Source organism: Protopterus annectens, chromosome 5.part1 (genome assembly GCF_019279795.1).
Source record: "Protopterus annectens isolate FY-2018-M chromosome 5.part1, PAN1.0, whole genome shotgun sequence".
Classification (NCBI taxonomy): Eukaryota; Metazoa; Chordata; order Ceratodontiformes; family Protopteridae; genus Protopterus; species Protopterus annectens.
Window position 1 is genome coordinate 177,773,837 of NC_056736.1, and position 72,089 is coordinate 177,845,925.

Below are 72,089 nucleotides of genomic sequence, written 5' to 3' on the forward strand. Positions count from 1 at the left end.
AATGTACCTGTTTAGAGTTATTGTTAGTGAAATTATGAGGTTTAAGACAAATGCTTGTAACTTACTTGAGTTCTGTCTGATCTACCTTTGTGTATCCAGGTGTTGCTATCTGCATTAAAGATGTACATTAATTGCTTATATGCAGTTGAACAGGCAGATTTACATAGCCAAAGTGAACAGTATATAAATATGTACTTATAAATCATCAGTAAGTGTTACGGGTAACTCCATACACTTTGTGGTGTATGCATGGAAACCTATGGATTCCGACATTACCCATATGTACTATGTCCTTTTGCTGTTATTGATATTTCTTCATTAATGGTTCTTAATATAAGACTTATAACTACTGTCTCAATATAAAAGGATCTGTACTCTCAGTGGCGGCTTATAGACACTAAAGTTTTCTGACACATTTTGTAAGTTGTTCAAGTGAGGATTTGAGTAGAATTTGAAGGTGAAATGCATGGAGACTCATGTTGCATGATGTTGTTGTCTTTGGACTTCCATAGTATAAGGATCAAATCCCACAGACAGTCTCTACAGATATCACTGTAAATAGTTTATTCATAGACAAAATACACAAAACATATATATAACCACATATATACGGAACAGAAACACACAAAAGTAAAAATTGTGTATATAAAAAGCATGTTTATATATATGTAAATATAAAATGTATACATACATATAAAATGTGTATAAAAATATAATTTCTGAATTCTCGTTTCTTTAATACGGGTTTAATAGAGGCTGTTTCATTCAAGCCACTCCCCCTATCAACTCTAAGGGTAATGATCCAGCTAGTCTCTAAACTCAGTATGGTTCCTGATATCACCTTCCCGATGCTAGGTGCTATAACCTCAAGGACCCTAAAAAGAAAGCAATGACTATCTCCATGCCGCATAACATATTTAGCCAATGCACTGTTCTCAGACCGTTTCCTAATATTATAGATGTGTTCTCTAATTCTGTCCTTAAATGGTCTGTTGGTTTTACCAACATAGAAACAGTGGCTGATTTGACATTCAGCTAAATAAACAATGTTGGATGTTTTACATGTACCATACATTATATGTATGTCTACATTTTATATTTACATATATATAAATATGCTTTTTATACACACACTTTTTACTTTTGTGTGTTTCTATTTCGTATATATGTGGTTATATATATGTTTTGTGTACTTTCTGTCTATGTATAAATCATTTGCACACTTATATATATATATATATATATATATATATATATATATATATATATATATATATATATATATATATATCTATAGATAGATAGATATATATATATATATATATATCTGTTGACGGATATGAATGTCACTTTAAGAGCTCATTTTAGTTAATTTGGAATTCTTCTTTTGTGATTGGGCCATTGGTGTTTGAATTTTTATAAAAGGATATCTCTCTTTATTATTATGTTTCAAGGTCTGAAGAAGCTTAATAGCGAAAGCGCTTACCGTGTTTGTATTGTGCAATTAAAGGTTTTATGTTTTTAAACTCTTTGGGATTGCTTGGTTGCTTCGTTGTGATATTGACAATATTACTCATGATTTATCCTACTTACAACAAAGCATTTGCCTTGTGGGTTGTGTGCTGTCTTCTTCTACTATTATTTTACATAATTTAATATGTATAAGCAGTCAGACAGGCATTCCTCTTGGCTTAAGCAAATGGGACTGCAGTAAGAATGTTCACCTTATTAAAAGAAGGGAGGTAAATAAGTTATTTATGAGTTATTATTCAGACGTACACAGATGCAGCAGGTGATACTGCCGTACTATAATGGATAACAATAGAATGTGTAGTCATCAGTGCCCTAGGCGCTATAGACATCAGCGGATGTATGAAATGATGTAGTCATATGTTGGAAAAGAGAAGTACCTCTGTAAACTTCTGGATTATGCATATTATAAATTACCAGCATGGGAATAGAACCCATACTTACATGGAGAGCAGTCACCATGCTTTCTTAATTATCCAGATGAGCTATTTGTCAGAACAGCTACTTAGTGTTCATAAAAGCCATCTATCCGATATACTTGTGACTTTGATATGTCTCTAAATTCCATAGGAAAGCACAGCTATACGTAGAATTGTGATACTTACTGTAGGGACCCACAGGCTATCTCTGCAAATCGGTGACCTCTGACAAAACTGCTCTGTGTCACTCCAATGAAGGTCATCATAGCGATGGTGAATCTTCACTCCAGTCTGGTAGATCCACATATGTCATTGCTGGTCCCTCACAATCCACTTCTAGTTGTTGATCATTGCAAAGTTCCTTGGCCTTGCTCTCATTCGATGCTGTACTCCAGCATAGCCATACTGATACTCCTATAGAAAATGTAGTTGAAATGGAAAAATATTAAAATGTTCACTGAGGTCCCACTCAGTACACAGGTGCAATGGTCTGATCTGTAAATGTATCAAAATCAATATTTAAAATTGGTGCTTAGGTTATGTTATCAGGTCATTGGAAAATAATGGGCATGTGCTACACATGGCACTATTTATCGATACCTATTGGGTACTTGCACTGAGCACCTGGCCAGTAAGCTGAGCTATTGGTTAATGTGCCAGATTTTGAGAATTTATACAAAGGTGTGCAAATGGGATTCAAAATGTGAAATTTTAATTAACTTAATTATTTATGTATGGTGTAAATGGCACTTAAAGATGGGTGCACATTGGGTGCTTTCACTTTCAGTGATACCTGAGTCATACATAGCTGATAAGGTAAATTGCCACCTGCTAGTATTTCTGCTTTGGGGAATATTACCTCTGTTATCATTACTCAGTCTTAAATGTACCTGTTTAGAGTTATTGTTAGTGAAATTATGAGGTTTAAGACAAATGCTTGTAACTTACTTGAGTTCTGTCTGATCTACCTTTGTGTATCCAGGTGTTGCTATCTGCATTAAAGATGTACATTAATTGCTTATATGCAGTTGAACAGGCAGATTTACATAGCCAAAGTGAACAGTATATAAATATGTACTTATAAATCATCAGTAAGTGTTACGGGTAACTCCATACACTTTGTGGTGTATGCATGGAAACCTATGGATTCCGACATTACCCATATGTACTATGTCCTTTTGCTGTTATTGATATTTCTTCATTAATGGTTCTTAATATAAGACTTATAACTACTGTCTCAATATAAAAAGGATCTGTACTCTCAGTGGCCGGCTTATAGACACTAAAGTTTTCTGACACATTTTGTAAGTTGTTCAAGTGAGGATTTGAGTAGAATTTGAAGGTGAAATGCATGGAGACTCATGTTGCATGATGTTGTTGTCTTTGGACTTCCATAGTATAAGGGGATCAAATCCCACAGACAGTCTCTACAGATATCACAAGGGATTTACTCCTAATACTCGAACGGCCATATCATCGAATTTCATTTTCGCTAGACGGAAATTGTGAAAACAAAATATCTGAACTGCAAATTTTTCCCAGGGCAAGTAAACACCAAACTCCAACAAAACACACACCAGAGTAAACAAAACCCACCTAGGCATGAAGCTATGTCCCCCTAACTCTGGATCAGACTACAGTGTAGCAAAGGGCATGTTGAGTAAGTGTTTACTTGCCCGGGAAAAATTTTTGTTTTCGCGATTTTCATCTTGTGAAAATTAAATTTGATGATATGACCATTCAAGTATTTGAAGAGGATCCATCACAAGTTATACTGATTTTTACAACTGTTATGCATTCTGACATTGGTGCTACTTTTTATATGTCACATTAGTATTTGTCACAGTCAGTGTTTCAAAGACTTCTGTATTGCACAGGAACGCATTTTCTTTATGGTGACATATGTTGTACACATAACCATCTGCATAACTGGCCCCCACAGGAATTTGATCATGTGCACTTCACTGTCTATCAGATGGGAAACAAATCTAGGGGTAACAATTTTTCTCAACAGGAAAATGACATATACTAGATGCTCTACAACAGCATGGATGTAGATTCCTTGGTAATGCAGGAATACCATATGGAGGAATGAAGTGTTTGCCAACATCACCAATATAATTAATTCAGCTGGATGTCACAGTAAATTCTGTAAGGCCTGTTGACATCACTTCTCTGACATGGTCCTCAGTGCAGTTAATGGGTTAAGGCAGTATGAGAGATCAAGGAATGTCACCGGTGATGGACCCCCATTGACCACCCCCCGACAAGATCACAGTATTTCTTACATCCCTGCATAGGGCAAGTGAGAAGCAACACGTCCCCAGAGGTATGATGGAAGAAGGAGTTCCAGGCTGAACACGCATGTCTTACTTTGCATGATGTGGAGGACTATAGAGTAAATCATCACATATTTCTGTTGTATGCATACTCATGTAGGGTCATTTTTTATTTACACTAGTAGAATTGAACCATGAGCACAGATCCACACAGGCTGATGACAATGAACATAAGTGTAATGACATGTACTCATACAACTGCAGTACAGACAGAACAGTACAACCAACCTGTGGTATGCCTTCTGCATTAATATGCACAGGTCCATCTATTTTTGGACAACACCAGAGAATGGCAGGTGAGTGGCTTCACCCTGTGTTATTGTGAAAACTACCTGTTATTGCCTCAGATTTATGCCATGGCACTGCTGTTTACTGCCATATTGATATTGCCATAACATTGCATATTGCAGGTACATCCAGTGAGAACTAGCCATGCAGGTGTAAGTACAGAGAGACCAGGTATGTTACCACAACAAGTTCATAGTTTGGAGCAATATGTCTCAGACCTATGATACATGAAATTAATGTCAATGTTTTTCAACACAGGGACATCTAGCCAGCAGGTGTAACGTCCGTCATGTGAGTATCTGCAGCCCCTATTACTGTGTTCAATATGTCATGCTGTCAATATTCTGTTGCCTGCAACATGACAATGTTGTCTTTCTCTTTACTTTTGCCCAGCAGGATCTGCAGTATAACACACAGTCTCACAAAAGCAAGAGTCTGTCAGTGATATGCTATTACCCATCTTTCATACATCAGTGCTGTTACTCCTATTGTTGTCGTCTAGTAATACTGTCCCCCAGATTCCTTAACCTCCCATGCAGGACTAGTTTAGTCCTGCACAGAAGTGCCCATTTAGGAGCAGGACAGCAGCGCACCATGCATAGTAATGAAGGCGCGCTGGCTGAGATCCTAGGCTTACATGTATGAGTGCAGGGGGCATGTCTGAGAGCAGAGCTCTCAGAATAAATATGCCCCTGCAAAGTCGAACAGCAGAAGCTGTTAAGAAATGAGTGAGATTGCACATAAGTGTCCTCATATCCCCACCAACAGACCCCCATGTGTACAATAGCAACAGAACATATAAATTAAAAGAAGAAACCCATTTATACCTTCTAAAACTCTGATTAAAGCTAACCGTAGATGTGTGGGTGTGCCCATTGCTTAGCTATGATGAATATAGCTGAAAGAGCAAACAGAGGATAAAAAGCAGCATATGTGAAAATGAAGCAGTACAGCAATGTTGTAGTGGGCAGAGCATTCGCCTCATGAGCAGCCAATCCCGGTTCGTGTCCCACTGCAGTACATTCCATTTCCATGTGAAATCACTATTATGATCAATACATTTAGTTGTATCACCTAATAAATAACATATATGGGTGAACTGGAGTAATAAGTTGTGTAATGAATGATAATCCCATACACTTGACAAATTCACCACCTCCACAAGAACCAGTAAACTATTACTGTTGAAAATAGAGCAGTAGTAAGGCTAAATAAGCAAAAGTAAGCAGGTGCAAGACTGTTTGCACGATGGGAAGTAGTGCTTACACAGAGTGAGCAATAGTGAGGCTAACCATGTGTAAGCGGATGTCACTGGAAGTTGCCAGTGCTTACCATCGCGCAAACCCACATACAACTGCATAAAAGTGCTTCAACCACTCCATATCCAACGGGCCTCATTCTGGCCAGCAACAAATTAAACAGTCCGTGCAAGGCTTGAACCCAAAAGCCTGGAAACCATAGCCAATATTATTAACCATTAAGCCACTGTAGATATACATAACCCTGAGGTGTCCACAAACAGAGCATCCAGCAATACCATTCAACATTACAAGACATGTATCTAAATATGTAGCTGTATGTGTGTGTGTGTGTGTGTGTGTGTGTGTCTATATATATATATATATATATATATATATATATATATATATATATATATATATATATAAAACTAAATAGATATATACCTCTCCCTCTCTGTATTACATATGCATATATATATGCATATATATATATATATATATATATATATATATATATATATATATATATATATATATATATATATATATATATATATATATATATATATATATATATATATATATATATATATATATATATATATATATATAGATATATATATAGATATCCACATATACATATGCAGACAGCCATATATCTATATGTCATTAGATATATATATACCTCAATCTATATATATATATATATATATATATATATATATATATATATATATATATATATATATATATATATATATATATATATATATATATATTTATATAAATATATATTTATAAATATGTATGCATACATATATATATATATATATATATATATATATATATATATATATATATATATATATATATATATATATATATATATATATATATATATATATATATATACACATATATATATATATATATATATATATATATATATATATATATATATATATATATATATATATATATATATATATATATATATATATATATATATATATATATATCTATCTGACAGTGATTTCATGTCGACAATTCATTTAGTCGACATTTCATATAATCGACAAGCTTTTGCCCTCCCCAAAATCGTGGGACCCTGGAGTTACAATATATATTTAGGGGGTGGGGCAGCCCCCACTTGGGTGTGGGGGTGAAGCCCCACTTAAAAAGCTTGTCGATTATATGAAATGTCGACTAAATGAAATGTCGACCAAGTCAGATAGACCCATATATATATATATATATATATATATATATATATATATATATATATATATTTAAGTCTTTTGACTTTTCCTGGTTAGGGATCGCCACAGCGGAACTCCAGCCGCTAATGATTGTCAGTGGATTTTTTACGGTGTTGAGTTGCCAGCCCGACACCCAACCTTCAAGGAAGGCTTGCCCATTTACACTCACACCTACCTGCATATCTTTAACGTCATTCGACCATGCGGAGGACATGCAGACTCCTCAAAGAAGGCGCTCCGGCTAAGAATTGAACAGGAGAACCTCTTGCTGTGATATATATGTATATACATGTATATGTGTGTGTGTGTGTGTGTGTGTGTGTGTGTGTGTGTGTGTGTGTGTGTGTGTGTGTGTGTGTGTGTGTGTGTGTGTGTGTGTGCATATACACAGATATATATCTATGATATGATACAGCACATAAGAATGATATATATGACCACAGGCACCACCAATGGGGGTGAGGGGGCTCAATCAACATACGCATTACATGTACTGATAACCCCCCCCAGCCAAATAGGTGAAACATACAAACAAACACAAAAAAAAAGTAAACAAACCACTGCATCCCAAACTACAGGCAGGATACTACCAGTGGGAGAAACATTGTTGACCCGTTTAATCTAATCATGAAACAAAGACAGGAACGTCCCTTGCGGGACAACCCAAAAATTGATGGCTATTTGGATCCTGCCATTACACAGAGCGACAATGGCAGGGCACGTATGTTCTCAGACTACAAAGTTGGGAAAGTCTAATGATCCATGGGTTGAGACAACGTACGTGATGGGTCCTGAGAAGTGGGGAGTGGGCAGTGTGTAGTGGTGAGGTTAGACCCAACCTGCACCCAGAGAAAGGATGATTGCTTCTGCAGGGGATCGGGGGCGATAGTTATGAGATTATGGGTCATGGTGTGCTGCTGTTGGATGGAGCAGTTCTAATCGGACTGCCTCGCGGATGTAAGCAGTAGTGTGAATTGGGCAGAGCATTTGTCTAACGAGCAGGCATTCCCAGTTCGAATCCCACTGCAACACAGTCTATTTTACATGGCAAAGCATGTTATAACCACTTTTGTTGTTGCAAATCCTACTAACTAACACATATTTATGAACTAGAGTACTGTAGGAAATGCACATGTGAAGTGTCAGTGTCATAATGAATAAGGCACTACTAATAATGAATAAGGCACTACTAAGGTTAAAGGACAAATAGGCAGTAGTACGCATATGTAAGCACTAGTAAGCATGTTTAAGTGTGTCTGCATGGGGGTAAGCACTGCCTACACAGACTGAGCAATATTTAAGCTAACTGAGTAGAAGAAAGTGTGACAGGAAGTTAGCGGTTCTTACTTCCATGCAAACACATGCATCCCCGCTTATGACTGCTTTAATGTGTCTTGATCACTCTGTATCCAACAGCCCGTGTTCTGCACAGCAACAAAATAAACAGCCTCTGCAAGGCTTGAGCCCAGGACTCTGCACACTATACACAAAGTGATTTACCACTAAGCGATGGCAGATATACATAATGCTGATGTTTTCACAATCATAGCATCCAGCAATACCATTCAACATTACAGGACATGTAGCTATACATGCAGATGTATGTGTGTGTGTGTGTGTGTGTGTGTGTGTGTGTGTGTGTGTGTGTGTGTGTGTGTGTGTGTGTGTGTGTGTGTGTGTGTGTATATATATCTATAACTAAATTGATATATACCTCTCCCACTCTGTATTACATATATAAATATCCACATATAGATATATACATATGCAGACATCCATACATCTATATGTCGTTTTATATATATATATATATATATATATATATATATATATATATATATATATATGTGTGTGTGTGTGTGTGTGTGTGTGTGTGTGTGTGTGTGTGTGTGTGTGTGTGTGTGTGTGTGTGTACACAGATATATATATCTATGATATGATACAGAACATTAGAATGACATATATGACCACAGGCACCACCAATGGGAGTGAGGGGGCTCAATCAACATAAGTGTTACATGTACCGATATCCCCCCCAGCCAAACAGGTGAAACATACAAACACTCAAACAAAGTAAACAAACCACTGCTTCCCAAATCGCAGGCAGGATACAACCAGTGGGGGAAACACTATTGACCAGCTAAGTCTAATCTAAAAACAAAGACAAGAACATCCCTTGCGGGACAACCCAAAAATTCTTGGGTATTTGGATTTCCGTCATTTCACAGATTCATCAAGGTTGGGAAAGCCTGATGATCCATGGGTCGGGACAACATACGTGATGGGTCCCGAGAAGTGGAGAGTGGGCAGCGTGTAGTGGTGTGGTTAGACCCGACCTGCCTCTTGAGAAAGGATGAGTGCTGTGGAGGAGGAGCGGGTGTGAATGATGAGTATGAAATCATTTGTCAAGGAGTGCAGGTATTGGATGGAGCGGTTCTAATCGGCCTGCTTCGTGGATGTAAGCAATAGTGTGAATTGGGCAGAGCAGTCACCTAACGAGCAGGCATTCCTGGTTTGAGTCCCATTGCAGCACAGTCTATTTTAGATAGCAAAGCACGTTATAGCCAATGTTGTTGCAAAACCCACTAAATAACAGCTCCCTACTGTAGGCATGTAATCCATTCTAACTGGCATCACAACTTATTATTGTTGTCCTCACCCCCGCCTAGGCGTTTGAGTGTCCAAGTCTACCCCCAAATTCAGTGTATATGCACAGCTGTTGCTGTAGAAGAAATGGCCAGCTATGGACCTTCCCTTCAGCCTTCCTGCACATCCCTGGCTATTTCCCTTACTGTCTTTCCCTCTTTGTGCCCCTTTTTCACCACTTACATGTCAACCCCTTTTTTTTTTTTTGAAAGTTTAAAGTTAAAATTAGGTGACACCCTCTTCCCCAAGTATAGTGGCAAAATCTGGAACTCCCTACCCACATCTATTATGTCAGCTGTCTCAAAGGACACATTTAAAAAACACTTGAAGGAACACCTCAAGCACACTTGGATTTGCACATGCTCACCACCTGGCTAACCCCCCCACCTTACACTCTATACCCCTACACCAACTACTGAAACTAACACCTCTTTTTCCTGCCTCACGTACATATCCCAACATCCTTTAAACCTTCCCTATTGCTCCCCTACCAATTATTCCCACAACATAATATACAGTTACAATTTCTCCCCCTCTACCTACCTACCTACTCCTTCTTTATTCTCTTCTACTCTACCACACAAGTATGGAATAATTAATCTTAACCTGAATACTTGAGTGTATCCTATCCAGAACTTTTAAACTTGCATCTAACTTCACCTTAAATTGACCTCTGTCAACCTTCATACCTGACATGTAAACTTGAACTAAGCATGAATAAGCATGAATAATACCTATATGTTAACTTAAACTAAGCATGAATAATATGTTACTTAGCTATGTTAAGTCTGTTACTCTCTATGAATGTGAACACCTCTGTATTACTTGTAATGATTAGCTGATTTTTACTGTGGAGCTTTTCTCCACGGGCCTCCGGTGAAAATGGACAAGCATCCAGTCAGATTTTCCCGGTCAACAAATGAAAAATAAATAAATAAATTAGCACGGGGGTAAGTGGGAGTAAGCACTTTTAAGCAGCAGTAAGCGGGTTTAAGCCTGTTTGCATGGCGGTAAGCAACGCCTACACTGGATAAGCAATGTAGAAGCTAACTGAGTGTAAGAAGCCATAACCAGAGGTTAGCATTGCTTACCCTCATGGAAACCAGCGCAAACCCACTAACAATTGCTTAAAAGTCCCTTAGTCACTCTGTATCCAACAGTTACCACTAAGCCATGGCAGATACACATACAGCTGCTGTTATCACAAATATATCATCCAGCAGTCATTCAACAGTGTAGGAACTGTATGTAATTATGTAGATTAATACGAGCAACCATTTGTACATTGCTCAAATACAGTATTTCGAACAGTCTATGTGTAACTTAAAAACAGTGCCTGTCCAATCATACTGTGAGAACAGCAATCTTGCATAATACTTAAGAGAATAATAAAAAAACGATACACGTGGAAGGGGTGTGTGGGAATGCTTCATGCTCAGAATGTCAAACTTGGGACGTGGATTCCATGGAACTGGGAGATGAGGCTGGGCAGGTGTGTGAGCAACCGCTGCTTCTCAAACCCCTGGCAGGATGCTACCAGTGTGAGAAACAGTGTAGACCAGCAAAGTCTAATCTTGACACAAAAACATGTCCATCCCTGGCTGGACGAACCAAAACTTGTGAGTCACTCCAATATTTATAAGTCTTTCAGAAGATGAACAAGGCAAGGCTCATATGTACATGGACTAAACGGATGAAGAGCCTGAAGAAGCTTGGGTCAAGACAGTATACTGGATGAGTACCGAGACGTGGAGAGAGAGCAATGTGTGGAGGTGTGGTATGGATGAGCTAGCAACTGGAGATTGGATGGTTGTTGTGTATGTGGAGCTCGGGGGGGGGGGGTGAGGGAAGGAACCATGGTTATGACATTATGGAAGATATATGCAAATGAAGCAACACAGCAATAGTGTAGTGGGCAGAGCATCCACCTAATGAGCAGGCATTCCTGGTTCGAGTCCCACTGTAACACAGTCTATTTTACATGGCAAAGCACGTTATTACTAATAGTTGTTGCAAAACCCACTAAATAACATATATATAAATATATATATATATATATATATATATATATATATATATATATATATGTATATAAACTGAAGTACTGCAAGAAATGCACATATGTGAAGTATCAGTGTCAGACTGAATAAGGCACTAGTAAGCAGGTTTAAGCACAAATAAGCAGTAGTAAGCATATGGAAGCACTAGTAAGCGGGCTTAAGCCTGCTTGTGTGGCAGTAAGCAATACTTACACTGGTTAAGCAAATCTGAAGCTAACACCCTGTAAGCAGATGTAACGGTAGATTAGCAGTGCTTACCTCTGTGCAAACCCGCTGAAAAGTGCCTTAACCACTCTGTATCCAACAGCCCTTGTTCTGCCTACAACAAAATAAACCAGCTCTGCTAGACTTGAACACAGAACCCCACACACCATAGCCAAAGTGATTTACCACTAAGCCATGTCAGATATACATAACCCCAATGTATTCAAAACATATCAACCAGCCCAGTCATTCAACAGTACATAGAATGTATTCCGACATGTAAATGTATGTGTGTGAGTAAATATATTAATATCTAAACAGATACAACATATCAATAGATATAGATAGCTATATATATATATATATATATATATATATATATATATATATATATATATATATATATATATATATATATATTGTTGTATCTTTCAGCTTTTAACGGTTAGTGGTTGCCACAGTGGAACTCCGGTCTGCAAATGATTGGCAATAGATTTTTATGTACCGAGTTGCCAGCCCTGACGCACAACCTTCAAAGAAGGTACGCCCATTCACGCATGTCTCCACACAGAAGACGCTTTAGCTGAGAATTGAACAGGACAACATCTTACTGTGAGGCGACAATGCTACCGCAACATACATATATATATATATATATATATATATATATATATATATATATATACATATATGGCCACACATCTGTAGATAGCAATGGTAGATTGACAAATACAAATATGTCCGCATGTACCATTAATGGGGTTGAGACGCCCCAAACAATATACGTCATGTACGAATAGGCATACCCCACCACCACAGCCAAACATATCTGCCCTGCAATACACTAAAGTGTTATTGATCCCATAAGCAAGGACCTTACATAACATGTGCACATCATGTACACAGTACTACAACCCACCTGTATGATGTTAGGCTGGTATTGATAACATATCATGCAGTACAGTGTGGCTCCCATAGAAAATGCAAATAATGGAAGCTTTCAACATCCCCAGGATACATATACACAGACACATATATGCAGATACAGATATACATATATAAAGATATATCCATATATATATATATATATATATATATATATATATATATATATATATATATACATGGGACTACACAGACACATGCAGAGATATGTACAGTAAGATACATATGTAGAAGGTGCACAAAATATGGAACAGCCACTATTCCTACAGTTCACACCTGAACAATTGGACACTGTATGGGACACCCATACAATTACAATTGTTGCCTGCAACATATACCCACAGAGAGGTCACAGGAAAAACATCACACACAGGTTTGCAGAAATGCAAAACTTTTATTTGTGTGTTACAGTTCTACATGCCATGTCATATAGCTGTGCAGACACTGACATCCATATAAACAGAGTAATGCAACTGTGAAACAGTGATACTAAGACAGCAGTCTGGAAAGGTTCACAACTGTCACTGTCTAGGCCAATGCCTTCATATTTTACAATAGTAAAGACAGACAAGGCCACAGGATACCAAACAATCAACAGTATGTAATACAGGTGTATAGTTCAGCAGCCTCCATCTACACTTTGTGCAAATTCACTAGGTGTTGAAGACTTCAGTTTGTCAAATGGGATGTAACGGTTACATAACAAGGCATAATGGACATCATCACAAGCACACTGACAAACAGAACAGTCTTGTATGGCAGGAGGCAATAGGCCTGCATTAACCTAATATATGTGAGTAATGTAACTATAGGTGAAGTATATGGTACTGTATATGGAGATACCTTAAGGCAGCTCACCCCTGATACCCTTACATTTTGTAACAGCCTAGGTCAGTTATGGTGCACCCCCCTGACTCAATACTACAGGCCCATATACCACTGTTACATACACTGGCCTCTGGAGTGCATAAGGGCACACATGTATTGTTTTGGTGCAGCCCACACATATATGGCCCCAGCGCCACTGTATGTGTGGGGGATACAACAGCAGAGGACAGATGGCAGCAATGACAGTGTGATATACACACAGCCCATTACAGAACAGCCCCTGATAGCATGTCATATGTGCAAAGCTTGGTATGTAGGTGGAGGACAGAGGCTGAAACACAGGCCCATATGTGGGAAACTGTTACCATACACTAAACAAGTTGCTGGTGCTACAGGATAGTCTGCAACCTACCCTCAGCCAGGGAAGTGAGACTTGAAACATAAATGGATTTAGCCATGTACTGATAGCACTCAACACACACACTGCCAGTGACATATCTATCACAGGACCTGTGTGGTGGACAGACAAAACATGATATGCACACCTCTGGCCACCAACAGGATAGGCCCACAGTTGAGAGCTATGCAGACAGACTGTGTTCCAAGGTAAAATAGTATGTACACACACCCTATAACACCAGTACTATACAAAGCATAACACAACTCTACTCACACTCTGTCTGTAGTTCTGGAACCTCCTACAAATATGTAGTTGGCCTGAGTGTGCCAGTTCCACTGGAAGAGGTACTGCTACCTGCTGTCTGTAACACTGATGCCCACACACAGGAAGGATGTCCATCACACAGGAAAGGTAAAGAGACCACGCCCACATGATGTGGTGATTTAAGAACTGGTTGCCTTGACAGTGGTAAATGAAAGTACTACAAAGCAAGCTGCATACAGTTAGCAAGTGTAGGACACTGATTGGTGCAGAGGCCATCACCCGATCAAGTGTATCACCTGCTAAAGCCAGGCTGCAATCTACCCCAAACAGCTCAATCCAGTCACAGGATAAAGAACGTAAGCAGGAAAAAAAAAAACGTGAATAAAAAAATGCAAAGAACATTTACAGCTGAAAACGCACCCAGCTACGCAGCTGCTAGTCAGTAATACATACTTCCCTCAACAGTATGTGAAGTATATGTACATGTATTAGAATGTAGTACCTGGTCCATAGTACTGTGATAGATGATGTGGAATGCGTCATATGTGCCAGCAGGTGTTGTTGTGATGATGGTCACCTGAACAACTGCTATGGACAATAGTATTTGTCCCTGTGGGTAGAGGGCCATAGCTGTTAACTGTGCAGGTCAGCACTGACAGACAGGATGTAAGCCATCATAGTGTGTGTTGTGTAATGGGGAATATGCATATGATGTGAACAATAGCTGGTGGTGGAAGTAATGCCAGTATGCTAGATATGTGGGAGCCACGGACCACCACTGACAGGATACCCAGGTGAATCTGTAATATAGCATGATGAAATGCCATAGGTGTGTAATAGAGTTACCTGCAAAAAGGTCCCACATATACCCCACCAATGTCAGGCTGTGTCCATATGTGGCACCTGTCTGTGTTGCAGCAAGGCTGAAAAGTGCAGCTGTACAGGGAGGTGTTGTGAGATTGTGGAGCTGATGTCTGAATGTACCCCACATATAGGTATGCATATGTGTACATATGTCACAGATTTAATATTTAAGGATAAATGTATATCAGCATGTATGTCCAGAAAAATACATATACCCATGTGTAGACATTTATGTGCACACATATATATGAAGTCACATATATCTACACACATATAGATAAATACCGATATGCAAATGTCTACATCTGTACAAACACACACACAAACAGATATGTATGGAAAGACATGTCCCCTGTATCACTACCACAGTGATGTGTGTTATGTGCGAGGCAGCAGCACACATAGCTATACAGACAGATATCTACAGCTGGCAGTGTGTGCACCATGGATGGGTATCTCACATGTTAGTCCAATCCTAGCACCACAATGCCCCCGCCTGTGAAGTATGCAATGGGAATATGGGGAAGTATGGCAGATACATACGTGGAGGTGGTCAGGATTAGTAGATATAGAGGACAGTGTACAGGGGTGGTATGTGACACATGTGGTGGTTACACCTCATGGATGGTGCATGTGTCATCAGTGATGTGGACACCCCATGGTCCACAATATGGGCACAATGGGAACAAGGCTTCCACCAACTGCCACTTACAACAGCAGTCTAAGTCCTGAAGGTGCCAGATCTGGTGGCTGAGCAGGAGGTGCATGTTGGCCATGTGAATGTGTACTGGGTGCCTCAGAATGATGTAGCACATCCCTCATGTGTCTGTAGAGCATGGTATGGAACAGACCCTAGACCTGAGCTCAGGGGACAGGAACATGTTGGTGTCTGCCCTGGGGGGGGGGGGGGCAACATCCCCTGGGTGGTTCCACCTGATGACATTGCTGTAACAGTACACGAGGAGGCCCCGGGTTGGCACACACATGTGATGTGGCCAGGTATCCTGGTCAGATGGGTGTGGAGAGGTGGATCAGCTGGAAAATGGAACATATACATGTTATTGTGTCACTGTCATAGTACATATGTTGGTAGTAATAGTCTACACAATCCTGGTACATTTCCAACAGCATGCATAGAACCCCCCCATAACACAGACTGTCAGATGTGCAGCAATCTCAGAGCAGTCATACCACTGGCATATATGTAACCATAGTGGCCCCGACAATGGCATGCAAGTGAATAGTCTGTAACAGGCCAGCAATGTTAGTGTCCACACAGGGGACATGGCTACAATCACATAGCAGAAGCTGTGGTATACTACACGATCTGTCCAAATGGTAGTTAAGCTTTAGCCATACCTAATGAGTTGTGTGTATAGTCTGTTGAAGCTGATATGGTGGGAGGGTGGCAGAGATGTGTATTATGAACTGAGGTAACCTTGGCATATGAGTCGCTCAGGCCTGTTCCCATCCTCATGTTTTTCAGGCACAATGGCACACATCAGGCTGCCGGCGTATTCTGTGGAGGAGAATGATGTAATCATAAACCACCTGGTTTTGCACTACCAGGTCCAGTTTGGTAGGACAGCACAAGAACAGCAGGAGCGGACCGCCCTGTGAAATGATCTCATCCACAGGGTCAATGATGTCAGCCTGCATAACCGCAGTTATGAGCAAGTCCGGCATCATTGCAGCGACCTGCTTTGCAATGCCCATCAGCATGCTGTTGCAGTCCAGGGAGATCACCTTGCCACAGGGGGGCTATGCCATCCATCCCCTCCTGACACTTGTGGAGGAGCTCCTGGCCAGCCTTTTGGCACCTGCCTGTCCTGAACACCATTAACCACTGGACCCCTTCTTGGAGGTGGGTGTCACCAGCACAACAGCTGAGGAGTGTGCAGGTAAGGACACAGGGCACATCAGTAGATGACTGTTGTGTAAATATCCACAGTGGTACAGGTAGATCATGCATATCTGATATGTCATACAAATATTGTGTTGCTGCATTGTAGTGATAAACAGATGTCCAGATGTGGTAGTATTGTGTGAATTTACGGTTGATGTATGGAAGTACTGCACCCAGCCTGTAGCAGTGCCACAGGTGTGGCCACTGACATTGCATCTCTCACCCACTTATGTAGGTCCCTATGGGGTAACAGCAAGGCAGCAGCCTGAAGCTGGTGAGTATGTCTTATGTAGATGCATGCCAACACACCAGACATGTAATGGTGATGTTATATTCCTTGTGCACATTTAACATACCTACCATGAATGCATGCTGTACATGTGCATGTATTGTTGCTGTGAAATGCATGGTCTCACAGGGGCGAACATGATGGAGTATTGAAAGGGTATGTCACACACCTGCAGGACAACTAACATCCTGTCATTGCGGAATTTGTCCACAGGGGGTTACATGCTGTTGGTAGACATGACCTACAGTAGCGACATGTTCTGGACAACAGCCATATACAGTGCAACACCAGTGTACAAACCTGTAGGGCAATGCCAACTGCTGCTGAGATACACTATGGCATTCGGCATTACAGTAGTCCACATTATCAGCTGGGTCTAAGCTGCAACATGTGGTGTGCAGTGTATGGAACACTGCAAGCTGACACATATGTGTAGAGCTTACCTGTCATGCATATGCATAATGCTGAGGGGGGGGGGGGCTCTCAGCATAAAACACCAGTGCACTGCAGCAGGGATCCTAAAGAAGGTAGGAATAGCTCTATCTGCATATAGTCAGGTCCAGGACCTGTGGCAGCCATAGCCCTACCCACACTGCAATAGTGATGGCATTGTGTGAACACCATGGGATATGCACATGAGTGGACCTTGGAATCATGCAGAATAGGGAAACATGTGTAGGGAAGGCTGAATATACACTGGCAATTGTGGAAGGCCCACTCTGGTATACCCCTGCCATGAGCAGTGACTGCTGTAGTACACACAACAAGAGGTGTGATAAACCGTCATGATAAGGGTGTGCACACATATCCCCACATGGTGTGTATGCATTGCAGTCAGCAGCCACATACCTAACACAATCTCTAGACACTGCATGTGAATGTACAGGACATATGTTACATACCGGGTGTGTGTGTACAGCTAAGATCTGCAGTGGTGTGGTCCCATGCCAGATCACGGATGTGTGTGTAAAAGCAATAAAGGTGTGTACATCTCCCATAGCCATGGTATGCTATGGTTGTCAGTGTAAGTATTTCTGCAGTGGCCATACATGGTCTGTTGATGTTGACAGCTGTAAATCAGGCATCTGGGATTCACCAGTGACAACAGTCCACATATCATCCCAGATATGTATTGTTTAAATACATAGGAGCTGTGAGAGGTACAGCTGGCATAACTGACATGGTACTACACATTCTGCAATGGGTTGGACACCTGTGAGTTGTGGTGCACAGTACATGGCAGGGTGCAGAACAGATGCACAGCAATAATGTGTACATGGGTACAAAGGTATCCAGGGGAAGGGGCATCACCTAGTCACAGCACATGCATCATACGCATGTATACAGCTGCTAGCATGGTGTGAGTATAGCTGAACTGCATGTTGTTCTGTACCATATGTTCTGCATGTTGGTAGATGGGTAATTGGAGGACTGTGTGTATGATCATTGTGCAACCGCACCTATATGTGTGTGTGTGTGTGTGTGTGTGTGTGTGTGTGTGTGTGTGTGTGTGTGTGTGTGTGCGCATCCTGGTGGTTAGTTAGTTTGCCTGCAGGGTCACTCTGTCGAAGTGGTGGGAGGTAGATGCACGTATGATGCGTGCGTGTGTGTGTGTGTGTGTGTGTGTGTGTGTGTGTGTGTGTATACTGTTAAGCAATGCCATACAGGTTTTAAAGTGAGGTTATTGTTTTCCCCCACAGGTGGCGAGGTGGGTCAGAGTCCCTCCTGCACCCAATCTGATGTAGGAGTCCATACAGACACTGATGATGATGATGATGATGATGGTGATGATGGTAAGACACAGGTGGGGCTGTCAGGAGCCGACACTGTACCAATATTTGACATCTCCCTTTTAGCCACCCCACCCGCACATGCAGTTACAGTACCTATACACACCCCAGCACCACTGGCCATAGCAGATGGACAGCTGGCATTCAGTGGCAGTGCACAGGAAAGCGGGGTAACCATGCCTACTGTGTCCAGTTGCAGCAGGGGTAGCCAGATGTCTGGCAGCTGCCACATATGTGGATTTCCCAGGGTGCTTGTGGTAGGGTCTCTGGACATCATGCCCCTGGCATAAGCAACATAGCTGCAACCAGCAGAAGCATGTTCCAGGCTGTAATGGCAGTGCAGGCACATATTGAGCATTACACCAAACATGGCCTTAGGCTGCAAGAGGTCTGCACTTGTGACTGTAGGTGACAACCTCCATGAAGTGGTGGCTGCCATCCGTGATTTTAATGAGCAAGCAGATAGATGGCATGATGAGATGATGGCCCTCATCAATCATGGTGTGTCCATGTTTCAACATGTGGTGGGGATGCAGCAATGTTCGCGTTGATGTGGGCCTGCAACACCAACAGCTGGCACTCGTGTGGGCATGCTAGGATACAAAGGGGCTCCCATATTGGCAGTAGCAGCCCCAGCAGTGCGAGGGGTGTGCTGTCCACACTACTCCACAGCAGGCCCCGTGTATGTGGTCCTGGCCAGTCACAGGAGGGATGTGGTATCAGTGGGCAAATGTCATAAGCAGGTGACAGTAGCACTTCAATGCCTGTACCTGCACATGCCCACTGAAACCCTAGCAGACATAGTCCACATGTCTGTGGCCAGAGGCAGTGAACTGCACACCTTGTCAGGTATGGTCTGCAGCTGTCCATAAACACCTCTGTAGGGCAGCCACAAGGCAGAACTGTGTGCATGCATACCCACACACTATGCAAACACACCTAGGGCAACTTCATACCTACACACACCACATCACCTCAGCTACCTCCCCAGAGTACACCCCTCATCCTCACACATTGTGTCAAATGTATGGCCCACCCTCGGCCTCTGGCAGACCAACACCACACCCTATGCATGTGATGATACCTGTGCCCCATTCCCATCATCCATACCATCGATGCAGGGACAGGCTGATATGGTTCTGATGCATATGGTGACTGTACACCAATGTACCACAGTCCTGCAGTGTAACATGTTGTAGGATGTAGAGTGTGAGGCATATCTAGCAGGTAGTGCAGCCGTCCAGCAATTATGCCATCTAGCTGTTAGTAACACTGTTTGGTTGTGGTCTCTAAACTGTTATGCAAATGTGCCAGCACAAGGATGGTCTGCGGTCATTTTGCATAACGGGGTATGTCACTGTGCTGACACCATGGCAGTGACATATCTGGGGTACACTCGAACACATTTCACAGGTTACTATACCAGGTATTGCCTGTGCCACATGGACAGGTGGCCCAATGAGGCATGTATACCCTGAGGCGTGTATACCCTGCAACCTGATGTAGACCCATCCACATACATGCACACTGTTACTTGATGACACTGGGACTAGACCCCTACCTAGCAATGTTGTGATACTGATGTGTGTGGACTACATTGCACAAACACTGCCTTAACCACTCTGTATCCAACAGACCTTGTTCTGCCAGCAACAAAATGAGCAGCCCTTGCAGGTCATGAACTCAGGGCCCTTTACACTAAAGTCACAACACATGACCACTATGCCATAACCACTGTGGGGACAGCTGTTCTGTTATCGATATAGCTGTCATTACACAAATTGAGTGGTGTTGAGCATTTGCCTTTACGTTCTAGATTGTGTAGTCCTTGTCATTAATATGACTGTTGCATCACATATGTTGTTTTATCATAATGTACACATAGCAGATACATACGGTGGGATACATGTTGGAGTGTATACGCAACCATGATGTTTACTCATGACAGGTATATGGTTGTATACATATATATGTATAGATGTCTACATGTACATGCACAGGTATACAAATACATATGTCTGTATACACATCTGTATAGTGCTACATATATATGGCCATGTGTACACCTCTTCATATGTACATATGTATACACATCCATACATATATGTATCTATACATATGTGCATATATAGGTATACGTATATGTACATATAGATATATGTGTCTATAGCTATATATGTATGCACATCCTATGTGTACAAATATGCTTAGTTATGTTGGTGTGTGTGTGTGTGTGTGTGTGTGTGTGTGTGTGTGTGTGTGTGTGTGTGTGTGTGTAGATATATATATATATATATATATATATATATATATATATATATATATATATATATATATATATAGACAGATAGATATCTATGACTATATGTGCATACATATCTATACCAATATATCTACTACTGTCGATATATCTATAGATATCCATACGTATATGTGCATATGTATCACTATATGTATATGTGTAGACATATATTGCTCTGTATATGTATATATCTGGGTGTGTATATGTATATCTATGTACAAATACATACCCATCTATATCTGTCGATATGTATATGTGTAAACACTTTTTACAGTGCGGAGGTATACACAGAACCCCTTAGTGCTAAACATGTGTACCATGCATGACAATATGGATGTTAACAGCCATGTAGATGGGTATAACACTTTACAACTGGTATACATATGCCACCATAGATTATGCATTCACACACCACTGCCTGGCCTGACACATAATAGCCGCTGGTACAGGGGTGCCAGGCCACATACTACCCACTAGATATTGACATACATCTGTACAGCATCCCACTGCTCTGTCTAACATACATGACTGTTAATGGAGACCTGTCAGCAGTACATCCAGCAAGTATCTCCACATGACATCTCACTGGATAAGTACACAATGCTGCTAGACATGTAACAATGCACTGTGCAGGCTACAGGCAGACTGGCTCAACACTGGCCAACATCTCCTATGATCTCTTATGGGGAATGTACATGTACCTGCATATATAGCAAGCTCTGCAGGCATGTCACACCACAGGGCAAGATACACCTGTGGAAAGGTGCATAACCACATCCAATGTGAACACAGCCACATCCACATATGGTAAGCTAGCATAAAAGTACAGTATATGGACTATCTGTTCAACACCATCCTCATATGTGCCACTCACAGACTAACTCTACATATACTGGGCTGCTACATGGTGTGGTCTGCTGTCTGTCTGTGGTATGGGACGTGTGTGTGTATGGCCCTACAAACATGTAAACCAATACGGTAACATACAGTGAAGCAGCATATAACATCAGATAGGACGGAACCTATAACAATGACATCTACCACATTTTGTGCACGGGCTAAAGAACATGTTCACAATACACACACTGTCGACATTCACCATAGTTACACAGACCTCAGTACTGTACACACGAGCACAGAATGTTCTGGTAATGTCATCAAATATTACCCGTACTGTACATAACATGTGTAGCAGTCTGATATCTTCCTGGCTTGCTATCAGATATGATGACATTAATGATGGTTTACAGCACATATGTACCTCTTAATGCACGACATATGTACAAAGGTTGATAGAGTTGTGGCTGAAAGGACATACACAGGGCCAAAATTAACATGTTGCTGTGATAACCTCATACATGTACTGTTGTAACAGGGTTTGTTGCAACATATGCTCTATGAGGGATATGAAGTATGTAACTGTCATGGCTTTCACCATCTACAGACTGCAATCCCCACAATACCTTCTGCAGTTCACAGATACATGCTCTGTGGGTGACACATGACACCAAGGGCACAACACACTGCCCAGTCTGCAGACGACCCTACAGATGCGGATTCCTCATAAACATAAAACTGACATGGCAGGTATTACACCATGTAGGACAGCCATATCCACACACACACACACACACACACACACACACACACACACACACACACACACACACACACACACACACACACACATGCATGCACACGCACACACATACACACACACACACACACACACACACACACACACACACACACACACACACACACACACACACACACACACACACTGTTAAACCAACATTACTCCACATGCAGTATAGCAGCACATACAGTCTGTAGTCAGGTCAGACACATCCCTCTCCTGTGTGTTGCCCTGTTTCCTCAGTGTAAGTTGTTAGTGGTAAATCCCTAATCCATCTGAGATGCTGTTCGCCAAGCAACAGATCTAGTTCCTGCCCACAGTGGATGCAAAGTGCCAACACCAACATGATGTTCCTAGATATTGGAGTGTGTTTCCATGCAATTGGCTATGGGAATGTTACCATAGCTGTTCCACATTCACTCAGCTAGAGGAGGACTGCAATTGATGCAGAGGCCATCAGCTGATCATGACCATCACTTACAAAACACAAGCTGCTGCTAGCAAAGCAGGTGTACATCCCACATCCACCAGAGAGGGTGTGACAGGGACAGACAGATAAAGTATGTCAGGGAAGGTGTGGGTGAGAAAAACTTAAGCATGTTTGTGTCACACACCTACCAGTATGGGGTTTCAAACACCTGATTGACTATGCATAGCTATCACAAGTGTATGCAGTTATTGCATGTGCCACATAGCTTACATGTTGGTGAGCTGTCCAGACATATATGTGCTGGTGAATGACATCTGCAACACTGTTGCGATACAGTAGGTGTAGCACATGAGCCTGTCCACATGAACAGGTGTCAGTTTCAACACAGCCACACTCTCTAATGGACTAATACACATTGCCACACTTAGCAGGGTAACTTATACACTTCCTAACTAGTTACTTTGCCACAATACAATAATGCATAGGTATCAATTGGCCCACAGAGGTTATCCTGGGGTTCTATGGTCAAAGGGTATGTGATGGTGTCTGACATTAGACAGCATACTTCAGTATGCCAATGGGGGTGGTAGTGGGTATGAATGTGGTCGGAAGCATCATACACCAAACACACAGACACAGGGTGCTAGTACCGGCGTGCATTGCTTGATGGGTGTGTAGTGGTTGATGGTGCCAGATGGCTGAAAAAGGCTAGGTGAGGGGTATACCTTGACATCAGGCCACATGCAAATGGTCTGCATTATGGCTTAGGGGTGTAATGTCCAGAATGGCCCACACAAGTGGGTGTAGTATTCACCTTTCAGTCACCTGGGTTACTATTGTGCGTGGCCAGTGCCATGCAATGCTTGCCATCTATGTGTTCGATATACCATGACATGGACAGTGTTTGGGATGTGTACACGTCCCACATTCATCTACAGTGGTATGTGGAAGTGTAACTGATTTGTTGGGCCCATGTTGTGTACACAGAATGTTATCATCAGATGTGACAGTCCCACCCTCATGTCGTGGGGCCAGATAATGTACAGCAGGTTGACCCTGCACCTACATTGATAGCATGCTACAGGTATTCCCTGATGTCAGGGACATCTGTCCATACAGGGTATGTGTGTAAGGCACGGTATGTCCTTTGTGGATCACATTTGATGGAACCACAGCTGTTGCAGGCATCCAGTGGGAAACATACTGAAGGCGCACTGTCTGCAATGATGTGCCTATTGTGCTGATGGACAGTGTGCCATGGCCTCTGTAGGCCACTGCATTCATACCATAGTTACGATCAGTCATCGATATGCAGTGTACTATACACATATTGGCTGTTGCCTCGGCATGTGTGTGTGTATGAGACATGGGTTGAGAGTGTGCTCTGGGTAATACTGGGTTGCTAACTGTGATTGCCTGCCCATGATGCCACATGTATGGGTATGGATATGCATCCCCAGCCTCTCGGATATTTCACAGCTGTTATCCATGTACAGTGGATATTGTGATATGTATTAGGGCCACCATATAAGAAATTTGCAAAACCCGCTACACATTGAGTCCAGGTGTCACTCACACACACACCCAATGCCACACAGGATATGAGGTGCAAACACACACACGCACCTGTCATGTCCAGGAGTAGAACCACTACCTAACTAGTTTATTACAATATAGCACTACGCAGTTGTAGTATGCACCATGGTGATTACTGCAGTACTCTTTCCCCAAAGGTGTATATCACATTGACTGACATCAACAGGATTGCCATTGTAAATAAACTTGAACGACACCAAAAAAAGAAAAAAGAAAACCAACCAGAAGCTCCACTTGCTCAGCCGTCTAAACAAACCAAAGTCCACTGGAATGAAGTAGTCGCACAAAAACAGAGTTCATGTAGAGATTCTCCTTGCTCCGGTGATACCCACAATATGTAAAGCCAAAAAGCAAGCGTTTAAAACTGGAACAAATCCTCTTTATTTTAACACGAAGTAAAACCAAGCACTTTCGCCTGAGAATCTCAGGCTTTTTCAAGATGTATTAGCTGTGTGGCCATGCTGTTTATATATTCCATCTAATAGGCCAATTACAAAACAATAACTGTGTTAATTACATAATTAAACTGTGAAAATTGAATAATTGATTACAAACCATTATGATAAATTTAAACAAAACTTCATGCTTAAAGTGCAACAATGCGTTTTAAATCGATACTCATATTGATTTGACATTGTAAGTCCTGCAAGATTTGGGTAAATACATATATACTTCAAAGTGAAATAAAATGTTGTTTGACATCTAAATATACTCTTCTAAAAAAACTTTTCAAAAGGCGCTGAGTGGCACTGTTGTCCAAAAGTATGATAAAGCGCCTTAAAGTGACATAGCCCTTAGCGTGCAACATTGCAAACGCAAAAAATGTATAAATGAATGTGTCCATCATAAAACAATATTCTAGTGAATTACAACATTTAAATAGTAAAATATAATGTAGTGCTACCCTAACTAAAATAGCTTGCTGTGCAGGGAGTTAATTCTCTTAGTGTCGTATATAAATAAAATAAATAATAAAATCAAAAAACCTTAAAATCACAATTTATTTCTGTTTGCCTTAAGTATACTAACTAGACTAATGCTGTCATTCATCCCTGGGTGTCTGGTAGCATCCAGTTTGAGTTGCCATATCAGTTCTCTACTCTCTAAGAAAGTCACCCAGTCACCACCTCTGGGATCTTGTTTGACACATTCCAAGACAAAAAATCTGATAATCATGTTGGTACAGGTCAATGAGTGCTTAAAAAATGCATTACTCTCTTTTTTCTTTTCAATGTCGTATAAATGCTCATAAATCCTTTTCTTAAGCACTCTGACCGTTTTCCCCACATAAAAACCATGACAGGCCAAACAGATACCTAGATACACTACCCCAAAAGAGTTACAAGTGTAATGTCCCTGAGCTCTTAATATACGATTTCTGGATGGTATAAGTATATGGTCATCGTCTAACATATAGCTACATTGATTACACATCCCACATTTGAATGAACCTTTCTTCCTACGTGACAAGTTACTATGACCAGAGTTCTGAAAATGAGGAACTTGTCCAAACATACCCTTTAAATTTATGTCACGTTTTCTGGTAAATTGTAATCTTTCTGGTAAGAATGTTTTAATGTCATCATGTGATGTTAAAATAGGCCAGAAGGAATGCATAGTATTTTCAATAAAATGTGCATCACCAGTGTACGTGTAAGTGAAACTCTTTTGTGAATCCAGCTGTCCTGGTTTTGTACATTTGGGTAAGGGGAGTCCTCTGCCCAAAAGTGGAGGGTAAGTCAGGTCTCTTTTTTCCAGGATTTCCAAAATTAAAGAATTCATGAGGTGAGAAGGATAACCTCTCTCCTCAAACATAGTTGTCAGGAACAGTGTCTCTTTTAAGAATAATTCGAGAGAACTGCACATCCTGGAGGCCCATATAAGTTGGCCTCTATCTATGCCCTTCTTGGTATAAAGAGGATGGAAACTGTCAAAATGCAAAAATGCATTCGAAAAAGTGTTCTTCCTAAAGATTTGTGTTTGAAAATGACCATTCGCCTTATCCTTGGTTAATAACACATCCAAGTAGTGCAAAGAATCCTCACTAAGATCATATGTAAAAGATAAGAATTCTGTTGTGGAATTGATATAGTCAAAAAATTCAAGAAAACTGTCTTTAGTACCTTGCCACAATAAACAAATGTCGTCAAGGTAACGTTTATAAAACAAGATGAATTCTTTCCATTTAGTTGAATGAATATATAATTTCTCCCATTTGTATAGAATTATATTTGCATACGATGGTGCACACGCAGCGCCCATGGCAACTCCTTTATTTTGCCTAAAGAATTCACCACTAAAATAGATGAAGTTGTTATACAAGATAATGTTCATGAATTCAGCCAAGAGATTGACTGTGTTGTTACTTAAACCTGACTCCTTGGCAAGAACCTCAGTAAACCAATCTATACCAATGGAATGTGGTATACTGGGAAATAATTCAGTAACATCTATAGTTACCATAAGTAAGTCAGGGTTATAAATACTCAATGGAATACTGGCTAAAAATTCACATGAGTCTCGACAAATATAAGGGAGTGTGGAAACAAAATGCTTCAAGTTATGTTCAACAAATTTACCTAGAGGTTCGGTAATACCTCCCGCACCGGCCACAATTGGCCTAAATTTAAAAGGTTCAAGTCCTTTGTGTACTTTGGGTATTCCGAACAAAATCGGGATTTTAGGGTTAGGTACATTTAAATAGTTGAACAAATTTTCATTAATTACCCCTTGGAATAGGTGGTCTTGCAAAATATATTTAATCTTAGCATGTGCAACATTAAGTTCATTTTTTGAAATTTGTTCGTATGTATCCGTATCTTGCAGTATGTTATGAATAGAATTTTCATAGTCAAAAATGTGCATTAGGACCACCCCTCCACCTTTGTCGGGCTTCATAACCCTGATCTTTTCTTTTTTCAGTAGATCAACAATCTCATATAACTGGGCATTAAAATTGTGTGTAGAAGAATTATGATGTCTAGTCGGGTTCATTCTAAATGTTTTTTCTATTAATTCTTCAAATGTTTTTAAACTGGGATGTGTAGGTGGATTAAATGTGCTACGTCTACTAATAGCGTTAGTGGGGACCTGTTAACCCTTAAAATACAATGAGAGGTTCAAGTTTCTGATAAAAAGTTTTAATTCAATAAGCAATTTAGGCAGATACGAAGGTCTAGAAGGTATGTAATGAAAACCCTTAGTAAACAGCTCAAAAAATTCAGGGGTAATTACTAACTTTGTGTAGTTAAAAATACTAAAATTGTTGTGTGTAACTACTAGATGGTTACTGTTTGGACTTATAGAGTCCGTTATGTCAAGGATAAATTCCTCAAAACCAGTTGTTAACTGCGACCCCTTCCCCAGTTCTGTTGATGAGGGGGTGTTATTGTTTCTCCCCATTGGTCTGCCCTGGAGAAATTGAAAAACCTGTGGGGGGTTACCACCACCTTTTTGTGCTAAACGTTCACTCCTTCGAAGTGGTTATGTGTTTGGTGTACTAAGAACATTTTGTTTTCCTACAAAATTATCAGACCCTTCTGCATTTAAAGTAGTTTGCTTCTGTTTACCAGGTATTGGGTAGGCTTTACCTTCTCTGTATTCTGTTAAGTCCCTATCTAATTTCTTAGCTTTCCTATCTATCACTTTAAGACAATGTTGGTCAACCTCTGCAAAGACCTCGTCATACTTCTTTTTGTACCCTAAAAAATTCTTATGCTTAACAATGTTATCATTGAGCACCATTAATTCATTCAAAATTGTATTAGACTTGTTCCGATAGTCTTGCACCATAAGTTGTAGCATTTCAAGTCCTGTTCGGTTAAACAATTCAACCAGTTGAGAATGTAAAACTGAGCCTGCAGTAGCGTTGTTAGGAAATTTATAACAATGGAGTCCTTTAGGGACTCTTTGTACTTTAATACATTCTTTGAGATAGTTGATTTCTAGTTGAGAGTTTTTATATGAATACAGCTTCTTATTAAAAATGTCAAAGTCAATATCAAGCTGTTCGACACAGTTGTTAAAAGTACCTTGTTTGAAAACAGGTTGGAATTCAGTCCATGCTTTGAAGTTAAATTCTTTGTCGAGCAACCCAGCGTTAGGTGTGCTGTTGTTCTGCGCAATTTCATCTTGAAAATGGGTATTCCGGTTATCTGTTACCATTGCACCACTTGGTACGTCAGCGCCGTTCGGCTCCTGTCCACGTGGAAATCTCTGTTCATTACGTGCCCCATGCTGCTGGTTACCCGGTATAGTAAAGCTGTTGTTACTGTTGTGGCCAACAAGGGCATTGTTAATTTGTGTTAACAATGCCAACACTTGATTAAATTCTTTGCAGGTGACAGGAGCTTCATCAAGCTCTTCAAGAAAAATACTAGGAGTGTCTAGGAGCTCTGAGCATGGTGGGTCCTCCGCCATGAAAACTAGTAAATAAACTTGAACGACACCGAAAAAAGAAAACCAACCAGAAGCTCCACTTGCTCAGCCCTCTAAACAAACCAAAGTCCACTGGAATGAAGTAGTCGCACAAAAACAGAGTTCATGTAGAGATTCTCCTTGCTACGGTGATACCCACAATATGTAAAGCCAAAAAGCAAGTGTTTAAAACTGGAACAAATCCTCTTTATTTTAACATGAAGTAAAACCAAGCACTTTCGTTTATGCGCGACTACTTCATTCCAGTGGACTTTGGTTTGTTTAGAGGGCTGAGCAAGTGGAACTTCAAATTAGGGCATTGGACATGTACTGAGTGTGAGTAGCCTAAAATGCACTGCACCCTACACAGACAATGTAACAAACACAAAACATCCACAACTGACGTGGGTATAGAATCCCTAACAGATGTCTATAACACACTACAGCATGGAGCTGTTATAGGAAGGACCAGGGGGATTACTGGAGGCCTCTTTCCCCAAAGGTGTATAACACATTGGCTGACATCAGCGGGTTGCCAAAGTATGGCATTTGAAATGTACTGAGTGTGACTAGCCTCTAATGCATAGCTCCCTACACAGACATTGAAACACACACAAAACATCCAGAACTGCCGTGGGTGGGTATAGAACCCTACCAGGGGTTCTGAATCACACTACAGTAGTACACAGTTACAGCACATGCTACAGAAAATACTAGGCTACAATCATCCCAGAGGTGTATTTCAGGGTGGATTACATTGGCAGCCTTACGAAGGCAGAGCATTTAAATTGTAGGGGGTGTGCCTACCCTAAAAAGCATTGCCTTCTACACAGATAGATACACACATGCAGTTGCCAAGGCTGGGGTGAGAACTCCTACTTAACTAGTGTATCACACTACAGCAGTACACAGTTATGGCATGTGCCACGGAGATTATTGGCCTATCCCTTTCCCAAATGTGTATTTCACAGTTGATGACATCGGCACACTTGTCATAGTGAACCATTGGAGGTTGTAGTGTCTGTGAATGGACTCAAAAGCATTGTTCCCTATACTGACAAAAGAACACACACGAACATCCACACTTGCCATGTCTGGGAATAGAACTCCTAACTAGTTTATCACACTACAGTGGTACGCAGTTACACAACACACTATGGAGATTACTGGGCTACAGCTTCCCATAGGTGTATTACTAGGTGAATGGTTAAGCATTTGAGTTATAAGGAGTTATAAGGAGCGTGACTAGCCTAAAAAGCATTGCTCTCTACACTGACAGACACACACACACACTTGGCATACCTGGGAACAGAACACCTACCTAACTACTTTATCACACTATACAGTTATAGTATGTGCTACGGAGGTTACTGGGCTACAATCTTCCCAGAGGTATAGTTCTAGGTGGATGACATCAGCAGCCTTGCCACTGTTGAGCATTTAAATTGTTGGGAGTGTGACTACCCTAAAAAGCACTGCTCACTACACAGTCAGACAGACACACACACAGAGTTATCAAGTCTGGGATTTGAACTCCTACCTAACTAACTTATTACACTACCACAGTACACAGTTATGGGATGCTCCATGGAGATTACTTGTCTACAACCTTCCCAGAGGTGTATTTCTAGGTGGATGGCATCAGCAGCCTTGCCAGTTGAGCATTTTAATTTGTTGGGAGTGTGACTACACTAAAAAGCATTGCTCTCTACACACTCAGACAGACACACACACAAGCACACACAGTTGCCAACTCTGGGATTTGAACTCCTACCTAATTCGCTTATCATACTACAGCAGTATGCAGTTATGGAACACGCCACAGAGATGACTGAGCTATGACCTTCCCAGAGGTGTATTTCTAGGTAGATGACATCAGCAGCCTTGTCAGGGTTGAGCATATAAATTGTTGGGGAGTGTGACTACACTAAAACGCATTGCTCTGTACACAGTCAGACAGACATGCACACAAACACACACACACACACACACACACACACACACACACACACACACACACACACACAGTTGACAAGTCGGGGATTCGAATTCCTACCTAACTAGCTCATCACACTACAGCAATTATGGGACATGCCACAGAGATTACTAAGCTACAACTCTCCCAAAAGTGTATTTCACATTGGATGACCTCAGCAGGCTTGTCATAGTAGGGCTATGGGGAGGACAGTGTGTGTGCATGGGCCATTACCCATTCATCTAGGGGTTGACATGCCATATGCGGGTGCACCCAGGGTCATATTTCACAGGTACGTGTATACAGTTGCTGGATGACTACTTACTTGTGCAGTCATGTTGCACAGCTGGCACATGCACCACATGGTCTATAATGCTGACAGATACTGGTGGCTAGTATCTGCAGTGAGTGACATCTGCACCTCATGTGTTTGGAGCCCTTTGGCTGTGTGCTGGGTGGGAAAGGCCTGGATGGCTCCTTGTCACAGTCACCCTCTTCCACACATCTATGTCCATCTACCTTTGGCTTATTATAGTGTGTTGTCCTTACATATATGTCTGTATTCTTATCCACTGTGTGTGCAAGGCATGAGTGGTGCATACTGACAAGTGTCTGCACAAATAACTGTGACTGCCAGATATGTCTGGTCCACTGGTGTTTGCAGACATGGCATTCATGTATTTAAGTGTGTGAGCATTCCCGGTATGACCTTTCGGTATGTTGTTTACTTACATTGCCTTCATTTCTCTAAGTGTATGAGCATGCCCAGTATGGCCGTCTGTATTGCATGTATGGGTCAAGTCCAGGTAGTTTGCACTGCAGTGCTGACCTTTGTGTTGTACACTGACAGGTAGCATGCTGTCTCTGCAGGGTATCCATCGATCATTTGGCATTGACTTTTACTACATTTCTGCATAGAGGGGGGGGGGCACACCTGGCTATTTCTACATTTCTATACAGGATTGGAGGGGACACACCTGACTGTTACTATATGTCTACGTAGGATGGGGGGGCACACCTGACACTTGTTACACATTTGCTAGGACTGTACTGGTATGTTGGGTACTCCATTTCAGTCTGAAGTCTTACCTATCATGTTGGCTAGAGGCATACAAGTGTACTACAGATTTCAGCTTATAATTACCTACATATTAGTGTCTGACTTCCTAGCCTTCACAACTGTCATCCCACTGCCTGGCCTGCTTTAGTCAGTCTGTGTAGGCCTGGGGGGAGGTTACCCATAGGCCTTATTCAGAGGCCATAGCACAGCATTTGTTTGTGTTTGTCTACACCTGTCCTGCTGGCTGTGACTGTTGTTTGGTATGTGACCCCACCTGACTGGCATGTGTGAGTCACTTACCTTGTGGGTGTCCCATTATTGAGGTTGGTGCTGCAGAGCTGCCTATGTCAGATGCACATAGTACACTCCCTACACATGGTTAGGCACAGGTAGTGTAATGTTTGGCATCCCTTTTATTGTATGTGAGAGTCAGAGAGAGGTGTTATTCCCTGGGTCCCTCCCGTATCAGTGTATGTGCTATGAGTTACCTCTTTGCCAAGGCTAGGGCATACTGGTCATGCCTCCTTCTGCCTACTGGGGCAGGCTCAGGTTGTTCCTCCTCTGAGTCACTCTGTGCCCGTGCAGGCCTTGGAAATGGTGGTGGGCTGTGTAGCCCTGCTCCATGCTGTTCCTGCTGCAGCTGTTTCTGCAGGATTGTATTGTGTAGCATGGCACATACAAGGACAATTTGGGTACATGTAACTGGTGGGTACTGCAAGGCTCTACCAAATGTGTCCAGAAACTGGAACCATGACATGAGCATCCCAAACACATGCTCTATTATTATTCTTGTTTGTGCATGTGCTTCATTATGGAGTTCTTGTTCGGGTGTGTGTGTGTGCATTTCTGATGAGTGTCATCTCCAGTGCATATCCAGCATCTCCCACTAGGTGACCATGTAGGATGTCCCCATTGGCAAATCTCTGGTATAGCTGCATTAGATGCCATATGTAGGCATCGTGATAGCTTCCAGGGCAGCCAGCACACACATTCATTATTATGCCCTGGGCATCACACACGACCTGGCAGCTGATGGATGTGAAGCCCTTGCGGTTGATGTAGACCCTACCCTGCTCACCGGGTGGTGCTTTGATGCATATGTGTGTGCAGTCAATAGCACCCACTACCTCAGGGTATTCTGCAATTTGGTGGAACAGTTGCATATTTCTGGCCAATGCCTCATGGGTGTTGGGGAAATATACGTACTCACCGACATGTGCTGACATGGCATCCAGGAACTGATGGAGTACCCTGGATGCTGATGCCTGTGAGATCCCCATCATATCCTCAGTTGGCCTTTGGAAGGTACCTGTAGCTAGTATTCTTAGGCCTACACATACCTTGGTATCCACTGGGATGGTTCCCCTCTGTTAGTTCTGTGTGTGATGCATGGCCAGCACAGCTAAACAATTTGCTGTAGGAGGTCCCTGTCCACCCTATAATGTTCCACTATCTCCAGCTCATGTAGCCCTTGGTTGGTTTCCCTGGGTCTGTACACTCTTCTCCATGTCTTTACTGTGGGTTGCTCAGCAGCATTCACATCCTCTCCACCCTCAGCCTCTTCCACAAGTTGTTGTATGGTAGTTATTGCAGCCCCTAACATTTTGCAGTTGTGAGTGTCAAAAGTTCCCTGCTTGTTTACACTGGTGGTGTAGAGTGTGGGAAAAAACAGAGGGGTAGGTGTTTGCATAGTTTATAGTAGTGTTCTGGGCTGGGCTGGTCTGCTGCCTGTGTAAATGGCTGGTTCTGATACATTTCATCTGCCAGCAAAGCTAGTACTCCTTGATTACCTTCCTACTGCTGTTTTCCCTTCCCACTGTCTTCGTGTTTCAGCCCAGGGGTGCGCCGTGCAAACAGAGTGCTCAATTGTGCACACTGCTGCTATTTCCTGGTTTAATTTCTTGTTATTACCTATACAACCCAGTGTGTGGTGTGCACACCCGCTTAGGCTTTGTAAAGAGTGCTAGTAGGTTTAGACACACCCCCTAGCTTACTTGTGTTAAGCTAAGTGCAACCCCAAGCCACAGGGCTTCAATCTGCTTACTGTATGCCTTACACCCCTCCCCCCCATGATGTCACCTACCTCCTAGGCTTTCACCAGGCTATACCTATTCTTACACTGTTGACACCTGGCTCACATCCTGGGGAAAACTGGGATTCACTATCCTTCCCCTCATTTGCATAGGAGTTACATGTCTCACACTAAGCCTCCCTCCTTAGCAACAACTACTCACTGTCCAGGTTGTCTTCTGGCTGCCATTGACTTGCATGGCAGAATACCGATTTTAGTTAGACTGCTTAATTTAGGTTAATTTTGTTATTTTCCACCTGATCCCGTTTGCGCGCTGCTGCCCTAAGCTTAAACAGCCAAGATCGGCTAAAGAAAAATAAAAGTTGATTTTTTTTCATTTTTGTATTGTTTGCAATGCCAATGGCCTTATACTTGGCCACTGGCATGCTTATTACATGATATGCAGCCTTTATTTGGAGCTGTCATAGCTCCGTTTTGGATTTTGCAGAAATGTACTCGGTTACTGCCTAGACGGTCGCATGCTTCCTGGATCACAAAATCACCTCATTTGCATGGATTATTCCTGGAAATGAGGTGATTTGCATACAAGGGCTTCGTCCATGCAAGATTAGTGCAGGAGCTCTCGTGCACACCCCTGCAGACTGTTCCTGGATCGTACAACAGACATATTGCCTGCTTAAGCTCCTGCACTGATCTTGCACTCCGTGCAAGTTTTGAGAATCCGGGGATGTGTCTTTCTATGTATTCATAGGACAGACTGCATCAAAATCATCCTCAAGTGGACGGAGAAATGATACGTCTATGTAAAACCTACTGTATGTTTTAACTCTGGTCTAATAGTTCAAGATTGCAATGATGTGGTTAATAATGCTGATATTTTTTCCTACAATAGTTGAAGTGCATCCCTTTTGAACCACACTGTCTTCCCAGGACGAATTGGCAGGTGTGTGTGTTATTTTTGTATTAATCACATATGTTAGGTATGTTGGCTGTGTAACCTAATTGGCAACTCCCTATTATGTAGATTCCTTAACCCATACACAAACAAGACCTAATGGTAAGTCAGTATTACGTGCATCATTGCAGTGAGATATATGTGTCATATGTCTTTAATGATATCCAACATGCAATATAAGCAAGTTGTCCTGATCTGTGTCATCTGTCCTTCTTTTAGCACATCAACTGTCTGTATCCTATATTAGCACATCCAGTGATCATGATGAGGGATCTGATGTGTCTCCGTACTGTAGCATAATCCTTGGCACACAGGGCGGTGACATGGTGATACAGTCCGGACAAGTTGGTGACAGTAATATTAATGCAGCTGTAGCATCAGATGTGAATGGAAACTTGTCTAACCATTATGTCAATGAGGGGACATCAGATGGTGGACAGGATGAGGCCAGTAAATAACAGACAAAAAGTTGGCACTGCTGTTGCTGGAAATAGCTCACCACAACACATTGATACTGACCATCACATAAGACATTGGTGTGCAGATTGGTGTGCATTTGCAGGTGTCAGAGGGTGTGCGTCTACTCCTACTGGCAAATGAATGTTCCCAGTGATGTCATGGATCTGACATCCATGCAGTTGATTTGCAACAGGTCATGTTGCCCACCAGTTGACTGTGCTGCATGAAGGAAAGCAGCATACACATGGTGCAGTAATGACATCATTGGTTGCTCAGAATGAAATAATGTTATCTGTGACATGGTCAGTAGAATCACTGGCCTCTGCAGTACTACAGCAGTGCTGTAGTACAGGAAGGGTTCTGCGTGCCCTGACTGTGCTTAGCCAATTGCCACATAGGAGAGGTAGGCCCTCTCTCAACAGAGCCAACTTTGCCTATCAGTCATCAGTGTGTATGATTCAACATGCACACACTTCCACTACCGGTCCATCTGGTGTGGGTCTGGCAATCACAACCAAACAGATACATATGCTTCTTTGCTGCCACATGGTGGTGGCTTTCCCTCAGTCTTCTGTGAGGAGCAGCCTGGGCCAATTGTGTCCATATGTAGTAGGGGCAGAACACACAGTGGTTTGAGATATCAGCGTGGGTGCCCTAGACTGCATTAGCGTAACAGAGACAGTCCATTCACTTTGTATGGTAGTGTTATTCTCACCCCACGGCAATGATGAGTGCTGTGCAGAGCACTAACAATGTCACCTGTCTGTGTACATTGGCATGTTTGATGCCACGTGTCCAACAGTTTATTAAACATAGCTGATTCCATTTATTACATTACTTTACCCATACTTTACAATGGTATATTTTGCTTGTGACATTAAAAGTTCTGCATTATGTCCTGCATTGTTTACCTGTCGGCAGCTTATTATAGTGGATAAATAAGAATGTGTTGCACTGATGTGTGTCTGTCCCTTATTGTGTGCCATACACTGATATGTCAATCTAAGTCAGTATGCCTACCCTTGTCAGTTGTGCCCTGACGTGAAGATAGCAGCTGTGACAAATTAGTATATTTTCATAATGATACATGTTATGACTCTGGTGTTATGACTGATGTTCAGTATGTACATCTAGTGGTAAATCGCCAATGGATGCAATACATTCTGCTGTAGTGGGACAACACTTGAACATCAATGTTAAAACTGTGTACTCATGTATACTTGGAGGTCATGACTCAAAGTTGTGGGACAGATGCTGCCGCATTGCCTGGGCCTACACTTGTGGTCACACCCTACATTGCCTACATGTGACATCTGCCCTCTATGTCCTCCTGCTCCTCCTCTGATACTTGTGGGATGTCATCTTCAGACATTTGGAGTTTTTGGGGTAGATTACCCACACCTGCAGCTGGAAGACTGCCACATGCCCTAGTCAGCATGTTGTGCAGCATGATGCACATTATCATCTGTGCTGACTTCTCTAGTGTAGGACAACCCCAGATGTATCCAGACATCTAAACCTAGCCTTCATTACACTGAACACAAACTCTATTGTAGACCTCCTCTGCAGGATTGGATGGTTCATGGTACGGGGTCATTAGCAGCTGCTTAAGTGGATATCCACAGTCACCTGTTGTGGAGAGTAAACATACATTTGGTCAGTATGGATATTGTTGGGAAGAGTGCCCTTAGCTTACATCCTAGCTGTGTTCCCATACTTACCCAGTAGCAGTCCCTCAGGTATTCCTCCTTGCTGGAATGCAGCTCTCAGTTCACTTTCCTACAAATGGCAGAATCATGGACACTTCCAAGGTATGCTGCCATGATGTTTGCTATGCTATCATCTGCTGTACACACAACCTGGTAGTTCAGGGATGTCTACCGTTATGTATCTATGTATGTATTGGTCTGCTTCAGGATGTTTTAGTGTCTTGATAAGTATGTATGTACAATCTATTGTACCAAGTACATAGTGGAAGTTTGCAATGCTGTGAAAATGATGTATTACAGTTCTCCATTCCATGAGGGTGGATGGAAGGTGGATGTAATCATCCACATTGCTGCACATTTCTGCCATGAGTTTTGCAGGATATAGCTGGAAGTTGCCTGTGACACTCCCACAGCATCCCCATGTATCTCTGAAATGTCCCAGATGCAAGTATACCCAAGCTGAGACACACTTTGGTTTTAAGGCCAATGGAGTTTCCTCACAGGATACACACAGACATGGGTGAGGCACTAGTTGTCTGTCTAGCCAGTATCTCTTGACTTTTTGCTGGTCAGACAACTGGTTTAGTCATAGCCTTACTCTGACTCTTACTACATGGGTGTACAGCCACAGCTTCATTTATTGCTTGGATCACTGTAGCCTGTTGTAGTTTATTAACTGCTAATTGCATTTTTTTTATATTGATATGGAATAATTAATTAATAATTAATAAACACTCCAACTAGAATCCATAAACCCACAAAAAAAGAAACAACTCTTGACTGGATCCTTACTAATAACCACCCAAACAAGTACTCTCCAGGAACTCTTCCCGATAATATTAGTGACCATATGCTCACATATGTTATTAGACAAAAATCACATAACCCAACTACCCATAAACTAAAGGTGTCTCGCTCAAACAAATTCTTTAACCCTGATAAGTTTCTGATTGAATTGAAAGCATGTGACTGGTCTCCAATGACTACCCTCGAACTAAACGAAGCAGTGGCCTACTTTAATACTATCTTTCTACAAATCCTTGACTATCATGCTCCCATTCGCTCTACTAGGATAAGAACAAAATCAGCCCCGTGGCTTACTAAGCAAACTAAACAAAAAATGCTCCTTAGAAACAAAATTTGGGCTAAATGGAGAACTACCAAATGTACATCTGATCACCTACTCTTTAAGCAATTAAGAAATGCCACTAAGAAAGATACTCTTTCAGATAAAAAGGAATATTATCTTCACCTTCAACAAACTAATCAACAATCCCCCCAAAAATTCTGGACATTTATTAACAAACTTCTTAAACCAGGACATTCAACTACTCCTACCCCTTCAGGCTTTAACCTCAACAACTCCACCCTGATCCCAGATGCCTTTAACAAGTATCTTACAGAAGCCATTCAAACCCTAGCTAATTCATTACCCTCTTCTACTACCTCCTTACCTAATACCTCTAACACTTCATCTAATGCCTTTCACATTCAACCAGTTCCTTCATCCCCTATTTATAAGCTTCTCAAGAAACTTAAAGCTTGCACCCCATCCGCTGACCAACTCCCATCAGAATACCTACAAATCGCTGCAAAAGCTATTTACTACCCCATATCCGTTCTTATTAATAGGACTATCTCTGAAGGAAAAATCCCCACCTTATGGAAAATATCTCATATAATACCTCTACATAAAGGGGGCTCCTCTTTTGAGCTCTCAAACTTTCGCCCTATTGCCTTACTCTCCCCATTAGCAAAGATTATGGAAAGATGCATACATAAACAAATTCTTAACTACCTTCTACAAAACAAACTTCTAGCCAATAATCAACATGGTTTTAGACCTTCCCACAGTACTACAACTGCCCTCCTTTCCTTCTCTGATGCCATAAATAATAATAGGAACAACAATCTTTTCTCATCAGCACTATTCCTAGACCTGTCAAAGGCCTTTGGCATGGTTAACCATAATATACTTCTGGACAAACTAAATCTCTATTCACTTGGCTCACATGCTCTTCAATGGTTCAGGAGTTACCTCCAAAATAGGCAACAAGCAGTGCTATGGGACAACAACCTATCCTCCTTACTTCCAGTAAACATTGGGGTTCCACAAGGCTCAATCCTAGGTCCCCTTCTTTTTTCTTTATTTATTAATGACCTTCATCTGAATATACCCCAAGCCACCTGCATTCAATATGCTGATGACTCAACTCTAATCTGTGCTGCTAATAATGTTTCCTCCCTCCAGTCCCTCACCCAAACAGTCTTCCATAATGTAGAAAAATGGTTTATGGAACACTCCCTCCTTCTTAATCCCAAAAAAACAAAACTTCTTCTCTTTACCCCTACACACAAATCACCAACACCTTTCTTCACTATCTCCTCTAACAACGCTACCTGTATTAGTCCAGATATGACCACTCGCCTATTAGGTGTAACTATTGACAACCATCTTAATTTTGATGACCACATTAACAACACCATAAAATCAGTTAACAAAAAAATCGGTACTCTCTACAGAATTAAACCCTTTCTTACCCCAACTGCTAGAAAAACAGTGGCCCAGACCCACCTGATCTCCACCCTTTTCTATGCCTCTGCTATATATACAAACTTGTCTAAAAATAACATCACCAAACTTTCTACCTGTTACAATAGTATTACTAGATTCATTACTGCTACCCCTTTTAGAACCCACCATTGTCTTAACCTCAAGCAACTAGATTGGTTAGAACTCAACAACCACTTACTCTATCAACAATTAATTATCATTCATAAGATCCTTTACTATCCTGATGCTACCCCTAGCCTTACAAAACTGATTTCACCTTATAAAAACCTAGCCACACTACGCTCAGCTAATAAACTCCTTGTAGCCTTAACCAAATCAAAGAATAAAGCCGGGGACTCATTATTTTCAAATTCTGTCGGGAAAATCTGGAATCAACTACCTCAGGAAATAACAAACATAGACTCTACATCCCTTTTCAAAAGACATATCAAAGAACATCTTAAAACTCAATGGCTGTGTCCTTGTGCTAATCCTGACTGAAATTACTTCTCCACTACTCCCAACTCCCCCCCCCCCCTTGCCCAACTGTCCCTCTAAACAACTTTGTTTTAACTTTTGACAGTCTTATCTTTGAGAATGTCTCTAACATTTTTTTTTCTTCTTCCCTCCACCATGTTATCACATCTTGAATTTTTTTTGTATCTAACTGCTGAATGTTGCTTACCTTGTAATTTTATTATTAACCAACTATTTTCTGAAAAATTGTTGTTCTGCTTTCTTTTTGTTTCCATTAATTTATACATAAGTCCACCTTTGTACTTATTGTATTTTGCTTAATATTTTTATTGTTAATGATTGTTTACTTCTTGTAATTGGAGCTTTTCTCCCCGGGCCTCTACTGAAAACGGATATTTGTCCAGCTAGACTAGCCAGGTCAACAAATGTAAAATAAAATAAATAAAATCTTCCAAAATCTGTAGAATTCTCTTCTGTTTCTTGTGGGACAAATAGCATTTGCTAAGGATTTTGGAAACAGAGTTAGCATCAAAGTTTGTCACACTTAAGTGGTGCTGAGCACGCCCAATGTGTTTTGGAATCAGATGGGTGTGTGCAGAATCCAGAATTATCCTTCACTGAATAGTTAAGTAATCGGAGTGCTTTCTGTGTGTTTTCTGAACTTGTGTCCTCCACTGGTGCACTGAAGTCTTCCTTTGTAGCACTGTGCTCTCTGCAAATACCTTCCATGAACTTTATGTAATCCAGTCTCTGGTAGACCAAGACATGTTATGTCTGGCAATGGACTACACTGAGAGGAAGAGTCGCTTGGAGTTATAATTAGTCTTGATCTTACCGACCAAGAGTTAAAAGTCTTTTGCCAGAGTATGGCAGTTTGCAAACATCATATCTTGTCTGAGATACCTACAATTGAATGGTTAAGTCAAAAGCATGATCGAGTCAGTAAAACATCTTAAAGAAATGTAATTCACCAGTACAGATGGAGAAGCATTTGTCTCTCCTGTAATATAGTAATACTTACTTACAATCTGTGGCACTCTTATCGGCACATTTGTTGATAGAAGGTGGATAAGAACAAGACTTACTTCATCATTTTCTTTGCCAATCTTAGAAAATAGGCAATCAGGCACAGAACACTTTTGAAGAATGACCTAATGAGCCAAATAAGACCAATTTTATAAAGAAAAAACAGCAAAAAATGTTTCTCCTCTAAGAGAATGAAAGAGCCGAACCGTAATTTTGTTTCAGAATTTGGAAAATTATTGCCATTACAAGCTATAGTTATGCCTCATTGTACTCAGCTGAAGGGGTTTTGTCATCCAAAGCGATGATTGTCAAAAGTGCAGAAGAAATCACTTAGACCTTTAACCATTATGTGTTGACTGTACTAAATAAATCAATCTACAATGTACAACTTATAAGCAAGAGTATGGCATCTCAGTCAAAAAATTACATTATTCTATTGTACTTGGCCTTCAGTAGACCAATCATTGAGTACAATGCCCCATCAATATGCACCTGACCAGGCATATGCAACAAATGGAGAATCCACAGAGGTTCCTAATGAAATGAATGCATGTTGTAGACAAAATGTCCTATGCAGACCTCCTCAAGGCCTTATCCTTTCACACTGCCTCCTACAGACTGCTGGGAGCTGATCTATGCTTGGCCTTCAAAGCATCCTCTGACTCAGCTCTTATGAACCTCTTGCACATCTGCAAAACAAATGGTACTAGAAACACCTGCTCTAGAGACCTAAACCTTGTCTGCAGTATAAAAAAGGCATGTTGGAGGGACATGTATGTATCACAGACACTGCTACTTTTCTGGAATAGGCTTTCCATTCATGTGAAGCAGAGTTCCTTCCTAAACGTATTCAAGTGCAGCTTCGTTCAGTGGATGGGGAACTGTACATTTAGCCTTGGTCTTCAACCTATGTACTTACTAGAAAGAGGAAGTTTATAATTGCTCAATCTCTCATACCCAGGCTATACCCTCAATACAATGAGTGGTATCAAAAACTGTGAAATATATTTGGAAAGTATGAGTAAGCCTAAAAGGCCCTTTAGTGTTATTAGAGTAGTAATTACCTATGAACTTATTTAATGAAGGAGACAGAACAGGTTTATATATTTATTTATTTATGCATTTATTGATTTACTTGTTTTCATTCATGACCCAAGAATACAGGCAATCATAAGTAGTCACAGATTAATATTAACAGTGATAAGTACAATCATTGCAGTTTTTTTTACTTTGAAATATTGGGACCCGCTAGAGCAAGTCCCAAAACATGGACACTGAATTGGCAGAAAACAGATATATATATATATATATATATATATATATATATATATATATATATATATATATATATATTTATATATTTATATACCAAGTCCAAGATGGACATTTCTCAGGATATTCCCTTTTCTCCAAGGTAAGGTGAGTTGGATCATATAAGTTCAGTGTGTGTGTGTGGGGGGGGGGGGGCTTCCCCCTGCAAAATAGAAGTTTAAAGAGAATAGCGATCTTTGAGATTAATTCTTCTCTTGTTCTCTTGGCATGTCTGCATTCAACAGATTCAGTGCCAACATTTCAGTAGGGATCTATTTTCTACTACCATAAAACTTTGAATCTTGCAACATTCATATGAAGTATATCAATGAATACATTTTGTAGTATCACATTTGGCCATACATATCAAAGATATATACAGCTAAAATAAATGTTCCTGAATAAAAAGTTATGCAAACAACAATTTACAATGCATCAAAGTGGCAAAGATCTGTTAATTAAACTCTTGATAGAAACTATACCAGTATACTTCTGTTAAATTTTGTAAGTGCTACTTTTCAAAGAAACAGTCATTGATTTTTGTTGTCAGGCCACAGTGCATTCCAAATCGGATAGCCTATTTCAGAGGAAAAAAATTCCGTTTGTCACAATCCATCCACTATTACAAAAAGAACAAGAAATGTGTCTACATTTTTGTTAATTTGTTATTGGTAGGTTTAGATTTATGTGTATTTGCTTCGGTCGAGCATTTACTGTTCCTGAGTAGTTTAGACATGAATGAGCGTAAGGGGAAATGTAGTCATGGCTGCGCTAGGTAGCCAATTTCTATTTGAAATAGATACAAAAAAATATTGTGTGGGTTATTAACTAGATGGATAAACTGTAAAAATGTTATTCTCAGATACCTGAAATAAAAACATACTGTAAGAGTAATTTAAGGCGAAAATAGATAAGCCATATTTTATATTTTGGTATGAGTATATATATATTAGAATAGCTGCTCTTGCTTTTCCTGTAAGTAAATGAGATGTTTTGTCATATAATTTAAGTTGGTTAATATTTTATATATAAATATTATTTTATATTTTATATAATTCTGTGCAATGAGCAAATTGCAACTGCAGGTCATACCAAATACCATATAGTATTATGTGTTGTCTATAAAAAGAGAGTTTACCAGCGAGTCTTTGATTAATTAAACTTGAACAAAGCTAAGGTGATCCAAAAACATTATGGTAATTTTTAAATAGGTAATTACTAAAATATTGGATGTTTGGCAGCAGTTAATAATGTTGAATCCATAATAGTTAAAATCTTTCTATAAGACATTTTGTAAGCTTTTCAGTGGCTTATTACTTTTAGTTATCAAAATGTTATCCTCTTAGAAGATGCAGATAAAGTTAGATAGATCCCAGTGTAGGCAGATAATAAATATGGAAAACAGTAATGGATCTAGCATGGGACCCTGTGGAACCCCACATGAAAGTGTGCTGATATCTGACTTATTATTATTAGAAATTATTTCCTGGTCCTATTGTCTCTTCTGGGAAACCACCTGAAGATTAACTTGTGAATGACAATATTATATACTACTGTTTAAAATACTTTTTCAGATCTACTTATAGTAGTATTACTACAGATGCGAGTCCTTTTTTTCCATATTAGTGTAAATATGATTGTTGAAGAAGTAAACAAATGTAAATGAACTGAATACTGAACAAAACCACGTTAGTATTGATTTTATGTATCACGGTTTTTGATTTATTTAAGGATCTTGGCATGCTAGCCAGCCTTTAACCCCCACAATGTTCCTTCCTAACCAGGAACTCCCCAGAAATGATCTTTCACCATATGGGTCTCCAAACTCCTCTGGAAGTCAGCTAAGGAATAACTTAGTGTCAGCCCACTGGAATGAGGAATCCAATTGCATGTACAGAACTGGAAGCCATTATCCATACTGCTGATTGATGAAGGACCCTAGCTGTGAATGTAGCATGTGCATAATTACAGAATGTCATTGTTGTTACCTTGATGTCTAAACTATAACATGCATTGCTGCTGTACTCTAACAGATGTCACACATACATCAGTTTTTCCCAAGCCATCCTTACTAAGAAAGGAAAGCTTACCATTGGCTGCTTCAATCCCCGCATCTGGCTGTAAAAGCACACTGAATCTATTCCCAGACTTGCATTATTGGTAAAACAGTTAAGTACCCTGCCTTTGTGCTCAAGGCTGCAGATTTTTGTAATAATTTCCAAGAGGCAAAATATTAGTAATAAGTCTAAACTTTGAAACAGTGGACAGGGACACAATTTTGGGATTCATTCAAACTATGTTGCATTTGACTCAGTAATTAAGTATGCATGAAGTAAGTGTCTGGTTAAAATTGTGGTTTATAAGCTTAAATAAAATTTGCTTAATATTAGGATTGTGAAATGTAGTATGAGGACTGATGACTAACCACAATCAAAACTTCACAAAGACTTTAACTACGTCTTCACGTGAAAAAGTGAATACAGCAGCAGAATTTGAAATGAATCACTAACTATAGGGTAGTGAAGTGCCAACCTCATGCTACTTGCAAATACGTTATAACAGACAGTACACTTCTTCTTTTAAATAAGAGATGTACGTTACATGCTAGATAAGTGACCTAAGTATGTAGTAAGAATAGAGTGAAGGGTGTGAATCATATAGCAGGGCAGGGTATTTCATCATACGGCAGGCAGGGCAGGGTATATCAGTCCTGAATAAAAGTTTAAAGTAGAAAGCATTTTTTGTGTCTCTCTGCAACTCTTAAGCAACTACTTTTCCTGGCATAGTGGGCCACCTGGTGCCTGAGTAAAGAGTTAACTGAACAGAGCAGTACAGTTACATGCTCCTACAGATACTGGCAATCTGCACACATCCCCCCTGGTGGACAGACAGCTCTGAAATGCTGTGTCCCCTGCAGAAACTGTCAAGTGCTTCCAAAATAACCTGCAGATAACTATACATCAGGTGGTGGTAGAGTACTGTACTGTTGCACATGCCACTAATTCTACAGACTCCCAATTTTACAACAACTGGAAAGGCTGCAGAAATACCTCACAAAGAGGATTACTGGCCTCAAATAGATGCCCTACGCAGACTGTCTCAAAAAACTCCAACTTTACTCCGTCACATATCGCCTGCTCAGAGGTGATCTCTGCCTAACATACAAAGCTATGTCAAACCCAGAGCTGTTGGACATGCGCCACTTAAAGAAATCCCAATCCCTCCGAGCTACACGCTCTAGGGATCAAAACCTTGTCACCACCATAAACAGAACATGCCGGAGGGATAGATTCCTGTCCCAGAGACTTCCCTTACTCTGGAATAAACTACCTATCTATATCAAACAAAGCTCCTCATTAGCACTCTTCAAGAAAAATCTTGATGATAGGATGGGAAATAGGAAATTCACCCCGGGGATCACCTCTGTGGCTCTGCTCAAAGTGGCACAGGAAAATAATTTTCTTGGGTGGCAAAAGCCAGGGTACCTTTTTGGCTGGGCTTGTATAGGCCCTAGGGTCGATAGCCTAGTACCTACCTATGAACCTATGAACCTACTAAGGTTTCATGCATATATACATATATGGAGCAACAAATGATGATCTGTTGCTAACTCTTACTTATCTCTGCCAAAATCCTGGTACCAGGTGTTACTGCTGATTCCACAGTGAAGTGTTACTATTTTGGTATAACAACATTGTAAAAGTCCTCTTAACATGTGAAACAGAAGCATTTTTAGCAGACGTTTGAATCTGCTTTGCTGAGACACATACTAATATTTTAGAAAAGCCTCTATGGTGCACTGGATAACACTCTCATAAGTGTCTTTAATGTACAGAGTGGCAAGAGTATTGCTGCATGTAATGGAATTAATGGTATATAGTGATGTTCTGCTCCGCAGCATTCATTCTACTAGGGTGTGTGCAGACTCCGCAGAGCACTGGTTAATAATGCAATTCTGCTTTGAATCTCATATTTATTGCCTCAATGAAATAGTAATTATCCATAGCATAATTACTAAACAGATTTAATAGAATATACATCAGCACAGTGTTTCCACAGCTCTTGCAGATGACTGGAGTGCCATTTCTGGTATCATATGACTTTGTGCAAACCTTCCATCATTCCCCTCCAAAAACACGTACTTTTATTTATTTGTTTGTTTGCTTGTCTGTTTGCAAACCAGCTAACCCTAATAGACACAAGAGCCTTAAGCCTTTACATGGACTGCTGTGCACTTATTTCCTGATCCTAGTGTCTTGATCTACACTGCAGATCTTTCTTATCTGGCAAAGTTTAATACTATAGTTGCCTTTCTGAGGCAAAAATTCTATTAATAATGGATGCACACTCTAGGACTTATAGATATTGGTAGTATTTTGAATGGATGCTGGTAACAGTATCATAAATAGTTTGTATATTTATGAATTGTAGTCCCTATCTTTGGTTTGAAATAACTTTGATTGGGTTTTGATGACTAAATAGAGTCAGCCTGTGTGTGGTTAGTTTTATGGGGCATTAAGCATTTCTTCTTTTAATTTATATGCTCTCTTTCTTAAAGGAGTTATGTTTATTTCCTGTTTATTACTCTGAAGCTACTTGGCTCACTGCAACATGTGTTGAAATTAAAGTGGTAGTGAAATCTCCTTTCAGAGGCTGTAGTTAGCTGGGCTGTTTATTGACAGTGAAATAAATTGTTTTATTCCTGCATTAATTAGGGTCAACAGGATCAGCAGCAAGTCTCAGATGGCCAGAGTTTATGCTGGATTCATTGTGTTATTAACAAGAGGGCTCAGCTGGCAGTAATTCACACTCAGGCTTTAATGAGTTGGCTATATTGTGTTCACAATGTATCTTGTGATCACTGATGTCACAGCACTTGTTTATTTCTTTGTTAGTTCAAAGGTTTTAATGACCTTACAAATAGTACATTTTTGAAGCAATGGAAAAGACAATTGCTGTGTTGCCTGGCAGTACTGAAAGAAAAAAAAACTCAATCCTGGCAATGCTTTTGAAATAGTCCTGGAATTCTAGCAGTCAGATTAGCAAAACTTTTGAGTCAAGAAAATAAGAAGGAAATGTGGCAAATTTACCAGTGCACTTATCCAAGTGAGAGGGATCAGATTTCCTGATAAAGGTACAGCCACATTGAAGATTGTGAGGTTTCAAATCTGATGTGGCAGTGTTGACAAATATATGAAGATTGTTCATAGCCAGGCCAGCCCTGACGTCATTTTATGTCTGGAGTAGACACAGGAGTGGAAGTAGAGCATTAAAAAATGTGTGAGACACCTGAGGAAGATGGCTGGATTCAGACTGAGTCTTGTCCTACTTGGCAATTTGGTTATGGCCAAACAGTGAGGGGATAACTGACCCAGAAGGCAGAGATAAGGGTCAAATTGCTTGAGTAAGTAGGGTCTTTACTAAATAAATACATATATTCATACATGAGTACATATATTCCTAAATGCATAAGTGAAGTATAGAGGAGTTCCTTTCAAAAGGGCAGTGTAATGAGTGCATATTAGTTATAGATGATTTGCCTCCTTAAGTAAAAGATGTGTAATATTATTAGTTTTGTACATCAGCAGTGTCTTCACTGTTTTTATTGAAAATAATGCTGCCTAACACAATGAGTGATGCACGAAACTACTGAACTACTTTGGGGTATTTTGACCTCTGACACCATTCTCATTCCTGAAGAGTCTCTAGTTTCCTAAATCATTCGTCTACTACATTAGGAAAAAGACAACTGCAGTACTCGTAAAACATTTTATAGTGTTGGAAATACATATTTTTATTAACATGTTTTTGTTTTGGAAAAAGATTAGACCATGTTAAAGAACAGGTTCACTGAAAATGTGAAGATTTTCAGCCAGTTTAGATATGTAGCAAAAAGAAATGTTCTTTACATACATTTCTTGCATCTAACAATTTTATTACTTTAAAGTAAGTCTGCATATAATTAATATTTAAGCATTCCCCTTCTTATTCATCATTTAATTTTTGATCCCCTACCTTTTCATATCTCCTGACTTTATATTTCATATTCTACAATGTGTCGTAATCTGTGACATTCTTTCTTTCTTTATTTTATTTATTTCATTTGTTAACCGAGTAATGTCCAACTGGACTAGGAGCCTGTTTTCAGCAGACACCCAGGGAGAAAACCTCCAACAGATAACAGTAAGGCAATGTGAAGTACAAACACATTACAGATAATACAGGACTAGATAAGATACTGGTTACAGACATAGTACAGAATCACATATTCAGAAGCATTAGACGAAATCTATAAAGTGTCACAATATTAATCAAGAAAAGATCAAGTGGAATTCCAGAAAACAGTTACTGCTAGTTAAATACAGTGACTACATATAAGTAAAATATATTAATAGAGAAATTCACAGTTGGTATTGGATGTTCAGTTGTGAGCAAAGGTTCAAGAGAACCTGCAACCAACAGAGCAGGAGGGTGTAGTATTTTCTTGTGTGCAAAACAACATAAGGGCTAATATTATGGGAGGGTGCATATGGTGAGGGACACTTGGAAGTTATTAGGCTGGATTATGGCAGGAGCAAAGCCAATGCTTTGCTAGGTAGTCATTTAGGAGTTTTTGGAACTTATGATAGTGGTTTTGTGATGGGCTAAGGAAGTGTGTTACATAGTTTGGTAATTTTGTAAGAGAAGGAGTCACCATGTTGATCTGAGGGGCCTGAGATCAAAGCTTGATTGGACTAGGTTAGTGAGAGCAGGGAGGTTGTTGCGTTGGTGGACAATTTTGTGGACTATGGTGAGTTGATTGAGGTTTAAAAGGTTAAGGAGTTCAAGCCAGTTTAGCTGAGAAAGCCGAGGAATAGTGAGTCCTATATGGGTGATTGGGGCAAATTTGGCTATTCTGTTGTAACAGGCTTCTAGATTATTAAGGTTAGTCTTACACAGATTAGTGAATATGTGAGAGGCATAGAGGAGAGTCGAAATCAGGTGAGACCTAGCAATGGCCAGCCTAGAGCTGTGAGTTAGGTATGGTTTTGCCCTATAGAAGGAGCCTAATTTTGTATGCACTTTTTTGATTGCCAAAGAAATATGTTTATCGAATTTTAGATGTTCATCGATTGTTACACCTAGAAGTTTAGTTTGGTTAGTGGGAACTAACTTGGTATCATTGGAGGAGAGTATTGAGAGCAGGGACTGGTGAATATTTGTTTTCTTACTACCGAAGACTATTATCTTGGTTTTCTATGGGGTTAGAATAAGTTGATGCTCAGAGAGGTGTTTTTCTACATCTTGGAAGGAAGATTGAATTTTTACTTGAAGTTCTTGGGATGATGAGGCTGAGAAGATAAGTCTAGAGTCATCAGCATATTGGACAATGAAGCCTTGATTAGTTGCAGAGCTGAAGTAATTTGTAAATATGCTAAAGAGGAAAGGGCCAACTATGGAGCCTTAATAAATGCCTACAGAGATGGGGAGAAGGGGGGAAAGATTGTATTAGCATTTAGTAGCTTGCCGATGATTGGAAAGATAGCTATGGAACCAGGTCAAGGATGTGGACTCTAGACTATAGGATGAGAGCTTTTAAGTAGTAGCTGATGGGAAATGGTGTCAAAAGCTTGGGACATATTGAAAAAGATAGAGAAGACAAGTTGTCCTTCATTTAACAGATGATGAATGGTGTTGGTGAAAGAAAACATGTTATTATTTATTTATTGACATTTGTTGACCGGGAAAGTTCACTGGGTCGACCCATTTTCAGTGGAGGCCCGGGGAGAAAACCTCCACAAGAAATAAGGTACAGAGAAAAAAATCATTGAAAGATGGATGTTACAGTGAGGTTAAAACATGAACAAGGTTAACATAAATATTAAAGAATTCAGATACAATACGAATACAAAAATTCAAATACAGTAATATGAAAATTCAAAAATACAGTACAAATACAAAAATGCAGATACAGTAATGCAGTAGTTCAGATAGAAAACAGGGCAGTGCTGATACTATGTTTAGGTCTAAAGCCGTGTTGTGAACTGGATAATAATTTGTGAGTAAGGAGGTGGTTGAGAAGTTGATTGTGGATGCACTTTTCTAGCATTTTTGCATGGGGTGAAAGGATGGCTATGAGCCAGTAGTTCTTAAGTTGTTTGGACGGTCCACCTTTGTGGAGGGGAATGATATGGGATATTTTCCATACAGTTGGGATGTGTATTTTTGAAATGGATTGGTTAATCAGGATTGATATGGGGTATGCAATAGAGGGAGTTGCTATTTTTAGAAATTCATTTGGAAGTAGGTCAGCTGTGACACAGCAGGGTTTTAGCTTAGTTAGGAGTGCTTTTCATAGCTAGTTTTGATGGGAGTTAAAGTGAAGGGGGGGTGGGATGATCTAGAGTTGGAGTGGGGAGGGTGAGAGGTTTGTTAGGTTGGTCACCTAGCAGTGAGGTAATAGTATTTACAAAATGGGAGTTGAATTGTGTAGCGATCTGGTCAGTGTTGTTCGAGGAGGCTGGGGCTGGGGTTGAGGAGTGGCCAGGATTGTGGGGATAGTTAATGCTTTGCCAGAATTTTGGGGGGTTTTTGGTGTGTCTCTTGACAGGTCAGGAAGTAATCTTGCTTGTCTTTCCTGATTTATTTTTTAGCTATATTTCTAAGCTGTTGGTAGGTAGAGAGGCTTGATTTGTCTCTGGTATTGTGGTAGGCAGCTCATGCTCTGTCTCCACATTTTAGTAACAGCTTGGTGTCTGTTGTTAGCTAGGCCAGGAGCTTTGCTTTTGAGAAAACTTTCCTGATGGGAGTGAGATTATTAAGTATATTAAGGAAGATATTGTTGAAGTATTGTACTGCCAGATCTAGTTGAAGGTTTTTAAGTGGAGGCCATTTGTGTTGTTGTAGCAGTTGATTGAATAATGAGGGGGGAGAAGATTTTCTTACTACAGATGTATTTGTAAGTGATGTTGCATTGGGTATGGACAGGTTTTCTGTATAGAAAGGTTGGAATAAGGTCACTGAAGGATTCAGGGAGACATCCTGCTAAGTAACCAAGGTTGGCCTTTTTAGTTAAAATCCAGTCTAATGTAGACTGCTTTTTGGAACGTTTGTCTATGCGGTTAGGACAGGTTATGGTTTAGGTAAAGATAAATAGATTTAGAAAATTGGCGGGGTTGTTGGATGAGCAGGAGGACCAGTCAAGGTTGAAGTGACCAAGAAAGATAGTCTCTTGGTTGAAATTGCTAGATGCCCAGGCTAGTAGACTTTGTATGGTGTGAAGGTTATTACAAGGAGATAGATAGTAGTCTATGATAATTATTGATTTGTTTGGGTTGATGTGGACAGTTGAGGTGGACAGTAAGAATTTCTGAGTTGGGCAGGTTAGGAGGAGTGCAGCTTAGTTGAATAACCTTCAGGGTGTCCGTGAATATAATGGCTACTCCACCACCTCTTTTATTTAATCTGTCTAGTCTAATGATGTTATATCCAGATGTGATAACTTCTGTGTGTTTGACGCGGAGCTTTAACCAGGTCTCTGCAATCATGGCTGTGTCAGGAAAGTAGGTGGCTAGGGCTGTATTGAACTCACTAGCCTTTTTGATTAGGCTACAGAGATTGAAGTTGGTAAAGAGCAGGTCCAAATTAGAGATGTTAGGCTTAGGGGGGTAGGGGTGGGAGTGGTTTGATGATTTATTGGGATTTGTTGGGGTGGCAGGTGGGGGAAAATGGTGGCAGGGTGAGCAGTTGTTGTTGTGTCCTGGGTTGGGAGGGATGTCTGCATGGAGTTCAATTTGTTTTAGAGAGTGCAATAGAAAAAGTCTGAATTAGATAATCAATTTGTGATAACTTAGAGTAGGGGACTTTAGGTAGTGAGTGTGTATGTGTTTGAAAGGGTGGAGTAGTGTAGTGCAGTAGCTATAAAGTTGTGGGCTAATGCTGGTAAAAGAGTGGGTATGAGGGGAATGGTAGTATAGAGGGAATGTAGGGGAGTGAGAGTAATTGATGTGATATGAGTGGAGAGTGGTGGAGCTGTAGGTTAGGTTAATAAAGTGGAGTAGAGGTATTTTGGATACTATGGAGTAGTACAAGTGCATTGAGGTGGGTAGACAGATGAGCAGTAGGGTTGAATGTAGGTGGGGGTGATAGAGATGACTAGGCCAGGAGAGGGTGGGGTTGAATGTGTTGGGTGAATGGTTGAGATGACAGGAGTGGATAGGCTGTTGGGGGATGGGTGTGATTGTTTGGCTACGTATAAATGCAGTGGAAGTGGGGTGGGTGGGAATGGGGATAGGGTAGGGAAGTGGAGTGAGCCCAAGTAAAGCGAAGGGCAAATGGATCAGGCTGCACCAGGTCCACGAGGCAGAGCAGTGGCAGTAATTCAGAAGAAATAATCAGTAGGAGTGAACTCATTCAACAGGTCTATGAAAAGCCTGTATCCAAGTAAACTGGTAATAATATATGGGACCAAGAACCCTATTTTTAGCACTATATAATGGCTGATAAAGCACAATAAAATATACCTTATATGCTTTTGTGATGATTGGGGAGAGATGGGCAAAGGCTGCCAGCCTAGTCAAATAGAATTTGATACATAATTATATCAACTGTATAAATAAATAAATGGAAAATACAGGCTAGTGTTTTTAAATGTAAGAAAACACTGTAAAATGTGAACTTCAAGATTGTTGCAACATTGCCATCTGCTGTAAGGAAAACCAAGCCAAGTATTTCAAATGTGTCTTTTTAAGTTGAAAAGATCTTAAGAATCTCTTTAATGTTTTACAAGTCGGTTCCAGTGCGGCTGGATGAAGGTTTCATGCCCATTGTTTTAAGGCTAAAGTTTATGACTAGAATCTAGATGTGGAAGGTGCTTTATCGATCTAGTTTCTGTTAGAATATACATGTGAAATGCCTTGTATTGTTGTAAGCTTCTGTGCAGGTGTTAGATTGCTAAATAATGCAGTTTGTTTGCCTGGGAAAACCTAAGTGTTAAAAATGATGTAATTTGGGGAGGGACCCAGCAAACATGTTTGTTAGTAATGTTTAAATACTATTTCTCACAAGAGACTGTAAGCATTTTGACTTTGGACATACACTTATCAGCACTCTGTCTTGTGCTCACATATAAGGTTTAACACTATGATTTCTTGTAGGAATAGCTAAAGCTAGTAAAAATTAATTAGGTATTTTTCTTTGAAATCAGACCTGTCCTACTGTATTATTTTAAGTTTCCGTGTGATTTCTGAACTCTTAGATATCTCTGTGGTGTAGTAGTTTTGTCTTGTGTTTTAATTATTTATTATTAAATAGTTTTAAAACCTTCTACCTGTGACTGCTTTGTGTAGAGATAAGCTCTAGAGTACATTGCATATTTATAGAGGTTATTGTAATAGGCCACTCTAAAGTAAGCCTTGAATGTTAGTCATACTACCATTGGATAATAATATTGCAGAGTAATAATTGGACACTCTTTAAGGGCCTTTGAGTAGCTGATATTTATTAGCTGGTGGTGGCAGTAATTACTACCATATAGCCTGTTTAAAGGGCACAGCTGGAGAACCTGTGCCAGGCTTTTTCCCAGGAGAGTCTGTGTGGTTGTATAACCTCTTCTCAAAGTGTGTGTGTGTGGTGTGTCAGCTATCTGGGCAGGGACACGAAGCACTGGTTGGACAGAGAGGGTACTGGAGGTTAGCTTACCAGCTAGGTTGAGATCTGGACTCTATAGCTGTGCCAGTGGGGAGTCTTACTGGGGACCTGGAGAGCAAGGGAGCAACCAGCCCCAGACTGACTGTGATCTCTGTGTGCACTTAAGGGAAATTATACTTTACTGTGTGTATTAGTTATCCTCCTCTCTTCTATGAGATGACCTCCCTGGTGTTGGTTGTGAGGATTGAGGCTCCTTGATTGCTGGGCCAGGGCATGGTCATCACAGCTTTGACTGTATTTTTGGCACTATAGAATGGCCGCTAACATAGAATAAAATATACCCATATGTTTTGACTGTGAAGAATGTGCTATCACTTTCTGGGCAAAATAAGGAGGAAGTGGAGGAAGCCAAAGTTATGGCACTCCCAGTTTAGTGTGCACACCATGAAGGTTAACAAAAAATCCAATTCTAAATGAATATTAGCACAGGGTAAGTAATTTGAAAATGGTTCAGACGTACACTGCAGATGCTAAATTTTAATGGAAAATCAGGAACCTGAAATCTTTGGCCAGCAGTATCGCTAGAGATCAGGCAAGGCAGGTGGGATACAGTCCGCTGTGGATGGGGATGAAAGAACTGTAGAAGAGAGTAGAAAAGAGAAATTGGTACAGGTGGACACATATAGTTCAGCAGAACATAGACATCCAAAATATCAGGAGAAAACAGTTCACAAACATAATGCACAATTCACAAACATAAAGCCTATGCTGGAATGTTTCCTTACTATAGATGGCTAGCTCAAAAGTTACAATTTACAAAATGGTAATTTGCAGAGACATACTTAGTTTAAAAGCCACAGTTTTTATAAAGGCTATTTTACAGGTAACAATCACAAATACAAGGCGCTATGTAGAGTGAGCAGTATTTATTTTACAATGAGTTATCTTGCTCTGGACACTGTGTAGAGATGAAAATCCTGTGATTTAGATCATACCAATTGACCAACGAGTAGTAGGTAACAGCTAATCTTTAGCTGTTTATGGCTTACACTTAAAACTTGCCATATGAACAATGGCTTACTGTTAAATGGGCAGGTATCAATACTGCTAGCACACTCTGCAAGGTGACAATATATGTCTTATAATATACCAGTACTACTCAAACCCACACTGGAATTCCTTTAAATAATAGTACTATATGTGACAATGTATGTATTAAAAATCAACTGTACTACAGAAACACATTGCAACAACTTTAAACACTAGTACAGTAATCAAGTTGCACTATTACTGCCTTGAAAACAGGACTTTAAGTGAGCAGATCTTTTAATGCCCACAGGTAATACAGAACAGCAGCCAGCACGTATTAGTAATTGTCAGTTAAAAGTTGCCCAATATAACAATTAGAAGAAGCAAGATGTTATCAAATATAGGCAAATAAAGTTGAATATGTACTTACATTATAAAAAATCTTCAATATTGTATGTGGTGAGCACACCGAATGGGGAGACACCAAGGGCTATGTGTGGACCCTAAGAGAGTTTTTAAAAATGGTGCTTAGCATTTAGGAGCAAATATAATCCCAGTTATCGGATGGAATCTGAGGAGTGGTTACTGTTTCTGACATGCTTCATGTCAGCCTATCACAGATCAGGTGAGAAACAGAGGTAAGAGGAGGGCCGCAATTGCACCAGGTCCACAAGGCAGAGCAGTGCCAGTAATTCAGCAAAAACAATCAGTAGGAGGGAATTCATTCAACAGGTCAGTGAAAAGCCTGTTTCCAAGTTAAATGGTAATAATGTATGGGACTGAGACCTGTATTTTTAGCACTAAAGAATGGCTGCTAACATGCAATAAAATATACCTTACATGTTTTGACTGTATTTTTGGCACTATAGAATGGCCGCTAACATAGAACAATATATACCTACATGCTTTGTGAGGAATGAGCTATCACTTTCTGGGCAAAATAAGGAGGAGGGAGGAGGAAGCTAAAGTTACAGCACTCTCGGTTTAGTGTGCACGCCATGGAGCTTAACAAAAATCAAATTTTAACTGAATATTAGCACAGGGTAACTAATTTGAAAATGGTTCAGATGTACACTGCAGATGCTAAGTTTTAATGGGAAATCGGGACCCTGAAATCTTTGGCCAGCGGTATCATGAGAGCTTAGGCTCTGCAGGTGGGATGCAGTCCGCTATGGTTGGGGCTTAAAGAAACCACAGGTGTTAAGTTTTAATGGAAAATTGGGACCATGAAATCTTTGGTCAGCAGTATCGCTAGAGCTCAGGCTCTGCAGGTGGGATGCAGTCCACCGTGGTTGGGGCTGAAAGAAACTGCAGACGCTAAGCTTTATTGGAAAATCAGAACCATGACATTTTTGGCCAGCAGTATCACTAGACCTCATGCTCTGCACTAACAGTTCCACGTCCTAGCACTTCTATGTTGATTAGCTATCCATGGAAACATATTTGTCAGCAACAAGCATGCTTTTTGGCTGTTTACTTCCAGTGCATATATACTCTGCTTTAGCTAAATAACTCAGAACTTTAAGCAAAAAATTTAAGTATTTCTGTGTTGTTCACAGCTGCTGGTTAGAAAGCTTGTATGTACTGGAGGGTTGTTGCATTGTGTACTGAATGCAGTGCTGTGTGCTGATAGCTTTACTAGTTGAAGAACCAGAATCTATAAACTTGACAGAAGCTAGAAGGAAGGCAACTTGGCTTCTTAACATTCAATTTAAGTGTATTACTTTGATCAGAATTTCATTGCACAAAAGCATCAACAAGTCACATAGATATATCTAAAAAATCAACAAGATAAAATCAGGAAAAATCTTAAGTACTTAAGGCCAAACGGTGTACCATAGTCACAACAAAAACACTTCCTAACCCAGAAATCAGTACATCAAAAGCCCATTTAACCATAAGAAAAACATAAAATAATTAAATAAGTAAACCATAAAATAGAAATGTAAACCACAATAAAAATAAATAATTAAATGGTGATCACTTTATTGAATGGCAGTGTATATCCAAAATTGTTTAAAACATTTAACCCATGCAGACTTTCAAACCTCTGATACTGCTTTTGAAGAAAAAGGCAGATACCACTATGCTAGCATAAGACCGCTAGGTGAAGGCTGCAAAGAAGTTATTCAACCTTAGGGACTCACATGTTAAATAGTGCAGCTTTATTTACTTTAGCATATTTTGCTATGTTATCGTGTTTGGGATTTTTTTAAGTCAACAACGTGACTTGCTGATGTTTTTTTTTTTTTTTTTTATGATAAAGTTTTGATCAAAGTAACATGCTTTGATCGTAATGTCAGAAACCAAGTGACTTGGAGATGGCTGAAGCATGTGGAATTATTTTTCTCTTTTTAATTTTATTTATATATGTATTTCCTGCTGTATTATACAGAATAATTGTTCCACATTAAGCTGAAGTGGTATTAGAACATTAACTTTGTTACATTGGCAAAGAAAAGGTAGTCAGTATTTTAAATATGAGTTATTAAGTCAATCCTGCCAGAAAATATCCATGATTATACTTATTTTTTTTTTTATAAATATTACAAGTAGTTTATTTGCAAATAATTATCAGTAATCTATCTGAGCTGATTCAAGTAGCTGGTTTTCTTTTTGTTTAAGCCAATTTCTACTAAGAAATTAGCAATGAGTCATTTTTAAACTGTTAGTATTAAACACTAACTTTTCTCTGTGTTAAATTATGACTAGAGATTCCTTCATGTTTTTCCTATCATTTGATAAACAAGATAGCTCATTTATAACCACAGTCAATGTTTTAAAAGGGTCTGAGCTACCAACCTATTACCCTTGTTGACATTCATTTCCTTTCTATCTACCTTACTCAATACGCTTCAGAAATTATTTTAGTTATAATTATAAAAATTATCAACCTAAACCAACAGTGTACAGTAAATGAGCTTTCAGAAGGGATGCATAATCCATGATACTTAAAATAAAGACAGTAAAACTGACAAATGAAATGAAAAAACACCGCTTTCTATGTATTGCTATCAAGTAACAAATACTTCACAACAAAATGATAGAAAAACATTTCCAGCACAAGATTGCAGTCTCATGATAGTTATTAACCTTATATCAAGACAGCTATAGTATTTAAATAGATTTTTCAGTATCTTTTTATGCCCTTAGTACATCATGATCATCTAGCCATTACAGGGGTTTTGCACATCCATTCCACATTAATAGGATTAGAATAGATAATAATGGAGCTGTCAGTCAAGCTACTGTGAGTTGTTTTCTAAGTCTTGACCCAGCACCTCCTCCTCCTAGCAGCTGATGTGCACAAATGTAGACACAATGACGTTTTAGGCCTTCCTCTGTAGATTTGTAAATCCCCACATATGTATCTTGAAAAATAACACAAGGACATTGTTTGTCAGCATGAAGTGCATGTCTCTAGACCAGACACTGCAAGCAAAGAGCTAGTGTGTCCAGTAAGTGACAAACATACATCCAGCTGGACCATGCTGTGTCCTGCAGAACAGGTGAGTTTGCATTGGCCAGTCACAGCTGCCCACACTCAACAACTCCTCATGTACTCAGGTCACTAGCTGTTCTCCAGCCATCAGTGTCACAGTGAGGGTCCATCATTGCAACAGATCAGGCTATTGACATTCAAATTAGACTGATACTACAAAACTGCTATATAAATAATCTAGTAGACCTGAATTTTAATTGGACTTCTTACGTAGCAGGAACAATCAAATAACTTGCATGTTGGTTGGCATAATGGTTAAGCTATTTGCCTTATAGACACAAGGTGCAGAGTTTTTTTCTCACATAGGTTAATTGGCTAGGTTTCAAATGGATGACAAAGAGAGTTGACCTAGTACTTATCTATGAAACTTAAGAAATTAATTGTCATTATGAATAAATTATTTTAAATTCATGTTGCTCAAGGAGTTTAATAAGAATGAAAAAAATGAGATCTGAGTGGAATCATTACTTAGATTGATTTGTAAGTGAGCATTGGTATAGTACACACTTAAAAGGTATCTTTTCTTGCTTATGGATTCCAAATTCAAGTCTATTTATTATGACAGTGAAGGAATCCATAATGATCATTTTCTTGCAATTGCATGTTATATCTTTACTTGTAAACGGCACTAACAAAAAGTAATTTTAACATGCAGTTTATCTTCTAATAAATGTAAGCCACAACTTTACAAATAAAGAAGGTGTTTTAATTATTTCCTTGAAAAGTGCTAACTACTTTTAGAAAGAGTGGTGTCTTCCAAAGGATCTTACATGTGGTAGCATAATATTACATCCTGCGCCACTTTGTTAGTTAAAAACACACTATCTCTTTAAATAGTTAAATTGTGCTATGCATCTCTCTCTCTGTGTATAATGTATATATATATATATATATATATATATATATATATATATGTGTGTGTGTGTGTGTGTATGTGTGTGCACAAGGGTTCACCTTTTTCAACCAAAACTCATTTCTCAAAACGAAATGACAAATTAACGAAACATCACTTAACCGACATTTAACTCTGCAATTTGCAGTCTTATGAATAAATGTGTACATGTTCCTTTAAATAGCTGTGGTTAATGAACATATATACATCAAGGCTGAGTTGTCTGAATACAGATCATCAATTCTGGAGTGGTATTGCAGAACAGGTTCATTTTTTTTTGTCTGTTTTTTGTTGAAATAATTACTGGTATGGTAGTCGGAGCTTGTTGGTGTAGATTGTGGTACAGTGGGGATAAGGAGATTTATCCTTTTCCCACTGTAGTGCAGTCACGGAGTTGGTATATATAGTATGCAGGTGATGGAGTGGGGGTGCAGGGGGGGGTCTTGCTCCCCTTCAAAAATGTGTATTTTGCTTTGTTTTGTCGGGTTTTTTTTTTTGTTTTGGGGAAGTGATGTTCGATGTACTGAAGTTTCGTTGAACTGCACTTACAGCAGTTTGAGTTCTGCATTCTGAGCTTCGGCAAAGTGTATTTTCATTGGAAAAAAAAAGTAGACCTACACACACACACACACACACACACACACATATATATATATATATATATATATATATATATATATATATATATATATATATATATATATAATGTGTGTGTGTGTGTGTGTGTGTGGTTTTTAAAGATGGTGGTGCACATAGTCGCAGCGGCTTTATGATCTCCTTCTCAGTGCTTGTTTTCTGTGCTTTTGTGTTCATATGCATTTTCTTTATTGTTAAGTTCAGTCAGGCTGATCTCAGACACAGTCGGCAAAATGTCTTACATATTTGATTTCAGTGCCCTAGAGCTGTTATAAGTGAATTCTTACACTCATATGACATACCAGAGATAATAGCAAGAACACCAGGCTATCCTTGGATTTTTGTCAGCTCAGGCAAGAGATGAAGGAGGAGAAGACACAGGAAACAAAAGCATAGGTGTAGGTCCTGCCTACATGCTAGGTTAAGGAAACATCCTCATAAACCAACTCTTCCCAGCATATTTCTTGCTAATGCCAGATCTAATGCAAGCAAAATAGATGACCTTCAGCTACAGATTTCTGAGAACAAACTTGTAAGAGAGTGTTGCATTTTATTATTTACAGAGGCATGGCTGGACTCAAGTATACCAGATGCAGACATTGAGCTGGCAGGCCACACAGCTTTTTGGTGGGACACAAATAAAGACTCAGGTAAGAGCAGAGGTGGAGGGCTTTGCATCTATGTGAATAACAGCTGGTGTACCACTGCAAAGATTGTAGACAGCTACTTCTCTCCTGATCTGGAGTATACGACAATCAAATGCAGGCCCTTTTATTTATCTCAGGAGTTCACTGCTGTTATATTTACAGCTGTTTTACATTCCACCAGATACTAAGGCTTGCACAGCTGTAGGTCACCTGTTTGACATCATTAACTTGCAACAAGACATCCATCTTGAAGCTGTTCATATCATAGCTGGTGATTTCATTCAGATGGACTTAAAATCAGCTGTCCCCAAATTTCATCAGCATATCAAATGTGCAACCAGGGAGGAAATACAGTGGACAAGGCCTGCTCAAATACCAAGGATGGCTATAGGGCAAAACAGCTGCCTTATCTAGGCCAGTAGACCATTTATCCATACTCTTGACTCCAGCATACAGTTCTGTTAGCAGAAAAGACCAGATTACTACAAAGATTGTTAAAGTATGGCTGGAAGGTACACTCTTGTAGTTACAGGATTGCTTTGAAAGAACTAACTGGGACATTTTCCTTTAAATATTTTTATTTGTTTTTAATTAAGATAACATATTTTAAACAATGAATGAAGAAAGCAGTAAAGAATATATCGTTGATCATACAAAAAAGGAATAAAGAAAATGAATACAATATCGAGGATCAGGATCTGGAACAGTACACATCAATGGTATTCTGCTACATAAAAACCTGTGTTGACATTGTCACTGTCAGCAAGCACATACATGTGTACCCTAATCAGATGCCCTGGATGATGACGGAGGTCAGATCTCTTCTCAAGCACCGCAATATAGCTTTCAGGTCCGGCAACAGAGTCCTTTACAGTGTGGTTAGAGATGACCTAAAAAAAAGTCATCACAGAGGCTAAAGTGGCATATAAAAGGAAGATTGTGGACCACTTCATCAAGAAGGACTCACGATGACTGTGGCAAGATATTCAGCACATCACCAGTCATAAAAACAATAACCATATGGCTGGTGATGGAGATGCCTCAAATGCAGAAAACTTAATTATTTCTTCACCAATTTTGAGGAGGGATCAGCAGTGACAGTCATGCCTAGGCACTAACAGATAAGCCAAAGCAGTCTCATGTCACCTATACTAGCCTCCTACAACCACACCTTCACAGTACAAGAGCATGATGTAAGACATGTGTTCAAGGCAGTTAATACACAAAAGGCTGGTCACCCTGATAAAGTGACGGGCTGGGTGATGAAGGTATGCACTGACGAGCCCTGCTGAGTCTTCACAAAGATCTTCAACCTGACTCTGTCTAAGTCTACTATTTCATCTTGTCAGAAATCAACTATGGTCATTCCACTGCCAAAGAAACATGTCATCACTAGTCTCAAGGACTACTGCCCAGTGGCACTTATTCCAGTCATCATGAAGTGTTTTGAACAACTGGTTCTGAGACACATCAAGCACAGTCTCCTACTTATCTCAGATACACAACAACATGCTGACAGAGCAGGTAGGTCTACAGAAGATGCCATCTCCACTGCTTTATACACTGCTCTTTGTCATCTTGAACAGCAGGGTAGCTATGTGAGAATGGTCTTTGTATACTTTAGTTCTGCTTTTAACACAGTTATCCCAGATAGACTGGTCACTAAACTCAGTGGCCGGGGACTTTCAGAATCTACCTGCCATTAGATTAAAGACTTTTTGATTAGCCATCCTCAGATGGTTAGACTAGGCCCGTACCTCTCCTCCACTCTTAGGTTAGACACTGGTGTCCCACAAGAATGTGTGCTGACCCTCCTTCTGTATACTCTTTAAACCCATGGCTGTGGCCCCTCTCATTCCACTGATACCATCAATGAGTTTGCAATTTACACCACAATGGTTGGACTTATTTCAGGAGGAGACAAGAAAGCATATAATGATGAAGTTCAAAAACTGGCCAGTGGTGTACTGAGAACAACCTTGCCCTGTACTCTAATAATGCAAAAGAACTCATAATAGATTTACAGAGGTACAGCATAGATCACAACCTAATATACGTCAATGGAGACTTTGTGGAAAGGGTACCTGTCTTCAAGTTTCTAGGTGTACATGTGGTCCATAAACACCATGGAGGCAATCAAGAAGGCACAGCAGAGACAACATTTCTTGAGGAACCTTAGGAAAAAATAACCTGCATGAGAAGCTACTGGTGTCTTTTACCAGCATTTTACTGAAACTGTGCTGACATACTGCATTTCCATGTGGTATGCCAACAGCTCAGGGGCAGACAGGAAGGCCTTTCAAAGGATCATTAACTCTGTCCAGGAAATCACTGGCTGCTCACTGCCCCCTTTGGAGGAACTTTTCAGCTCTTACTGTCTCAGGAGGGCAACCAACATCTTGAAATGCCCTTCTCACCCTGGACATCACCTGTTTGAGCTGCTGCCTTCTGGCAAATGGTTCAGGTCTGTCCCATCTCAGAAAAACAGACATAAGAACAGTTTCTATCTCAGAGCCATACGTAAAATGAACAATGCTAAATACTCACACAGAGTACAGATAATAGCCATTTGCACTATAAGGTACATGATTATATTCCCGTGCATCGTACCTTATTCCTTTCATGTCCAGTTATACTCAAGTGCAATAGTTTAGTTGTTTACTGCATTGCATTGTATTATATTGTATTGTTTGGTATTATATTGTATTCTCTTATTTATTCATGTTCATTACAAGTGAATGCACCTTAGGAGGATTGCAACAAGTTACTTGTGCAATGACAATAAAGGAATCTTATCATATATATATCTATCTATCTATATATATATCTATATATATATCTATATATATATATATATATATATATATATATATATATATATATATATATATATATATATATATATGGGTCTAGGACACATGCTCGACTAGCATATGCATATGCCCAAATCACAAAACATCGAGCACACATACACAAAAGTGCTTAATATCAAAAAGCACTTCCGTGTATGTGTAGTTCAAAAAAAAAAAATCTACGTTTCTGCAGAGGGGCTTTGCTCCCCTGCACCCCCCACACCCCCCTACTTTATTATTCTCACTCCGAGATCGCACTACAGTGGGGAAAAGGGAATTTTCCCTTACCCACACTGTAGTCCGATCTACGAAACAAGCACACATACATGGAAGCGCTTGTCAATGTTAAGTGTTTTCGTGTATATGTTCGATGTTTTGTGAAAGAGAGAGAGCGAGAGAGAGCAAGCTGAATATATATTTCTATGGCCATTATTCCCTAATCTTTGAAGAAGGAACACAACTGAATAGGGCTAAAATTGTTAAGATATTTGGTAGTGAGGCCAGCCATGAAAGCAAGGGAGAATATTTTGATTGCTGTTAGATAGTTATCTACATGGATTGCAATATAGGGGAGCAGATAAATATGAGATCAGCAGCAAGTTGAAACAGAGACTGTGGTTCTTCTTTCTTTTAATTATATTTGAATTGCAAACACAGCAGTAAACTAAAATAGGATTTGGGAAGCATAATTTGTCTGAAAAATATGTTGATTACATGATAGCTGTTTGAAAGCTGTACATTGTTTCCCAGGAAGGGCCAATTCATATGCATGACAGCAGCAGTATGAAATTCCTTACTGTGGCCATTATTTCATTCAAATGTATCAGTCAAACCTCTATAAGGAAAATAGAAAGTCATCATTCTTGGGATGGCAGGAAGGGAGGCAGACAACAAAGGGACTTTACTTGAACACTGTTAAACAATTAGAGCAATGACTTTCCATGTGATGATGGGAGACAATGCATGCGTATGACAGCAACAATTTACACACTACAATACTATGGCCATTACTAAATTCACCAACATCATCTACATCACTTTCATCACTTTCATCACATTACAAGCACCAGAGTTGTACGCAGAAAGTGCATTGGCTATGTATGCTGCTTAATGCCAACAGTCTAAATCAGAAACAACACTCGCTGGAAGAACTCCTTACCTTGGAAGATGCCAATGTCTGTGAAGTCACAGAGACATGGCTCAAGGCCACAGAGAGCACCCTGGTTATGTAAGGCTACAACGTCTTCCACACATTCAAACCTCAAAATGAACATAAAAGTACCAAAAGCAGAGGTGCATCCTATCTTCATTAAAGACAAATACACATCAAGACTGGTCAAACAGTACAACTCCCTAGAGCTACTCCAAGTCCAATTATGTGTAGGCAAAACCATCATTGTTAGCTATAGGTCCCTCACCATGAGCCACAAGAACCACTCTGCCTACCTCGACCTACTTGAGTCACTCACTATACAGCCATAAACTTTGGTCATGGGTGATTTCAGCTATCCTTCCATCGATTGGGAGACATATATGAGCACAAACATGCTCACCCTAAGGTTCCTGGACTTTGTTAATACAAACGCTCTCGAACAGATAGTCTGCACCCCCAGAAGCGATTTGAATGTCCTAGATGTAGTACTCACCAACAGAGGGGAGTCTCTGCACTACCCCTGTGTGCTGCCCTCCCTGGTAAGGTCATGGTCATAAATCAGTCTCATTCGAAGTAATGATTATACCCACCCCCCCCTCAAGACCAAAATGAATGAAAAATGTCTCCATAGCAAACTAGAGCCTCCTAAGCAATGGCATAAATTGGCATAAATAGATTCAACTCCCCCTCCCTGCTACCACTGTTAACAATGACATCTATACAAAGGTGTACACAAATGCCTTGTATAAACACCTATACAGATGTGTAGACTCAGCTGTACCTGAAGGGATCAAAACAAGGTCCACACAAAAAAACAAGCAACCCTAGTGTACATCAAGCATAAATAGGTTATACAACAAGAAGAAGACACAAATGTCTATGAAAAAGAGGGAATTGACACAGCAGAGGAAGGACAACCTCCACAGCTTGAACATGCAAATTAGATATCTTGTAAAGTCCTCTAAAGCCAATTATAAATTTAAATTAGCATCCCTAGCTAAGGATAATCACAAGGCATTATTTAGTTATGTCAGAAATCTAAAAAGGAAGGCCCAGCTTTGTGTTGAACTAGTAGTGGATGGTACCACTCTTACTGACCCTGAGGACATCATCAACCTGCTAGCAGGCAGATTTGGTGCAAACCTCACCCCTCAGTCCCCACCTGACATACCCCAAAGCATACCTGTCACCAGTCCTCTACCTAGTATCTCCAAAGAGCAGGTCATAACCGTACTCTCCATAGCCAAAAATGCAGCCTCTATGGGACTGAATAACATCCCAGGCTGCCTACTAAATGGTCTAAAACTGGACCTAGTGGAACCACTTGGCACTCTCTTTAACCACATTCTAATACTGGGTTGCCCCACAGTGGAAAGCAGTAACAGTAACTCCCTTGCACAAAGGGGGTCCATCAACCGACTCTGGAAAGTATAGACCCATAAGCCTAACCAGCCTTATCTGCTAGGCCATGGAGAGAATAATCATGGACCTTATCAATAAAGACACATGTGACCTTCAAACTCTTGAACCAACCAAATCTGGCTTAGTTAAGGGTAGGTCATGTTTATTAAACCTGGTGGACTTCTTCAAGAATGTCCCCAAAGGCCTGGATGATGGCAAAACAGAGCATACAGCATATCTTGACTTAGCCAAGGGTTTTGACACAAGCCCTCACTGAGGCATCACTGAAAAACTCATCCAGCTGGGAATTAACCAATATCTCAGCAGATGGGTAGCCAGCTGGCTCACTGACAGAACACATATAGTCAAAGTTGGGGATTCCACCTCTACCAGCAGACCAGTTACCAGTGGTGTACCACAAGGATCAGTGTCAGACCCCCTACTGTTGGAATCTATTTCCCAGATGTCCAGGCCAAAAAACAGATGGCCTCTGGCTTTCCAAATTCACCATTGACTGCAAACTGGGTGCAATCATTGAGTCCCACAATGATGCTGACAAACTACAAAAAGGGCTTACACAGACAAATGATTGGCACTAAAGCCACAGATTTAAACTAAATTAAAAAAATTATCATCCCTTTCAGAAAAGGGGAGGTTCCTGCAAATTACAATAGTAAAAGTATCCCCATTAACTCAAACCCTGTGATGACAGGTTTGGGAACACAAGTTGATAATAACTTTAACTTCAATCACCACATGTCCACAGTGATAAAGAAGGCCTTCTGTGTTGCACATCTCAGAATTAAGGGCATCACATCCAGAACTAAGGATGTTATAACTCCCCTATACTCATCCCTGTTCAGATGCTAGGAATCGTAAAATATCTACTCCATATGCTGCTACTTAACCTGGAAAATATCAATATGTGCATCATTACAGGGAAGTGGCTCAAGACTGATAAAAGCATTCCATCAGTTCTATGTTTCAATGTGTAATACACATTCAGGCCTTTCATATTAGGAAAAAGGCACTAAAGGTGGTGGTGTCTCCATATTCTTAAAGAAAAAGAAAACACCTCTATACATGTTAGATAAGATAATGACTTATAACTCCTCTATGTCTAACTTATTATTAACAACCCCTTTTTAAATGATATGTAGCAATAAGACCTCCTCTATGCCCCTCTCACCCCCACATCCTACCTAACTAAAATGGAGTCCATGTGTATTTAGCCAAACATCATTCTCATGGGAGATGTTAACTACCATTGATAGAATTTTAACTTCATCAAGACAAGCTCTTTTGACCAGTTTGTCTGCTGCTCAACCAAGGGCAACAAAATACAGGATTTTGTCCTTTCCAACATGGGACATCTTTGCTTCCCAGTAAGTGTAACTTGTTCTCTAATCAAATCTGACAACAATCCACAACTGAAGCCTGAAACAACTTCAAATATGTCAGTATACAGAGATTAGGCAAAGGCTGATCTACTAAAACTGAGTGATGATTTTGATTAATTCAAAAGCCCCTTGTATCATGATGAACTGACTCCTTATACAGAATCCTCTACAGCCAAATTCTATGCACTAGTAAATGGATGCAAAGATGCATCTATACCCCTCCAAAATAAATAAAATGCTAAATTCAAAAATAAAGCCTTATGGTTGAACCCCAATATAAATAGAGGGCCAGATTCAATAACACCTACACTAAGTGTACACTAAGAGTACACCAGTTGTAGATTATCTGTATTCAACAGCATCCCTATCACATTTTTGTGCTTTCTAGTCACTCAAAAAGATTATACTAAGTGCACATGTAGTCTGCACTTTGTGGTAACCTTTATGAATCCCACTCAGTATTTAAAGCAGCAAGAAAATCAGCAGGAAAAGTAAAATTAAGAAGAAGGTGTGAGTTGTGCTTGCATTGTCTGTTTACTCAGAACAGTGTACACTTACCCCCAGATAAAGCAGGCTCTGCACAGTGTGCAGGGATAGTGCAGGAGCTGCTGGGAGCAATATGGCTGCCGTGCGATCCATGAATACGCTCTAGGGATGTGCACAAGCGCTCCTGCACTATTTCTGCACGGACACAGCTCCTGTATGTAAATTACCCCATTTGCAGGTGAAAACCATGCAAATGAGGTGAATTTGCGATCCAGAAGCTGTCAGCTGGCCGTGCAGGACTAGTGTAGTGTGCAGAAATGTACTCGGTTAGTAACCGAGTACATTTCTGCAAGCTAACAAACGGAGCCATGACAGCTCCAAATAAAGGATGTACAGTATGTGTAAAGCATGGAAATGGCCAAATACATGGCCATTGGCATGGAAAACAGTTGCCAAATAAAAAAATAACTTATTTTTTAGCCGATTTCAGCTAAGTGTAGCGCAGCGGCACGCAAACGAGATTTGAAAATAAAAAAAATAAATAAAATAAACCTTGTATCCAAAATCACTATTTTGCCGTTATATTCAAAGGCAGGCAGATGACAACATGGCTAGTGAATAGTGGTTGATAAGGGGGAAGGCACAGTGTGGGACTTGTAACTCTGCATTAGCAGGCAATCCTATGCAAATGAGGGGAATGATACTGAATCCCAGAATTCCCTTCATTGCTAGCCAGCACTCAACTGTGTAAGTGCAGGAATACCACGGTTCAAGCCTAAGAGTTAGCTGACATCATGGGGGGGGGGGGTGTCAGGCATACTGTAAGCTTATTGGAGCCCTGAGGCTCGGGTTTGCCCTTAGCTTAACAGAGCTAAGCAAGGGGGTGTGTCTGAGGCTGCCTAGCACTCTTTGCATTGCCTAAGCAGGTGTGTGCGCTGCGGACCGGGTTTTAAAGGAAAAAAAAAAGTAAACCAGGAAATAGCAGCTCTGTGCACATATGAGCACTGTGTTTGCACGGCATGCTCCTGGGCTAAAACAGGAAGGCAATGGGAAGGGAAAACAGCAGTAGGAAGGTAATCAAGGAGAACTAGCATAGCTGGCAGGTGAAATGTATCAGAATCAGGCAGTTACACATGCAGCAGACCAGCCCAGCCCAGCCCTGCCCAGCACACCACTATAAACTATGCAAACACCTTACTCTCTGGTTTTTCGCACATATTCTACACCACCGGTGTACACAAGCAGGGAAATTTTACCAAACAAAAGCAACAAAATGATAGGGGCTGCAAATGCTATCATAAATCAACATGTTGAAGAGGCTGAGGGTGGTGAGGATGAGAGTGCTGTTGACCAATCCACAGTGAGGAGAAGGAGAAGAGTGTACAGACCCAGGGTAACCTACCAGGGGCTATTTGAGCTGGAGATAGTGGAAAGCTATTGGGTGGACAGGGACCTCCTACAGCAAATGGTTGAGCTATGCTGGCCACAACTCACACACAGAACTAACAGAGGGGAACCCATCCCAGTGGATACCAAGGTATGTGTAGGCCTAACAATACTAGCCACAGGTACCTTCCAAAGGCTAACTGGGGATATCATGGGGATCTCACAGGCATCAACATCCAGGGTACTCCACCAGTTCCTGAATGCCATGTCAGCACATGCCGGTGAGCATGTATATTTCCCCAACACCCGTGAGGCATTGGCCAGCAATATGCATCTCTTCCACCAAATAGCAGAATGCCCTGAGGTAGTGGGTGCTATAGACTGAATGCACATACACATCAAAGCACCACCCGGTGAGTGGGGTAGGGTCTACATCAACTGCAAGGGCTTCCCCTCCATCAACTGCCAGGACATGTGCGATGCCCAGGGCATTATAATGAATGTGTGTGCTGGCTGCCCTGGAAGCTATCACAACTCCCACATCAGGCATCTGACGCAGCTGTACCAGAGATTTGCCAATGTGGACATCCCTTACGGTCACCTAGTGGGGGATGCTGGTTACGCACTGGAGCCATGGCAGATTACACCTATCAGAAATGCACATACACCTGAACAAGGACTCCATAATGAGGTACACTCACAGACAAGAATCATAACAGAGCATGTGTATGGGATGCTCAGGTCATGGTTCCAGTGCCTGGACACATCCGGTGGAGCCTTTCAGTACTCACCAGCTACATGTACCCAAATTGTCATCATATGTGCCATGGTACACAATATGATCCTGTGGAAACAGCTGCAGCAGGAACAGCATAGGGCAGGGCCACACAACCCCCCACCATTGCCAAGAACTGTACAGGCATAGAGTGTCTCAAAGGAGGAACAACCTGAGCCTGCCCCAGTAGGCAGAAGGAGGCATACCCAGTATGCCCAGGCCTTGGCAAAGATGCAATGCATAGCACATAACGCTGACACGGTAGGGACCCAGAGAATGACACCTCTCTCTGACTCACACATATAGTAAAAGGGATGCCAAACAAGACACTACCTATGCTTAACCATGTATAGGGAGTGTACTATGTGCATCCAACATAGTCAGCCCTCCAGCACCATCCTCAATACTGGCACAGCCACAAGGTAAGTCACTCTTCCTACCAATTGCCGAATGGAGTAGTATGTGTTGTTACTTGTATTTATGGTATGGATGTGAGCATGCAAGGGAATCGGGTGGCTGAGTGGTATGCCAGCAGACAGTAGACACCTATAGTGGCAGCATGAGATCGGTAACAAATACTGTTGTCGCCATAGTAACCCAGTACTAGTCAAGGTGACAAAACTCACTGCAGGAAATGTGCTGGGCCACATGTGTGTCCATAGGACACGCACATGCCAGTCAGGGAGGCTCATATACCCAACAACAGTCTGAGCCAACAGGACAGGTGTAGACAAACACAAATAAAGGCTGTCCTAAGGCCTCTGATTGATGGCTATGGATAACATCCCCCCCAGACCTACACAGACAGACTACAACAAGTCAGGCAGTGGGATGTTAGTTCTGAATGGTAAGAAGTCAGAAACTGAAATGTAGGTCAATCAATCCTAAGACCTGTAGCACACTGATATGCCTCTAGTCAGGATGATAGGTTAGAATACAGAATGAAATGGAGTACCTGAAATACCAGTACAGTCATAGGAAATGTGTACAAGTGTCAGGTATTCCCCCCAATCCTATGTAGAAATGTAGTAACAGTCAGGTGTGCCACCCCCAATCCTAAGTAGAAATCTAGTAACAGTCAGGTGTGCC